Genomic DNA, 72,089 nt, shown 5'->3' on the forward strand with positions numbered 1-72,089 from the left:
TGGCTGGAGGGGGCGGGCGAACTGGAGGCAACCTCTGGAACAAAGAGGCACCTGGCTTGTCCACCCTGGCCTTACAGACCAGCGGCAGTGGCTGAAGGATTGTGTATCTCCAATCGGGTTTTCTCATCTAAAGAGTGAATAAATACAAGCCACGTCATGACATATTTGGTAAAAAGCTACTGTGGGTATTTCTGCCCATTCCCACCAGTCCACTCACCTCTTGAGCTCTCCATTCTTTTCCTCAGCTCCATTCGAAGGGGAAACAACCCTCCTATCGTTGCCCTGCCTCCATCCTCCCTCCCAAAGGCCTAGCTGAATTCCTGCAGAGCAGAGGGAAAAACCCTGATTGTTCTGAGGACCCGCAAAAGCCTTTGACTGGGATGTATTTTTCCCTCAGACCAAAGCATTTTTTTCTTACATCAGTTCCAACTAGAGAACTCATAAAGTGGCTTCCAACTGGCTGGCCTTAAACAGCAACAGAAAAGAGTCTCGTTTAAGCACTTTCTCCCTAGGCTTCCTCAGTTTGAAAGGTGACTTTGGAAACAGGACAGAAGGAGTCTACCTTCTGTCGCTTGCCCTTTGATTGTAACGATGGACACGGAGGGCTGTTCAAGCCTACAATCTCCCTGGCACACACATTTTACCTCCTCCTGTCTATTAAGTGGACAAGGTTGGGAGGTCACATTACCATGTGACTTCAAATTACTCTAAGCTAACTCTTCTTTCCCCTTTCTGCTCCCAGCTCAGTTGGGACCCAGTACAAGTAGCTATGGCATAGATAGTCTTGTCGAATTCCAAAGCCTAATGCCCTGTTAGACACACACAGGGAGAGCCTGGGAAAGCTTGTTTGCTAGGAGTGCATAGGTTCCAGGCTCTGGGTTCTTGATAGGTTTGGAGTCAGTAAGCATATACTCCCGTGAATGGGGAGGCACCTGTGGGTTGAAATCCAGGCACCAGCAAGCAGATGAAGGCACAGCATTTAAGTGTTACCTATGGGCATAGCCACTGACAGCATCTCAGCAGAATTTATGGAGAGCCTCATTCAATGTAACAGCAATAGGCTCCATTTTAATGAATCCCCTTGGTAGCATAGTCATCACTCAGACAGGAACAACTGTTATATAGGTCTGTGCACCCTCTTGCTGACCTTTGTGCCTTCCAGCTGAAACCAAATCCCCATCCTTTCCCCCAATTGCACAAAGATTTCATTTTTAAAATGAATCAATGTGTGTACGGATTAGAGTGCCATGGGGGTGGGGAGAGAGCAGAGCAACCGTGTGCCCAAAGTCCAGTGAGGAAGGTAAGTGGGTTTAGTTGGAGGCACAATTCCCTTCGTAAATAGCATGAAATAGAATTTCATGTAACAAATTAATGTGTGTGTGATTTTTTTTTCAAAGCGAGTGCTTTGTTTCTGAGAGTGCACAAGGCACCGCATGCTGCGGTTGCTATGGTAATTACTAGCCTCTGTTGAATAGGGACTCGAGGGGTTACACAGAAAAGAGCCAACTGGTGAAAGTGCGTGTTAGAGTGAATCAACCCACTTATTTGTAAAAGGTTGCAAGAGGTACTCGAACTAACAAATAAACGAGGTGGGGTAGGAACATGTTATTCACAAGACCCAACCAAACTGCAATTTCCATCACAGTTATAGAGCTAAACATGATGAAAAGCCCTTGAGACATTTCCCTGTGGATTTCTCTAATCAGAGGACAAGATCACATCTAAAACCAGTACCATGTGATATAGTGGTGTGAACAGTAATAATAGCAGCTGTAGTGACAAGAACACGAACAAGAATTATCACTTATTGAGTAAGCATGAGGTTTCTATTGCTTTCTTATTTTACCTTCTTTAATCCACACAAAGTTCTTGAAAGAGAGAGAGATGCATTAGTTTATGTTTTTATTTTATTTCATTACATTTGGGGGGGGGGCATCACACCATGTTGCCCGTGATGACTTTGAATTCACTGTCTCCTGCTTCAACCTCCCAAGTATCTGGGATTAAATCCTTGGGTCCACCACTGCCTGACTTATTAATATTTTGCCTTTTTCCTGTATGTGTGTGTGTCAGAATATGTGTTCATATGTGTACAGGTATGCATGTGTCTGTTTATGGGTCTGTGTGTGTGTTCATATGTCCGTGTGTCTCTGTGTGTGTGTTCATATGTGTACAGGTATACATGTGTCTCTGTATGTATGTCTGTGTGTGTGTGTGTTCATATGTGTACAGGTATGCATGTGTCTGTTTATGGATCTGTGTGTGTGCTCATATGTCTATGTGTCTCTGTACGTGTGTTCATATGTATACAGGTATGCATGTGTCTGTTTATGGATCTGTGTGTTTGTTCATATGTCTATGTGTCTCTGTGTGTGTGTTCATATGTATATAGGTATGCATGTGTCTGTGTGTGTTCATATGTGTACAGGTATGCAGTATGAAGGCCTCATGTATTGTGCCTCACATGTCATCATCTCTTGTTTTGAGACAGGGCCTCTCACTGGCCTGACACTGGCTGAGTAGACCAGGCTGGCTGGCCAGGGAGCTGACCCTGGCTGAGTAGACCAGGCTGGCTGGCCAGTGGGCTGACACTGGCTGAGTAGACCAGGCTGGCTGGCCAGTAGCCCCATGAGTCCAATCTGCCTCAGTACTAAGATTATGCGAGTGTCACCAAGTCCAGAATTTATACACGGATCCTGGGTAAATCAAAGGCAGAGCTTCAAATTAGTAAGCCAAGCATCTACCAACTGAGTTATGACATCAGCCCTCGTTTCACAATTTTTTTTTTAACCAACTTCTATGAGGCACCTTGAGGATTTCTTTTTTTAAAAAAAGTGATTTCTCCCTCTTGAAGTGAATCAGTGAAATATAAATAAACTCATGCTACTGCGGAGGATTAAAGAAGGTCAAGGGGAAAAAAATCTTTCTCGTGGCCTTTTGAGGCTTAGGGGAATCAAGGATTCTTCTCCAAAGGTGGTGTTCAAGCAGGGGTCAAGAATAGTGAGTGTTTAGCACAGGACCAGGAAGAAAAGATATTCTAAGCCAAAAAGAACCACAGGAGAAGTCTCTATTGAACCCTGTGTATCCACTTCTCTCAACAGGAGAGCTCACTGTGGTGAGGAGGCCACGGACAGAGCTGATGTAGTAGTGCATGAGTCAGGAGAGAAGCTGATCTCAGTTCCTCCCAATGCACAACCACGATACCTTGTCTTCTCTGGACTTGAGACAAGCTAAGCAAAATACAAATGTCAAAACCAACTAATTCTGATTCTCAGTAAGTTAAAGAAGTAGCTTGCTAGACATGTGCTCACTCAGGCATAAACTCCTTAAATAACAAGGCTCTTCGGTTATCTTCAGGTAAAGCCCCTAGTGTGGGACTCAGAGACTCTTTGGCATCTGCTTTCCTAGAATGAGTGTGTGCAGAAGCAATCTACTCTTGTGCAAAAGGACTCTTCTCACTATCCAACCAACCAGCCCCATTTTCTCAACCAAACAATCAACTAACCAAACAACCAAACCGAGCAGGGAGATCTTTTCAGATCCCAACCCCCTTGCAGTATGTGCAATTATGCCTTTCCCTTTGGTGTGAGCCTGGCATTGGTTTCTATGCGTGTTGGACATGTTCTTGCTCCATCTCATAAGCATTTTCTCCCTTACGAAGGAAGGTGGGGATGGTCCACACATAATTCTCCGAAGACTGGTATGGAAGGTAAACTTTTAGCCATATAACTCAATGAAACTATCATGTCTGACTATATACCTTGACTATATCAGGATGTATTTGACTTCTTAAATTCTTTTAGAGCCTTGGTTGTATGCACCATGTAGTGACATTCTATGGCCAAAAGAAATACCGTATGAAACACCAGGTCTTTCACCTGTAACTCTTTCCCCCAACACATTGACTAGAACATTATCCCATGACTGTACTTAATTCAATCACTGAAGAGAGGATGAACTTATATAGTAGATTCATAACAATAACACCCATCTTGGGAGATAAAAGCAGAGAAGACAGAAATACTACTTATTGGAACACAGTCCATCCACAAAGCTGTGTGAGGAGAATTCTGAGTCCTTGTGAGAAAACTCCAAGGAAACAAGAGTCTTTGCAATCTCCATTTTTTTTATATCATGGGTCCTCCATAAATGGGAATGTGCTTTTCTGCCCCTCCCAGATGTAAAATAGGAGTGTATTTCACTTTAGATCACTTATCATCTTACCCACTGTTATTCAGAAGAATGTTTCTAAGCACAAGCTATCCTCATGACTGTATATAGTTTAAACTAATGTGACCTTGCCCTCATGACTCTGTAAGCCAAAACTCACATGATCCTGCCCTTGTGACTTGAAATCAAGTGAACTTTGCTCACATGTCCTTGCTTAAGCCTCAGAGTATAAATTGTCTGATGCCCTGAATAAAGTTGGCTATTGCATGAGACTTTAGTCCACCTCATTTTAGGCCCCATTCTCCCAGGTTCATGCTGCCAAATAGAGAAGTAACACTGCTTTCTTGACAAACATTGCCAAACTTATTTAAATGCAAACAAGCTTCTAAATTTTATCTACCATAACAAGGATACCAAAGAGAAATCCCAACCTGTTCAACACGTTGCCTCTTCTACTAAATTGGAGCAATTCAACCCAGTAGACAATGCTACATTGGAGAGACTCTACTCTGTGTTGCTTTGTCAAATGGCCCACTTTGTCCTGTCCTTGGGCAGTTCTTAATGGATACAGATTCTAGTATGTGCTTCTATCAAAGGAGAGTAGTGTCATTTACCACCTCCTGTCTCACAGTTGGTATGTAAGATGATTAAAGGAGCCTCATAAGGCCCATGAATTCCTTTGATTAAATTATAAAGGACCAACTCTCATTTTGATGACAAAAATGCCAAATTGCTGAGCACAAATTAGCTTCAGTTTGTCTCTCAAAGTGGCTTGGAATTTATGAGGACTAAGTATGGACCGCTTTCTTGAAAACTCTGATATGAATCCCTCTGGCTCTTCTCCTCCTTTGTCAGCTTTTCTGATGGCTTTGGATTCTTATTTCTGTCCTCCAGCCTTTGTCTTTCTCAAAAGTTTGGAGAATCTAGATTTTGAACAATAGGTCACTGTTAAGAGTGAGAGAGTGACAAGGGAAAGGCAAGAAGTGCTGTTGACTAATCCCTGCTCCCCTATAGCCATGCATTTGTCTTCATCCCACCTCCCTTCCTGCATCTTCTGAATTCTCCATCTTCTCTTATCTTTCACTCAGCCTTCCTTGGGTCTCTTCTATCTGTTCTCTACTTCTTGAAATCCACTTTGTATTATTCTGGGAAGGAAGCTTGCTAACACACAAACTAGTAAACTAAATATCCTTCAGTGATTTGCTATTGTCCTGGGACAAGGTTTAACCTGCTTTGTGGGCTTGTGAAGCCCTCTAAATGCAGCCTCTCCTTGGCTCATGGGTCCTCCAGCACCAGTGCCATGTATTCTTTTTGAGTGGTTACTAATTATGCCAGCTTCCCCTTCATCTGGGCCAAAACAACTTCCTCCATCCCCACACCTGTGCTTTCCACTAATAAGGCAATGAGTTATCACTGCACCCCAAGCCCAAGCTGGTTTTCTGTAATAACTTTCAATTTCTGGGCTGGCCTCCCTGAAACATTCTTTGTGGAATAATCACAGCCTATGTGGCCCACAATTACAATTGTTTGTATCTCTGAGCACTGACACATGGGAACAAACGCAGCTCATCACAAAACAGACCATATGCCCAAGTATACTCATCTTGATCTTTAAAGAGCTGTTTGATAAATCATTAGAGCCAAAGAAAATTCCAATATTGTGACTCAGTAGAAAGAGCGTGAAGTGAGGGCGGAATTCCAGTAGAAGTATTTAAGCAAGGCCATTCTAAATCTGAGCAATGAACCACAGCTGGTGCTTGCCAAATGACTGGTAACTATCTAGTGTAAGGGTTCTAGACTCACTGAAATGCAGAAACCAAGCATACCACAGGCATGCTTCCTCTCTGCATGTGCTTGAATGTACTTTCCATAAATCAAGCCCCCTTTTAAAATTTTACACATGGAATGATTCATACCAATCTAAATTTTTTTTTAAACTGGGGGATCCTCTTGATACAATCTAAGGGTTGTTTTTCTCTTCTGGTTAGAAAACTAAAAGGCAGCAAATGTCTGCGGCACAACGGGCAGCAGCAGAGAAACCTAAAGCACCATGCACAGGATCAGCAGTTGAAGACAGCATTTATTAGGGGGAAGTGGGTGGGTGGAGGGGTTGATGAGATGCATACATACAGCAGGCATGTAGAGAAAAAAGGCTGTCTGCAAAGCACAGGGGGGACTCAGAAAGCCAAAAATCCAGGTAGAATCTTGGGGGTTTTAAATTTTCTGAAGACATTTCCTTCCCTAGCTTAAGGTTGGTCAGTTTAAAGAAAGAAACCTAGGATGGCCTTCAGCTTAGTGAGCCAATTCATCAGGCAGGGACAGGCTGGTGGGACAAAAGACAAGAAAGCCTTTGTTTTAAGCTGCCAGGCTTTGGTCTCAAGTGGGGAGGGTGAGGAAGAAGCTGGGCATCTTGGGAATTTACTGCCTTTATTATCTAGCAAGGGTCATCTCCCTGTCTGTCTGCATAAGAGGGAGTTCTAGTCTCTCACTGGGTGTATAAAAATTCTACAGTTTTAAAAAGTAATTTAGGTTTTGAATTCTATGGGTATTTTTTTTTCCATTCTGGAGGAAGACAGAAGACATCTATCTGCATTGCTTAGATACGGCTCATTTATGGTTCCCACTTAAGTTGAGTCATTGGATGCTAGATCATGTCTCTTTGGTGGCCTTATTAGAGGATTTACTCAGAGTGCACCATCTTGGCTTGTCCACAGTGAATTTACAGTGAGAAGTGAACAATGAGCATGTAAGATTTGCATGAGAATGAATACTTATGTGTGGGTGCATGAAGCAAGCTGCTGGAAAATATTATCTGGGAGGGAAGGGCCTTGGAGCCAGGGAATTTTCTGGGAGGATCCCACATCTTGAGCACAGATTGCTGCTGCCGTCATCATTGTGTTGTGTGAGCTAACTCCAGCCCAGGGCAGGTCGTGGCAGAATTCTAATCCCTTGTACCCTGGAACACAAATGCCTACATAGCATAGTCTGCTTCTGGAAGACACCTAGTAAGAAGACTTTGTAAATGTCAAAGAACAAAATTTCCCAAAGTAAAATGATTCCTTCATTTTCTGTGTATTGGTATAAGAAACTTCAGCAAGTTTGTAAGAACTTTGCAGCTAGGCATAAAAGTGCCAAAAATTGCTTTCTAGACACAAAGAACTCTTTAGAAAGAGGTTAACCTTTCAAGCAACTCCTAAAAAACAAAGATTTTGTATACTCAATGAGACCCTCAAAATAACAATTGTTTGTGTCTTCAATGCCCAGAGTGTAAGGAAGCAAGCAAGCCAATTTGCATTTCCCTTAGCTATAGCCTATTTGTTGTTATTTTTTTTTTAAGGGTATCAGGGTCGGTGCCTGCAAATGGAATTTAAATATGGAGAGTAAAGAACCAGTCAGACTAAAAGTAAATGAGGTTTTGAATAAGCTCTGTAATATTTATAATCTTGAGCACTCAGAATTCCCATCATTCCCTACTCATCCAAACAGACTCAAACGGATTTCTAACCCATGAGCCTTCTTTTCACTAGATACACCTAACACACACATACACACACTACACACACGCGCGCACACACACACACACATACACACACGCACATGCAACATACATGCACACGCACACAGCTTCAATATAAAAATTACCTGATCTATGACTTTTGGATAGGACAATGTGTTTGAAAACCTTAAAAGTCCCTCCTGGTGAACCTCGGGTGGCTTTCTACCCAATCTGTTTCTAGTGCAAGTCTGCATCCGCAAGTCATCCTGGAGTCTCTGGTCAAAAGAGGAGAGAAGAGAGGGACCAGATTAGTGAACAATCAGGCTGAAGCAAAGCCAGGGAGGAACAGCTCTGGAAACAAGAGGGAATGTGCATAGGCAGAAACATGAATTCCCAGTAATGCTCCCCTTTTCCCCAAATTGGAGCTGGAAAACATCAAGGTTCTCAGAGCACACACAATTAGCTCCTGGAATGAGATCAACACACCTGGCTCCTTAGAGAACACAAGCTCTTCCTGAGAAAACGGTACCTCCTAGCCTGCCTCCCCTGGAATCTGATAGTGGAGTTCTAAATATCCTGACACTGGAGCTTCATCAATGCCTTGTGCTTTTTGCCTGGGCGCAGTACTAGCACCTGCATGATCTCCCACGTCTCTCTCCATAGTCCTTGAATGTTACAAAGGGCAAAATGTCACCTCCATCACTTCAGTTGCAATCAGAATATAGAAAAGAGCTAGATGACATTGTTCCAAACCAGATGGCTGCTGGGTGTCAGGGCTTGGAGCAAAAGCCAGGCTTTCTGATTGGATGAAATGCTTTCCCCTGATGGCTTGTCAGGCTCATGGTCATGGCCTTCAACTCCTTTAAAGGCTTAAGCATGTTGTTTGCAGTATTCTCTCTACATCACACAGATGTAGCACTGTACAGAACACTCAGTGATTCCCTACCTATCTATGCTTTGATGAGTTAAAGATACACACACTCAATGATGAAGCAGTCTGTGTTGGATAATCCTAGAATCCTCCCGTTTGCCTGCTCATCTTTTTCATATGAAGCATTAACCTCCTCTGTCCACGGAAGGAATATGGTAATCTCTCTTCCTTCAAACTAATTGTTAAAAGTTTTGCAAGAAAACTCATTTTAACAGTTTGCAGGCTAAGCACTGTTGCAGACTGAAAGTTTCCTCTGCCAAAGAAGTATACCTGGAAAGGGGGAAACAAAGGTCAGCATGAACTGTGACAAATGCAAGGGCGGAGCCTAAAGTCCACGCAGAGCACAGGGGAGGGGCAAGCCGTGGTCTCTCCTCCTTCTTTTTCCACCTTCAAATGCCCTCTCAGAGGAGAGCACAAAGGTTGTTCCAGATTGAAGTCTATTTCCAAGGGTTATACTTTTATGAAAGCCCAGAGTGATAACATCGATTTTCTCTTCCAGGCCTGGCCCAGGATCATGAAGACTCTTTCTCAGGCCATTCCTCAGCCTGGTGTGATGCCACTGCTCTAGCAGTGCATTTCTCAAAAACAACTTGAAGAGTGGAGAGTACTTCCACTGTGGTGGAATGTAGGGGAGGAGATTTGGAAGTGGAAAACCTCGGCAATATGCACATAAAGGGGCAGTCCTAATGATACATCTGTAATCTGAGCACTAAGTATGCCACCAACGGGCAGGAGGTATATCTACATGCAACAACACAGTGCCCTGGGACATCAGCCAAGGCCCAGGTGGCCTCACAGGGAAAGCCCTTAAGAAAAGGCCATTGCAGAGAGGAAATGAGTTAAGGCCAGTGAAGCCCTGGAGGAGGGTTACTTCATGGCGAGTTACTTCAAAAAGATACACGGAAGTAAACAGAGCCCACTGAGAGGAGGAGCCTTGTAGGAGGGGGGACAGAGTAGTCACAGTCTGTGTTCTCTGAGATCCGGCCATGATAGAGATAAGGAGAAAGAAGGGTGGAAGTGACCAGGGGAGACACTCTCAACCTTTCTCTTCCTGACCTCTCCAGCTCTGTCTGGGGTTCACCTATTGATGACATCTGACAGGAAGTCGGGCTGCAAGTTAACCCTTACACAGAACAAAAAGAGGTATCTTTACAGACACAATGACAGGCAAATCCAGAGCTAAAAAAAAGAAAGAACAGCAATCATTATTGCAAATATTAACGAATGGGCAAGTGAAATTTTAAAAAAAGTAATTTTTGTCTAAGACAGTGGTTCTCAATCTGTGGGTTGCGACACCTTTGGGGGTTAAATAACCCTTTCATAGAGGTCACATATCAGATATCTTGCATATCAGATTTTTACATTACAATTCCTAACAATAGCAATTTTAAATAAATAAGTAAATAAATAGCAAAATAAATTAACAGCAAACATTTTAAATAAGTTTTAAATAAAGGGATGGTATTGAAGAGTGGCAGCATTGGAAGGTTGAGAACTACTGGTAAACTGTATTAATCATCACATATGAGCCACCTGACAAGTCAACACACATTACAATAACAATTACAAACGTTAAAACCCTGTTGGCTAAGTCACTAAATCATTTCAACATATATGACCAATATCTATAGTTATTGTATTTATTGTTCCTATTAAGCAACTATAGTTAATATTCTTGTAGTATATAACACTTGATATTTCAGATATACTAAAGGTTTGTACAAATTATAAAATTAATTATAAATAGTTGTAGTAAAATTAAATTAGAAAATTAAATATATTATAAATAATACATAATTATAAATATAGTATATGAGAAAATTCCCCGTAGACTTATATGATTGAAGACTTGGTCCCTATTGGTGGAACTGTTCGGGAAGAATTAGGATATATAGCCTTGGAGGAAGTATGTTACTGGGGGTAGACTTTGAGGTTTCAAAATACTCAGGACATCCCAATTCTCTCTCTCTCTCTCTCTCTCTCTCTCTCTCTCTCTCTCTCTCTCTCCTTCCCTCTTTCTCCCACCCCTGTCTCCTATTGCAGATCAAATATAAACTCTCAGCTTCTGGCCCAGTGACATGTCTGTGTGTCAGCTGCTATGTTCCCCACCTTGATGATGGTCATAGACTCACCCTTTGAAACTGTAAGTTCTAAATAAACTATTTCTTCTATAAGTTGGCTTGATCATGGAGTCTCTTCACAGCAATAGGAAGGTAATGGAGATCATAGTTAAGAATACTTGTTACTCTTTCAGAGAAGCAGGGCTCAGTCACCCAGCATACACATGGTGGCTCACAACCATCTATAACTCCAGTTCCAGGAGATCTGATTCCTTCTTCTGCTTTCTCTGGGCACTAGGCATGATTATCATGTACACAATATAGGCAAAACAGTTAAACACATATAATAAGTAAAACCTTAAATATATATTTATATTATATATTAATATGTTATATATTAACAATATAATTATATATAGCCTTAGGGACTATATAAGATATAATATATAAAATATATTATATAGCATTTTATTGTATATGTAATTAATATTAGATAACATAATTTTTATATATGAATAATATACAATATATTATTATATATATTTGTGGTTTGAATGTGAAATGTTTCTTACAGGCTCATGTATCACCCTTACAGAAATTTGTGAGATCTTTAGGAGTTGAAGCCTAGTTGGAAGAGGTGAATCTCTGGGACTGACCACTTTCTGACTGTTTTTTTGTATTCTGATTGCAGATACAATATGACTATCTACCTCATGTTTCTTTTTCCAGCCTGCTCTGCAGTAATAGACTGCATCTGGCCACACTGCAAGCCAAAATAAGGCCTTTTTTTCTTTAAGTGGTGTCTTGTCATGTATTTGGTTACAACAATGAGAAACATAACTGACTATGCCAGATAACCTAAGAGGTCAAAACGTTTCCTCTTCTCCATTTGGAGAACTGGTGGACACCCTGCAGAAAGAGCTGCAGTGAATAAGTGAGCTTCTTAGAGATGGCCCACCATCTTTGCTCGCCTGCATTGGGTATACCTTTCAGAGGCACAGCCCTAGAGGCTTTGTCCCAGGATTTTTTCTTGCTACTGTTGTGTCTTCTCATGTTTGTCATTGCTACATTCCTCATATATCTGGCCTGGTGTGATTAGGCATGGGGAGACTCTCGCTGCCTGTAGCCTGGTGTGATTACTTCCTCTGTTGGGCAAGTTTTCTACAGATCAATATGAAGGTGAACTTTCATGAGATAATGCTATTTAGATGAATTAGTAATTTTTATGGAAGTCCTGATTTTATTTAAATAGTTTTAGAAAGTTAAGGTAGTTGCTAGAATGTTTAAGGAGATGGTTTAAGTTGTTTTGCCAGAAAGATATGATGAAGTTAGAATCAAGAACAGAGTGTGCCCCTCCCTTATAGAATAGTAACTAAGGGCTGCATAGGTTAGAAAAGAAGTACAGTGAGCTTCCATGTGTCACAAGCTTGTAATTGTATGAGAGAGAAACATAGGCTTGGAATAAGTTAATGACCAAAGAAAACATTCAGTCTAGATTGAGTCTGAGTTCCTGGATCTTGTGATCTGGCAATATGGCCATTGGTTTTACTGTGCACCATGAAAAGGCAGGGTTACAAAGAAGTAACTAATTCTATTACAAGTATAAGAACAGAGAACTCATGATTAACCAGTTTAGCTGAACAAGACTTCAAAAATAAGATGTAAGATACATGATAATCTGGTTTTTTAGTAAATACGAACTGTTATCAGCTAAGCATAGAGAAAAAAATCCTGGTCCTATAGACTGCCTTGCTTGAACTTTGTTAATCAATGAGAAAAGAATTGTTGCTTTGTGGTTATGTTTACCCTGTGGTGTCAACGCTGGCCTTCAACAGAGAACACTTGAATTCGTTAGTTTTATACTGCTGTGATAAAACACTATGACCAAGGGAACATATAAAGAATATTATGAGTTCTGTTTACAGTTCCAGAGGATTAGAGGCCATGCAGAGGCATGGAGTCCAAGCAGCAGGAACAGCTACTTCATCAGCAAGCAGGAAACAGAGAACATGCTGTTTAGTATAAGTATAATAAGTATAAGTCTTATTATAAGACTTATAATAAGTCTTATTAGCATTGGAATAGTATAAGTCTTTTGAAACCTAAAGGCCTCCTCCCAGTGACACATTCCCTCCAAACTGTATCTCCTAATCCTTCCCAAATGGTTCCATCAATCGAGACAAAGCCTTCAAACACAAAGCTATGGGGCTATTCTCTTTCTAACCACCACAGTTCATAAGCGTCAGCATCTCTGCTCACATCCTGGGGTCTCCCAGAGATTTGCTTTTACTGTGCCTGGTATAAGTTCCCTTTGGAATTTGCCGGTTTCCTGGAGCTGCTGGCAGCACATCCAAGGTCTTCATGGTCTCTTGGTGCTGAAAGCACAGTTTCCAGGATTGATGGATACTCTAAGTCTTGTGGAGGTCAAAATTTATGAGCTCTTCAGAGAAGCTAAATAAATATATTTAACTACATTAAATGTAGTTACATAGAGAAGCCCTTCAATATGATTCCCTCCCCACTCCCTGAAGGTCCCCTCAGCCCATAAAGCTATAAGGCCCATAGCACTAAACTTTTTAACCAATAGCGAAGGCAATTTGAGAAAGAATGGACAGCATATGGTCGATAAAGGGTGACAATAAAGAATGCATGGATTTTCCCTGAAATATCATCCAAGAGCTACCTTTTAAACCTCTCAACCACTAGGCTCTAGCCTGTGATCAACCTCTCAAGCCTGTGGTCACAAATCCAAAGTGTGCCCTGAAATTAGCCCTACAGGAGTAACACTATTGCTATCCAGTTTTCTTGCTTTGGAAGTCCCCTAGATCCTGATCTAGGGGATCTACATCTACTATTGATTCCTTCTGTATTTCCACATGCTGCCAGTCTGCTGGCTACTTATTGATTCATCTAGTAAAGTACTTTCCAGCTTGCTTGCCTGCTTGCCTGCTTGCTTGCTTGCTTGCTTGCTTGCTTGCTTGCTTGCTTGCTTGCTTGCTTGCGACAAGACCATACTTTGTAGCCCTGGCTGGGTTACAACTCACTATTCCCTATACAGCTCAGGCTGGCTTCAAACCCACACCAATCCTTCTTCCAAAGCCTCCTGGGTTCTAAGGTTACAGTTGTGAACCATCATAGCTGTAGCTTAGATATTAAATGTCTTCAAAAGCCACATGGATCAAAAGGCTTGGTGCTCTGGTAGTCTGGTAGTCAGGTGGTGGTGAAACTTTCATGATGAAGGGATAGACAGAGTTCTTTTCCTTAAGGGTGGGGGGTGCCCTTGAAGGAAGCCATGGGGCTGCTGCCTCTCCCTTATTCTCTTTAGCTTCCTTGTGGTAAAGACAGTGGTTTGGCCATCAACTCCACCATGCTGCTGTATGTCACTGCAGATCCCATAGTAACTATACAACTCCATCTTGGACTGGAAGCTGGAGGATGGAGAGCAGTGAGAGAAATAAACTATTTATCTTTCTAGATTAATCATCTGAGATCTTTGGTACAGTAACGAAAGGCTTATGAGTCTACTTCTAGAGGACACACTTTGATTTTCCCGTAAGAATACCATCTAGATCCAAAGGGAAGGAAATAAGAACAATTAACCAACTCATTAGCAAGGCATCTGGCTTGACCTTCAAATCAATGGAGCCCAGTTATCACAGTGAGCAGCTTTATCTGGTCTGTCCCATTCTGTGGAAGGTGCTTGACCATGTTTCAAAATACCCCACACCAAGCTTTCCATGGCTTCTCTGAATATTTGGAGGTAAACTTCTGGCTTTATTTAAACCCAGAAGTTTTCCCCATCAGAAACAGGAAGAGTTATTAGTAACTCCCTGTGGGAACAAACTAAGTGTTTCCTCAATCTACAGTCTTTTATGCAGGTCTGGCTATAAGATTAGTAGGCTCAATGCAAAAATAAAAGTGTGAGTGCCCTTTGCAAAATGATTAAGAATTTCAAAATGTCACCAGCAGAGCATCAAACCTAGGGTTGAGACTTTCTGAACGCTTGCCAGGTGTACAGGTCACATGTTTACAAAAACCAGCCCTGCTTAGAGTTTTCAAGTGGCTTGTACTCCAACACATACAGGGTCCATCTCCTTAGCCACACATGCTCTGCAAGTGAATGGGCTGCACTTACAACTCCGATGAGTTAGTAACTAAGAGTACTCCTGACCCAGTCAATGCACCCCAATTTGCTGACTCTGTTCCTACTTTTCATGTAGGAATATTCTAATTGGCATGTAGGGAGAACATCTGAAATCCTCACCCCAAAAACCTTCCCTGGCTTTTTAAATCCCAAGTTTATTCTATACCCTGACATTGCCCACTGGGCTTTCAATTCTGTTCGGGGCTTGCATTGCCAGGGATGGCTGCATGCTGTCAGTCAGCTATCTGCTGTGCCTTGCCCATCACAGACTCCCTGATGCTTCTATGGAAAGTGGCCAGCCTGGTGATATGAGCAGGTGTCTCTAGTTCTTCCTGGCCTCATTCTTGACTAGGCTGTCCAGGTACAAAGGCACACCACATGCCTCACCTACTAATCCTTTGTCTCTTTCGTTCTGCAGTGATCTTGGTTACACAACCTAAGCACATAAAAGATATGCAGCCATGAGTCTGGCAAGGCTCTGGATTGGCCTTCACCTGCAGATTAGGCAGCCTCTTGGTTCAATCAGATACCAGGGTCCTGAGTCAGGCTGGGCATCAGTGGTGGGGAGCATAAAGGTGGTCTGAGGCCCCAGGGAGTTTCCCACTTTAATTAACTGGATTAAACACTAGCAAAGGCAATGGGGAAATGATTTAGCCCTCGCTTACATGTTGTAAATGGAATGCTCAAGTTATTTTGTCTATAACTCTTTATGCGCTGTGAGCATTATGTACCAGAATCGGTGGTTCTTTTTCGCCCCTGGAAATGAAAAGTAGGAACAGAGTAAATTTCTTTTTAATGACAGCTCCTTTTTCGAGAGTCAAATGGTACCATCAGACAGCTATTTTCAAAGCCTAATTTTGGCTGCTCCGCTCTTCCCATTATAAATAAGATTCTCTTTTCTATAAGCTGGATTTTCAGCCAGTGAGAAGTGGTAATTCTGCTACAAAATTCTTCATTGACCTGAAATTCCATTTTTTTTCTTCTTTGTGGGACTCTCTCAGATGAGTTTCTGATCCCTTATTAGTCTAAGGAGTCTCTCCTCAAAGAAGCTGTACAAGCTCAGTGTAGGGGACTCAGGAGGACATTGATTTAACTGTCACAAAGTTCCCGCACAATGCCTGGCAACTTCAGAGAAGAAAGGAGGAGACCTTTAAGTTGTCAACTGCGGCTCCGTACTACTGAAAAATAATATATTTATAATTTTATTTAAGAGTCTATTGGTACTGATTGTTTCTTTTTAAAGGTCAAGAATCATCTAGTGGGAGTCTCTTTTTTTCACAGACCCTCTCAGCTTGAAACTTATTCTAGGTCAATGACTTACAAAGTAGTTGAGAGACAGCACAACAAAAGAGCAATGAAGGGCTCTTATGTGGGGTCTCACACTCGAGCCAGTCTAGCTATTTGTGCCACGTCTAACTAAGCTTCTTGTTCAACCCAGAAGAACTGGGGACTTCTCATACCAACTCCTTCCCTCTCTTCTGTTTCTGAGTTAACCGAAAAGAAATGCATTTAAGTTGGTCATCCTCTCAAAACTCCTTACAGGCTTAAGGAAAGCGTCTGCCAAACTTCCTGAAGGGATGGTTTTCAATCTACTTCCACTTTTCTTCTTCAACTTTATGAGGAAAGGGAGCTACACCTGAAAATGGTCCCAGTGCAATGCTTAAGGAATAGAAACAGAACAAACTTGCAGTCCAAGACCGTCTGTCCATCTGTCCTTCTCCAGGACGGAAAAGATCACTGAGTGCAAATATAGAGTGTGGACAGTTTCAAGACTACATGCCACAACACTTATGCTGGTGCTTCTCAATGGCCAATTACAGCTGTCTGTACAATTCAGTCATGACAAGCACTGTGCAATGTCCTGATGCATAAACACTTGTGACTCACTGGGGGAAGTGTTTCTAGAGTACCTTGCTGTGGACACACTGCTTCTTTATTATTGATTCCTGGAATTCTACCCATCTATCAGAGACCAATTTCTTTTGAACCAGGCTTAGATGTGATAGGCTCACTCTCTCCGTTCCCACTTCCATTTGCCTCCTCAACACAGCTGACTCTTCAACCATTTTCTCTACTCTTGGCTGCCGTCTGTTCTGGCTTTGTTCATTTCTACTCAAAAAATTCTGTCTCGGAGAAACTCTAAAATCACCCAGTCTCCTGAAAACATGCCTTCAAAGCTCACTTTGCATCCAGTTCGGAAAATTACTTCTTTTAGTAAAGTTAAGAAAAAGGGGAAGGAGGGGTGGTGATGTAATTCCAAAAAGTTTCCTTGTTGGTTTATATTAATGGGGAATTTTAATCAAATAAAAGCCGATGCTAAGTAGATGCAAGCATATACATCCGTGTGCGTGGAACATAGTGGAATGTCACAGTTGATGAGTGAGCTTAGATACCATGGTTAGAGGGCATTTCTGTGTCCCCCTCATTTATATCTGAAACACTTATCACCAAAATAAACATAAAAAAATATCCATAAATGCCATTAAGCAGTGTTTTCCTTATAGGATCACTTTTCTAGATAAAAAGAGATTATTGTAGAAATCAGATGTCTGAACGTTATTTTTTTCTTCTTCTTCTGTGTGGTGGGGTGACTGAGTTAGCTGGAAGAGAGGGCCATGAGAACAAACTCTCACTTACATTCCTAGAAGTCATCTGCCAGTTGGCTTCAGACTTCCTAGGGGTTTTCTTTTCCTCCTTCACATTCAGGAGCTTGGACCACTGAGGCATGCTTTCTCAGTTAAAAACCAAGAGATTAATGTTCATATTTTTGTGTTTTCTTCCCCTCCCTTCCTCTCAACCCCCTAAAAAGGGTTTTTTTTTTCTTCCCTGGACAGCCCAGGGTCTTCTGTGCTGCACAGTGTGGAGAGAGAGAGAGAGAGAGAGAGAGAGAGAGAGAGAGAGAGATCCACATGAATCTAAAAAAACACGACTGAATCCATAGGAGAATAGAGAAGACTAGAGAGTCTATGTGGACTGGGACAGAGGAAGAGTTCAAAGGAGTTTCCGTTCCAGTGGAAAAAAACAGCCTATACTCAGGCAAGTCCCCAGCAAAGATTTAACTGTGCCTCAATGACTTTTAATGCTGGACCAATGTTTCTGGATTTTGGCCTGTCGCTGAGCTTGGGTCATAAGTGATAGGGGTTGCCACAGTTCTCATCAATTGGCTGTTAAATGATAGGATGAGACCTTGAGCCCCTTTACAGTAAAAGAAAACTTTGTGTAGGCTGCCCATGGGAAGATACTTGGCTTGTGGCTGTAAAAGCGAGTGGCCGGAAGTACCTGGGGAACCTTCTCTTTGGGATGACCCAATAGCCTGACAGTGAATGGAAGGAATGGGGTATGCACTTTTCCAGCAAGAAAGATGGGGCTAGAACTAAGGAAAGAGAATTTCAGGAGTGAACAAAAATCCTTCAGTTATGCACAGTGACAGATGTCCCCATCATGTCAGAGTGTGAGGAGTGACGCCATTCCTCCACCATAACGGGCCTCACATGCTGAAGAACGCGTTTAGCCATATTAGGTTGGAAATCCATTTCGTTTTTGAGTCTGAGAGGCCATACAGTTACAATTACAAATATCAGTTTTCATTATCATATTTGCAGATGTAAGTGGCATATTTATACCCTTCCTGCACAAGCGCCTGATTAACAGCCACTGCAAATTGGATTGGGATGCTAAAAAAAGGAGGTCCACGATGTGGACAGCTATCGTCGGGTTGGGTGTCATAGCCTAGCAGCTCTCGTCAGCTCCCCATGCTCTTGCTGCTTTCCTTCAGCTCCTTTTCTTGACAGCGAAGGATGCTGACAGCCCCACTGAATTCCCTAAACTCCGATTTTCTATCACACCAAAAGATGACAAATGAGGTTTTCACTCTCGTTGATGAGCACATCACGAAAATGACATAATGGTGTAATTTTTCGCCTCAAGACAAGGGGAAAAAATGTATTGGAAATCACTGTGTTCATGTTTTTGTTCCCTCTCCACCTTCATCTGACCATAGTTGTCACTCAGAGACTCTAAATAGAAGCAGAAATGGATGCTGTTGTTGAGTGGCTGCCTTGGTGTATGTCTATGACAAGGTCATACTCGTTCCAGTGGCTGGGACATGCTTCTCTTATTGAGAGGGGTTATCCCAGGAATGTTTTACAGACTGCTAACTGACATCTCAGAAATTGAATGTGACACCCCAAATGACATTTCTTGGGGAGAGATCTTGACAGACACCTATCTAGAGAAATCACTTCTTCCATGTATACAGTACCCACTGTACACGAATTCTCTCCAGTCTGCAATATTGCCTTTTACCCCTCTTGTGGATGTGAGCCCAAATTGACTTGGTAAGTTATTTAGTTGAAGCACTTAAACTGAAGGAGAGCATCAAGGTAAACAATTTGTTTGTGGGTTTTTTTTTTTCTTATTAAATCTTGTGAAAGAGGATGCAGTGTTATCCAATGGTACACTACTTAGACTGGGTCACATTTTGGGATCGTGAAGTCACCACTGAACAGGAAGGCCCTAGCTTTCACCTCTGAGGTGAGAAAAGATTCACAGAGAACTAAAATGTCTGCTGTGTTTCCTAACTCCAACTGACAGGTTTGCTGATGAGATGGAGACATGCTTCACTGGAAGAGTGCCTGCTTAAAATGGACATGATCCTACATGTGGTACCCAGTGCTTTATAAAAGAAAGAAGGAAGGAGGGAGGAAGGGAATGAGGAAGGGAGAGAGAGAGAGGAGGGAAGAGAGAGGGAGGGGGGAGGGAGGAAAATATTTTAATTTAAGCTTCTATAGTCTTCTGAAGTGCAAAGGTACTCTCAACCAGAGCTAGCACTTTTAATGTCCTCCATTGTATCAGTTTACCGCCTTTTTAAATTCAGTAAAATATGGTTCAGTTCAGTGGGATTGGAGTCTGCATGTTTCACTTTTACACACAGGGGCTTAGGAATGTACCCTCCATCTTATACACTTCCACCTGGCACCCACACTCAGAAGGGGTCCTACACTGTTGCACGACTGAAGGATTTCCCACTCTCTCTGGGCTCTGCACGGGTGCTTTCATTCTGCAATATTAACCGCATGAAAGCTACAGCCTCATATCCTAAGTATGAAAAACCTTGAAAGGCTTAGGAGAATAGTTTTTAGGTCATCCTTTATACTCACACAATTCTCCTGCTTAGAGACCTCCTGGCATAATTTTTAAATATTAATAAACCAGGCTGCGACTGAATTCCTGGCTTGCTTAGCGCTGACCAAACTAAGACATAGCCCAATCTTCTGGGTCATTTTTATAGAAATAAGACTTAGGTTTCTTCATGGTAAGAATCCATGCGTGAATGGCCTCTCTGGAACGCACATCCTTGGGAAGTGTGCCTTCCCACGCTGACACTGGACAAGGTCTTACGACTTAATTTGTCCAGTGGAACAATAACAACCTTGACAAGTACAGAGATTTGGAAAGGCTTTTGTGCTCTGTTGCTCCCTCCAGCCTCTGTCATCACCATGATTACATAACCAGGCTAGCTGGCTGGAAGAATGTGAGAGTGTGAAAAACACAGAGGAAAGCTGATTGGCCCAGCCAACGGCCAGCACATCTGCAGCTGGGTTCGTATGGCTGCATCCTCAGCTGGTAGCCACCTCAGACCCAGGTACCACTCCACTCCCCTCAGCCCCAGCCTCAATTGCCACCTTCAGCAACATTAACAACAAATGTGGATTGGTGGGTGCCACCAAGGTGTTTGGCAGTTACACTTGTGGCAATGAGCGATTCATAATTCTTCACCACATACCAGAGTTTTGGTACAATGTTCAGTCAGGGATGTGTTTTTTTGGCTTATAAGTGTAATCATAACTCTTGGGAGGCAGAGGCAGGAAGATCAAGAATTCAAGGACAGCTTAGACCACACACTGAATTCAAAAACAGCCTGGCATGAGACTGTCTCCAAAAATAAGACAGCAACATAGTGGTATCAAGAGCTTTGGTTGTAGACAGGATCATTCAGGAGCTGGAGACAGAAAGATCACTACATGAAGGCTACATAATAAGACCTTGTCTCAAAAAGAATCTCTATGTGCTAGAGCAGGTTGGTACCTGGGAGAGGCTCCCCTAAGAGAAGGGGAATGGGGAGAGGAGGGTGTGAGGGTGGGACTGGAAGGAGATGAGGGGCTGCAATCGGGCAGTAAACTGAATGAATAAATAAATTAATGAATAAAAGAATCTCATGGACCGGTGCTCAGCTCTGTAATAGAGATAGATGTCTAGCATGTGTGTGGGCATCATGGCTAACATGGACAGGTCCTGGGTTTACACCTTGGCACTGCAAAAATTAGTGTCTGTGACAGTATAAATTTACAGTGGGAAAATGTTTTAGTAGTAGTTTTTTTTCAGTAGTACTTTTAAAATATTACAGTGGAAGGATTTTATATTACAGCAAATATTCCAACAGGAAGTTGTATCTAGATTGTAAAATGGATCAAAGCTGGTTATCGAGTCTACATGAAAGAGTCAATGGGGACTCACTCTACCCATCATACCTACTCAGTGCAGGAGATCTCTGTGCTTATAGTTTAGAAACAATTTCCAGTTTTATTAAGGAGACCAAGGATCTAAAGGATTAAAGCAAGTTGGACAGTCATGTAGTAAATGAGTACCAATGCCATGACAAGAAGTCAGCCTTCCTCCCTTCGTGGTTTGAGAGGTGGGAGATAGCACCCAGTGTGGCCATTTTCCAGTGTGACCTGCAGCAGATTTCCAACTCCCTCCCAGGAGACCACATAACCAGAGCCATATCCTTTTCACCTTCTAGCCTCTCCTGGTCAGCTACATGACATCTGTTCTGGACACTATTAGGAGACAGGCTATGAGCCAACATGAAAAAGCACCTTCCTATTGGGATATATAACCATGCACAGCTGGACAGAACATGTGTAGCTCTGCTGATTCCAACATCGTGACTCCATTCTTTTTTACAATCTTCTCCCAGCCTTCCTTTTCTGTACCCAAAGTGCCCCAGGGTCTCAAAACATAATCTCTCCCATTTATTCTTCCCTAGTCTTTACATTTCCTCACTGACTCTTCCAAAAAGTTCTGCTGTTGTTCAGGTTCCTGGCAGCGATCCTTTTTTATCATGCCACCTACTTCACTGACCTCCCCCCCCCCCCTTAGCAAACAGCATATAAAATCCCATGTTGTAACCCTGTTATCACCCATTTTTCTTTAGCGGTCTATGAAGAATTCTAACCAGCTGTTAATCTACAAAACCTCTTTTTCATGTCACCTTGGTGCCTGCCATCACCACCCAGAGAACCTCATCACAGCTCTAGAAGGAAAAATTTAACCCAGGCACGTGCGATATACATACTGTTTCCTCTGATTTTCAAAGACTCAAAACAACAAATTCTAACATCTTAATGATAGGTTTTATGTAGGCTGAAATTTTCTGGAATCATTTTCAGGGTGTCCTGTTTACTAAGTACAAAATCAAAAAAGAAATAATTCCCCATCCTGTGCAAATTCTTTCAGGCCAAAAATTAAGTAATCCTATAGAAGAGATTCTAAAAAAAAAAAAAAAAAAAAGATTTAAAGTGTTTTCCTCACCTGTGTCTCTCCCAAATACTTTAAATACACCAGGAATGAATGATTGACACAAGCCTACAATCCTAGCAACTGAAGAGATGGAGTTGGTGGATCGCAAGTTCAAGTCTTGCTAGACTGCACTGTAGTTCTAGACGTGAGTGCACGTCTCCTACATGTTCTCAAGAGACATTAGTTAACATGTGACTTGAGACTGAATGAAAATTATCACTGTGAGGAACTCAGGTGGATAAGCCAGAGTGTTCAGGCTCTATCACTTCTTCTTTGTCATTTAGAAAAAGAAAGACGTCGTTTGTTCTCTTCGTAGGTGTTTGCTTTCTCATTTCTACTAATCAGAAAACCGTCATTTGGGACCATTTGTTTCACGTTCTAGTTTCAATGTGGATCATTTTTGCTACTCAATGAATTTTTATTATGAGCAATTATTAATATAGAAACACATATTACTAAAATGATAGGGGTATTTTTTAGGAGCCCCAAGCCAATTCTGCACCATCTCTGAAAGCCCTAAATATGAGTGTACATCTGAGAATAGATGAGATGTGTAGGAAGGACTTAGGTCTGAAAGAAAATCACTGTAAAAATCCACCTCTTCAACGGCACACAAAGAGGCTAAGAACCTACCGCCCGCACCGCAGACAGCCAAGCCGTCTGCCATCGTTACCTCCAGCATCGAAGTGTGTCATTACTTGCTTATCCTTGCTTTTACGCCTAAAGAGAGATATGAAGAGGCAGGAACACCTCCACTTTTCCCTAAATATAGAAAAATAAGCTATGTTTAATCATCTGCTTAACCCCCACATGTCACTTTCCAAACTCTCTAAATGCTAGCTGTTCTCAGACATGTACTAACTAGAAGTGTCCCTTTTTTGGAGAAAAAAATTGCAGGCAGTTGTAAACCAAATCCTTTAAATTATCAAAAATTGGTTAAGTTATATGAAAAATTATAAATCTAAGCACATTGTGCTGAGGCTATAGGATCATATGATTGGCTGTAGTACTGCCAGGGTTACAGATTAGGAGGGGAACTTGACTGGGCTTGAGGAGCCAGATGTTACTGTGTCCATTTTACCAATGGAAGGTACATTCACTAAAATACATATGTTGTTTTCATTTTCCCCTCTACTATGCTGGGGTATTTACTCTCCTTGATGCTACAGAATAGAAGCTGGAATCTGCAGAGACCATAATTATAAAGACTCCTCCAGGCAGCTCCCAGTTGCTATGAGAAAATAGGCTTCCAGCAAACTCAACGTGGTCCCACCTTTTCCCCTCTAGAATACAGAAGCCATGGAATCACAAGAGATGACACTTTGACCCTCTCTCTACTCTCTGCCAAACCACTAATCATTTAGGGGAAGAGTAATTTCTCATACCTTCTCATTGGCTAAAATAAAATATGGCGTGTACTTAATAATTCTCGGCATTCCTATATCAATGGAGAAATATTTTAACTCCGACAGTAATTCAAAGTGCTGGCTAAAGCAATACATTGACTGCAACTTTCTCTAAATATTTTTGAATAAATGAATAAATAAATGTGTTCCTAGGAATATAATCAGGTCATGAATCAGAGAGTGCAAACTACTCACGGTTTTAAAGAGTGGAAAGGTTATTAGGGCTTAAATGAGGTAGGTTGAAGAGAGGCTGGAAGAAGAAGATTGCCTCTGAGTCCAGGGTGATGGGGTGATAAAGGTATAGAGTTTGGTGTAGGGCCAGGGCTTTGCTCTGAGCCAGACAAGGACAAACAGAAGCATCTGAGAAAGCATCTCCGTCCAGTTAGTGCATGCAAGCCATTCAGCTTTCTATGATTTATAAGGAGTTAATCTCACTTTTAATATGAGTAGTTTATTATAAAAGAGCTTTGCTCCCAGGGATTTGTTAATTGAGATGTCACCGTATTCCCGGTAGTTGTGAATCTTCCTCCTTGGGGAACAGAGATGACCTTTGGAGCCAGCCAAAAGTCATTTAGCACCATGCAGGGTGGGCCAAGCGGGAGATCCAGCTGAGTAATAGAGTCTAAGGACCAAACAAAGGGAAGATCATAAAGCAGAAGTGACTTCTTCACAGGCTCCAGAATAGGTGCTGAAAGTGACTCCTGAGGACTCCAGTGTGCTTGGAGCAGCAGCTTCAAAATATATACATCTCCATCCAAGGTGACACTTTCAAAGGAAATTCTTCATTTGCATGCCGGTGTGTGGATGCATTTACACTAGACAAAATTTATAATCTCAAGAAATTTAACAGGCATCTAATATCTTCCACATGTTTGTCGGGGGTGTCCACTCTGAAGCACTCACCTGATCCTAGCCTCCTTTCACCATATCCAACCTCTGGTCCTAGCCAAAGTTCCACACCCAGTGCTCCAGTCCCTGGACCCTTCCCAGCCTGTTCTACTGTTATATACTGAAATATATATTTCAGGCAGCTGAGGCAAGAGGATTGCAAATTCAAGGCTGGCCTGGGTTATACAGTAAGACTCTGTCTCAAATAAAATGTACATCTATGTACAATAACATGAGATATATATTATGCTGAAACATTATTCATCATTTACGTGAAAGTCAAATTTAAGTAGACGCCCTGTATTTTACCTGGAAACGTCACAAAAGAACTCAAAGGTGGTGGAGTCAATGAACGAGTCACTAGTGGGGTCTCTGAGCTTCCTCCAGTAGGGAGCTGTGGGATCTCCACATCCTCAGAATGTCACACACAGATGTGTCTAGGTGGCCTCAGGGAAGGAAGACAGAGCCTGTGCAGGTGTTGTTCCTGAGAGTTGAGGGGCTGGGGGGGTGGGGGTTGATGGGAGAGGGGGGAAGAAGCTCCCTAGTCCTGGGTGTGGGATACTGTGTGTATAAAAGAATCGAAACAGTGAAGAAGGGATTTTTTCCATGTATGGCTATAGATTATGAATTGGGTCTCCTTTAATGTTCCTTGCGAGAGCAAGTCAAGACTAAAATTGCTTTTTAAATTACTTTCAGTTAACTGGATTGTGTGTCTTTCAGTGATACTGCACAAAGATTAAGTCATAAATCCTCAGGGATTTATTTGAGTTGCAAACAGTGTAATTTTTCCTGTTTTCCTTTTCTCCAGTTCCCTATGGTGGAATCTGCGGCTGAGTTGCCACCCATGAGGCCATTGCCAGGAAGCTACCAGGCAGCTGCTGAGACCAGATGTGTGACCTTTCCACCTCCCCCAAGTCCTATTGAGCAGCTCCAGCTCTGTTCCGCTGTAGACCAGACATCAGGCCAGGGAGCACATACTTTCAAAGCACAGAGTATTACCTAAATACTCTCCTCTTGTATGTGTGTATTAAATGTGTGCGCTTATGAAGTTATAACTTTTATCAAGAATTAGAATTGGTTAGCAACATTTTATAAGTGTGAAGCCATTGAAATAAGGCTCAAAAGGGATGGGAGACGTGTCTCGAGTTTTGAGCTCTTTAAATAACAGAACCCAACAAACCTGTTCCCACCCAGTTCAGGAAACATGATCAATGGCTTTCTTAGGGGGTCGATTCACCTGTTAGTGACAGTCTGGCTTTTTCACAAAGATAGCCTGTGATTCGCTCCTGTATCAAAGTCTATTCTGGCTTGTTTCTCTCTCTGTGAATTGCACCAAAGTAGCTACTAAATTAGCCAGGTGATTGGCTCTGTGGCTTTTATTCTTGGTTTATTTTCAGTTTTCTGTTTTGTCCTGTTTCACCTCTCCCTGTGGCAGTTGCACAGATTGCTTGGAAGTGGTATTTGTCTTGTACCACAATGACTGCTTGCTTGTAAACTGCTCCAAGAGGAACTCTGGTGCACTTCTGAGAACACGCTGGTGTTATTGTTTCTCTGAGATTTTGCTTTCTTTTAGGTTCCTTTTCCCATTGATTTTTTTTTCTCTTTTTCCTTCTAAGAAATGTGTGTTTGACATTTACTGAAATTCCATATACTAAACCAGAAATGCCAGATGCTCTTCTTGCCATCAATAAACCTCTCGCTCTTGCCTTAAAAGTTAACAGGAAACAATTATTGTGACAGAGTAATTTGCAACCGCGATAGGACTTTGCGAATTGGCAAGGAATTTTCATCGACACCAGTAGGTGCTTAAAAGGGAGGCTATTTTCGTTTCTAAATTCACACCTTCTTTATAAACTCAATTTTCAGGGGGAGAAAGTGATTCTTCCATAGTTTGTCTAGTTTCTTGGGGCATCTTAAGTTGAATCTCTTCTCCCTGGGCAGAGCCAGCATTTCATGGGAGAGACGCAAACAGCTCCACACTTTGTAATCTGATGGCTGCTCCCCAAGCAGGTTTCTTCTGCAATATCTTTACACAGGTCTACATTCCCTTAAAGAGGAGAATGCCTAGCCAGTGAAAATTCTGCACTATCTCATGTGTTGCAAGAAGGGACATTTGGCATGTAGCACTGCCATTTGCCTGATAAGTACTTACTGATAGTTCACACTTACCACAGAATGAAGTTTTCCGATGGAAGATAATGAACACTGGAATTAGGAAGAAAATAAACAAATATGACTAATCGGCCAAAGTTGGAGCTGGGAAAGAGCCCACAAATTGCCTCTGGCTCGTTGGTTCACCATGGCCTGTATAAACATCTGTGGATAAAGGAAAAATTAAAAGGCTCATCAAATCTGTAGATGTTTCAGAGATAAAAGGAATATGGAAAATGACTCCATCAGAATTCTAAATGGTTTTGACAGGCAAGAGCAACAATGAGCTGACTAAAACGATCAGGTTTAACCAGGATAAATAAAATTGCAATCGGGCTCAAAAATCTAATTTTATGTAAGCAAGAGAAGAGAAATCTAGCTTAGTAGCCTTTGACACTTAGTCAATAGAAGATTCAATATTTTCTAGATCTCTCTTCTAACAAATAAAGCTAAGGATGAGCCAAAGATGAAACCCAATGGGAAAGTGGAGGTAAAAGGTGGTAGTTGGGGCAGAGTTTAAAGTGCTATCAAGAAGAGCCATTAAATGCAAAACCCACAAATGGCAACTCGGTGGTTGGCTGCCTCGTAACTGGGTTCTAGCAGGATAATCAGGAGACAAGAATTCAAGTTCTATAAATGAATGGCAGGTAATGAAAGATACAAATCAACACAATGCAGTGCCTCCCTACACCTGTCCTGTACCTGGATTACTAAGAAGTAAGATAGACCCAACCCAGTTAATTTGCAGACTTCTCTGGGAGAGATACAGAATGGAGGAAGGATAGCAATTCATCTGGTTGCTTTCCCGTTGGGCAGGATCCAAACAGCATTGCCAACACTATCTGGGTGCACTTTTCAGTTTACCGTGGCCTCTCAAGAGACTGGCTGGCCACTCATGAGACCAACACTGATGAGACTTCACCCTATTTTGCCCAGCAAGAACAACAGCAGCCGGCAGTCCAGAGATGCTGAAAGGACACATGGCTTTTTACCTGGTTTCCCACCTGCAGAAAATGGGTAGTGGTGCAACCAGAGCCACAGAAGGTTAGAAACAAAAAATCAACAAGATACCTTTAAAAAAAGAAAAACACTACTGTCATTTTACACTATATATACCCATCATGGCTTTTCTGTCACAGGCAGAGAATATGAAAGACCCAGAGTTATTTAGTCATTAACAATGCAGTATTTATGGCCTGCGTTCTTTCCAAAAGTCAATAAAAATGTTTTAAGGCTTCAAAAGATTTACTATTTACAAAATATAAAACTGATAAACTGAAATTAATAAATGTTTAATTAAACATCTACAAAATGTAACAAGATGTCAGCTACATTATTTGTTGTGTTCAGCGTTCATAAAATTTCATTACATCTGAAAATAATTTGTATGTTAGATATTCACATTTTATAGGAATTCCTGACTATGCACGATGCATGTGCCAAGGCAATCATTGCCAATCATAAATTAAATGAGTAACTCATAATTTTTTTTCAAAAGTAAATGACTTTTAAAATCCTTTCAAAAACTTTATGACAGAAAACAACCCATATGAGTTAACAACAGTTTCACTATGTGTTACATAACACAGTGGAATTTTGAAAGGAATGGTGGCCATTAAGACCTGCTGCTGCCCTGTGGGGGCTAGTCCTCTCCGCTATGAACAAAGCAGATGCTGGGCACTGTCTTCATATCCAGGAACCGCCTCTCAAAAGGATCACACTGAGACTCTGAATTTTACTTCCTGTCTGCTATTCAGACCAAATTAGGTGACGTCAGCTTTCTGTGCCACAGTTCTTTACAGCTAACACAGGACGGACAACGTCTATCTTATTGGTTCCGGATAATTTAGAATACTATCGGTTCTAACCTAGGGCCTAACACATATCAGAACCTCCATAGTTACCAGTAGTAGTAGTGATACATTGCAGAGTCTGGAGAAAGAGAACCAAGCTGTGAAGCCTTCTATATTTTATGTCAAGTGGGAAGAGGTGAGGGATTTTAGATTGGAAAAGAGACATGGACACTAATGTCCTGAAGACCCTTTCTATGAAGATGTATATGCATTCAACATTAAATATAACTCAGCATAAAATGTGAATTGAATGTATGAATGAGTAAGTCCACCAGCTAAAGATGGCTAGATGTTAATATAGAATAGATTATAAGGTCTGAATTTGTGCTTTCGGCTCTAGAGGAGAAAACCAGAACCAGTGGTCCAGAGCTGTAACAGAAGCAGATGTCTCCTATTTTAAGGGGTAACTCTATTGAATTAGAACGAGCAAAAATTGGAATACCCTTCTCACTGAGGGGTGTGTTGCATACAGATGGAGATGGGGAAGAGACACTGGAAGGCTGAGCATGGAGAATACGCAGAGCCATACCCGAGACTCCAGCAGCTTCTACCTTCCTGTTATCACTTCAGCTTGGATCACACACACACACCTGAGTGTCAGTACATTCTTAGTTGTCAACCCCAACGCCTACCGAATGTCCCCAGTGGGAGAAAACTGCTAGTCTACTATGGACATTTCCATTCAGATAGATGTGGGATGCTGGGCACAAACTGTCTTGTTGGGTGTGCTAGAGCCCATTCCCAGTTATCATGTTGCTGTCTGTTCTTCTGTTCTATCATGAATATATCAAAGAACAAGGAGGAGGAGAAAGAGGAGGGGAAGGAGGAGGAGGAAGCATTTAGTAAACTGTTAACTAAAAGTTTAAAAAAAGAAGACGAAAGAGTAGAAAGGGAAAGGAGAGCTTTGTCTTAGCTGCATTATAGCCATGAATTCTTTAAGGAGAATTCAATATAAGTGCTCGTTGAATGAAGCAGTAAGGTATTAAAATATTTTGAACAGTGGGTAATTTGTTCCACTCACGAAAAAGGCAACACAGTGGAAAACCTGGCATACACCTTTAATCCCAACACCTCTGTGAGGTCAAGGCCAGCCTGGTTTACACAGCAAGTTATGGACAAGCTAGGGCTGTATAGACAGGCCCAGGTTTGGGGTTGTCATCATCATCATTATTGTTGTTATTATCATTGTTGTTGTTGTTTTGTTTATTTTTTTTTATAGCACAATCTTTTCTGATGTTTCTCTGCTGTTGGGGGATGCAGAGCTGCTGAGAAGCATGCTGGCTGCCCGTCATTTAGAAGGCTAAAGTTACTACCTGGGTTCTGGCTTCTCTTCATGGCTGTGACTGCTCGGTGCCTCTTTTTGGCTGCTTTACGCCTGATGTTGTCAACTTCTCAGCTAGTTCTGTGAAGGTTTGTCCCCACGAGCAGGTTGCTGATGCCCAGTGACACACAATTGTTGATAAAAAGGGTGATCCAGATAAGGGTGTACGATGCTTCAGCTCTTGTATCCTCAAGGTTCTTCTCCCTTCTGTGGCCACACTTCCTTTCCCCCCATCAATGTGTCTCAGTTTTTGACTAGCAATATGGCCTCTGAGGGCAGGACTGCTGTGACCTCTCATTCCTGTCTTTTTTACGTGTTGCTAAGGAGAACTACAGTAGCTTAGTCACTACACCTCGTTTTCACAGGACAAGAGTCTCGTTTTCTAGCTGAGCAACGCACAGCACATAGAGGCATCTCGGGGCACTTTTATTTCCTCCAGGTCAGTAAAAGCCAGACTCTCCTGCTTTTAGAAAACTGTGTTTTCTGGTTATTTGGAAAGTTCCAAAGCCTAGATGCAGGTCTTAAAACAGTTCTATCTTAATGTCTGACCTTGGACAAAGAGATAAGTCTACCTCTCTCTGTCGTTGGTTCTAATCTGGAAGGCAAGAGTAGAATAACCTCTGTTGAAGTGAGGCAAACAGGTATGCAAGTGTGCTGCAACAAATCCGTTCCCATCCTTCAAACCCACTCAAACTTTTCACAGAACACCTGAACACCCTGAGGTTATTCCACTGAGAAATGCCCCTGAAGCTGTTTTTCCAGCAAAGAAAGGGTTTGTGCTGTGTCATCCCTCTGTTACCTGGTGTCCTCGGGGACAGGGCTGCCTGAGTTCAGGATATGGTCCAAGGCTAGGAAACAGCCTCTTTTCCCATTGTGCAAAGCTAATTGGCCCTTGTGGAAATTGGACCTATGCCCTTAGACTAATTAACACTACTGCCGATTAGCTCCAGCTGAACTAACTTCTGAAAACACACACTCATTTTATTTAGTAGATAGCAATTTGCATTTTTAAAAGATAGCCTGCCCATAGCTTCTGGCCACTAAATGTGCCTCAAATTCCATACACGTCCAAGTCAGCATGGACTTGGCACACATTCTGGCTCCTGGGGTATTAGGAGGGGCAGTTGGAATAAGAAACTATCGGTTACGCCCTCTCTGACACTAACTAAATGAACTTCCTGGAATAAGTGATTAGCCTCGCAGGACCTGGTTCCTCTTCTGTAAAGTCATAGAGTCACCTAAAGGATCTCTAACCCTCATTCTTGGTGTAAAAAGCTGTGATCCTTATAACCACATGCTCTGAGAACATGGGGCTTCGCTGACAAATGGCAGTACTCGATGCCAGTAGAAGAGACTCAGTTAATAAGTGCCTCTTCATCATAAGCTGCACATATATCTCCTACCGAAAGTTAACAAGAATTAGAAACATCACCAGCAAAACAATCGATGCCCACCCCTTTAACCCATGACCTCCCCGCTCTGTCATTTAGTTGCCTGTGTCCAGATGTCCTTTCATAACTCAGGAGACCTTAATGAACCCTGAGCAAAACTAGCTGAAGAGAGGCTGACGTCAGGACTCAACTCAATGGTCTTTGTGGGATGGGGGTGGGTAAATTCCTATTTCAGGCCAAGTCCTGGCAGAGCAAAAGCAGCCAAGACAGATGGAGAAGAAATAGATGCCTCATGCCCCATCCTCAGCAGGGTCAAGCTTGGTGGCCCACTCTCCAGTGAGATGCACTGAAAGGAATCTGCCAAGGAGATTTCCTAAGGTGCCCTTCTCAGGAGGCATCATCACCATATGCCATCTCTACAACACACAGGCACATTTGCCCTCTAGGTTGTTAGATCAAATGGGACTGGTAATGCATTATGCATGAAACAGTTATTTAACCAATACGAATCAGTTTAGTTACATTTCTTGGTCTATTTGTAGACAGGAGATAGGGAACCTTGTAGCCGAGTATTATGCGTCCCCTGAAGTTGTTCTCTAGCAGTTCAGATGGCTGTGTGCACACCACGAACACAGCAAAAATCTGCCGTGGCTTTCTTTCCTGCAGGAGCCTAAAACAGCGAACAGGAGAAGCATGTGCTGAGGAGCCTTTCCTGCCTTCCTCCGGCTGGACACTATCTGGGCTTTTTCACTGTCCCCTGCATTCTTACCCTTGACCCCCGGTGCTATCCAGCTCCCTTGTGTCAGGTCCCACTGAAGGCCGCCACTTCCTCTCCTGACAGGCAACAGGAAGGGGAGAAAGCTGCAAGCCAACCTTTGCTCTGAGAGCACCGGAGAGTTATTAACAAAGGGGGCACATGACAGGGTGTGCTCAGGAAATATTGATAAAGTGAGAGAGAATGAGGAGAGAGAGGGAGATGCCTCGTGAGGCCCACCTTCCCCTCAACACACACACACAACCCCTCCTCTGTCTCCACCATATGTCCTTTGAGGTGTCAAGGGGTCTCCTGCAACGGCAGGTCCAAATACACATCTGCACGCTTCAGTTTTCTTCCAAGTTGAGAACTGAGACAACATCATGAGTTCTTTACTGAGATAATGGTAAACTATTAAAACTTTCCTTGTGATGCTAAATGGTGACTTAATCAACATAAAGGGCTTAGAAAACAGGTTGGCATAAGGTAAATGCCTTGTTAGTATATTAGCATTAAATTACATTTTACATATTATATATATATATATATATGTATTGTAAGATGGTCTACAGTACAGTAACAGATTACTTCTCTAAAACTAACAGTTAAGAAGACACCCATAAGACTGGCAATGGAAGTGTGTTCTTCTGGCCCCTTTCTCCTTAAATTTGCTCTTCTCTGCTGCCAAACAGAGCTGTAGCTTCAGATGGACATTAGGCTGTTCAAGTTTTGCTGCTTGCACTGGCTTTTATTTTGAAATCTACTGTGATCACAGCTACAGAGGAAGAAAAACCTGACCTAGTCTCCAATCAGACACTTACCAACTTGTCAACCTTGAATGAGTCCCTCTGTATTTCTGAATGATGGCTTCCTCTCATTTATAAAATCGTGTGATCATATTTATCCTGACTGCCTCCTGCTTTGCCAAGAAAAAAAAAAATCCACTGAGACCCTATAATATGAAAAGACTCTGAGAAGAGAAAATTGCTATAGAAACAAAAGCAGAGCCTAGATCTTTGAATTAATTTCATACACTGGCTAGCCTATCATTTGTGCCATGGCAAGCCACTCTCCTTCCTGATAGTGAAGACTTGAGAGCTGACTCGGGAATCAGCCCACTGGATCCCACCATAACCTTCACTGTCTTTCCATCTCAAAAATCCCAAGCTGGTCGTGAGAAGGCTTAGCATTCAATACCCTTCCATAGCACCATTTGCTAACTCTGATGTCAGCCTTTTCGGCTTCGCTCAGTTTTATCTCGAGCATCGTGCTGCAAGCTCTTTGTGTTTCAGCGCAGGTTTTTATTCCTTGCCTTTAATGTAAAATGACAGGCAAGTCTTCAGAAGGTTCGGTGTTAAGATTATGTCTTTTCCATTCCTACAGTCTCTGTTGTTTAGCTCACCTTGTCAGACTGTCAGATAAAGGCCCGTGGAGCGTTCTACGGGAATTATTAATGAAGATTCGACTGGTTTTTCTTCTAGAAATGGATCACTTCACCTTTCATCTCGCTGGCATTTTACATTAACAAACTAAAAATAGCCATGAGTATTCGAGGGAAGGAAATATCAATATTTGGCAGGGTGTTCTTTGCTTTCCAGTTGTTATATTTGGTTCTTTGCCTAGTTGGGACAAAGATAAATGAAGCCGTTTTAATAGCATAATCCCCAAATCAGTCCTCATGGAGATTTTGTTTAGTACAAGGACTGAAGCTAACTTTCCCATGCCTTCCTTTCTGCACAGGTCTATCTCTGCCTGTCCTGGAAAAACAGCCATTTTCATGTGAAATCTGACAGAGGAATAGTCTACCCTGAACGGCACCAGTCCAGTTGCTGCTTTTCTGCAAACATTGACAGCTGAATCTCTGCAGGTCGCCGGCTCATGATTCACGTTGTTCCTGTTTATGGGCATGGACTGTCTGTGGCGTGATGCAGTTCCCTGCTCTGCAGAGCCCATTGTGGCCCACCTTCATCAGAGCTTTCTTTCACAGGGAGAGAGCCATGTGTGTCAGAACGTCATGTGGATGAAGTTTGACATCTTTATTCATCTTCTATTTATGGGATGAGCGTACAGTTAAAAGGTGGCTTGAGACCATCAAACCCACGTCTGGCTGTGACCTAAGCGGAATTTAACTTAGGTCTCCTGAGGTGAAGAGAGAAAGGAAGGAAAGAAATGAAATGCCTGTTTCAATTTAATACTTTAGGTCTCCCTCCCTCTCGCTCTCCCTCTCCCTTTCTCTTTCTCAATCAAAAGGCTGAGACCTTCTTTGGCCCCCTGAAGTTTTAGGGTTTCAGATGCTTAGAGACACAATCTGTGCAATTTTGTGGCATCTGTTTTTTCCAGAGAGTGTATTACCACTATAAAGTAGACTAAACTGTGGGGTCCTCCCTGCCGGGGGCCACTTCAAAAGCAATGTTTGAAGTCCCCCCCCCACCCCACCATGCTGGCTGTGTGTGAGAGCGCCCAACCGTAGTGTTAGTTTATTAATTACTTTAAAGAACAAAAAGAAATGCTAATTTTCATCTAAATCTCTCAGCCTGTCTTCCTCTGAGCTAATAGCCTTCAAATCTGCTTTGTTTTTGCTTCTGTCATACACGAGTAACTTTAGTTCCAAATATTGCTACAATGTAGCTATTTGACACCTCTTAACTTAGGGTTATTAGCGATCTTTCCAAAGAGAATATCACTGTTTTGTCCTAAATGAAACTAATGATTCAGGCAAACCAACCTTCCCAAATTTCTACTCTGAAACAGGTGGAGATAGCCAGAATGCTCTTATCTATTAATTTCTTCCAGAAAGAAAAAAAAAATCTTCCAAGAAAGTGCTAGCAGTTTCTGGAATCCCCTGAATTCTGAAGAAAAAAAATTGTCCCTCTGCTTCCTAGAGGAGCAAACGGTCCACCAACTTTCAATCACTGTTGCTTGTCTCACCCAACCACAGCTCGCTTATTGCTAAATGTTTTCTCAAACCTCAAACCAGTCAACAGGATTCTCTGTGGTGTAAAGCCAAACAAAAACACCCCAAAGTTCAGAGCCAGTCACCAGACAAAAATTTGCTATGAACAAGCAGAAATGAGTAGTTAATGGATCCCATATGTGGTCGCTAATGCAAGTTTATGAGAACTTCCAAGAGATTTCTGAAGAGGGTCTTGTAGCCCAGAGGAAGATCAAACACCCATTTCCCTGTCACACAGGACAGCTGATACTCAGCCCACAGTTCTCCAAGTTTGCACTGGGAAAATGCTGACTGCAATGCTTGCATTATCAGGAGTTCACCACAACATGTGATCCCCCAGGGAAAGTATTTAAAGATGCGACTTCCTTCCTTGCAGCATAGACCATCAGCCTTTGGAATCTATTGCTTGGAATTCAATTTATCCCAAAGAAGAGGTTTGACTGTACTGCAAAAGGTAGGAACTGGGCAGTTTTCTTCACCCAGGAAAAAATAGTGTGCATTCCAAAATAACTCTTTTCTTCAAATACCCATTCCCTCCTTCTCTGGGAAGTGAGTGAGTTTCCTCACTCATCTTTCAGAATCACACTGAACAGTTTAGCAACACACATGCTCTCCTGAGCAACACACATGGCTGAGGACATGTGGGAGACTTGTTATTGTTTGTTCCATGGGTGGCTGTTGGAGCAGAGGCAGGGCAGCTAGAGTTGGGGGGCTGGGAGGTTAAATGCCTGTTTCTCTTTGTTATTGTTTTTTTCTCCCTCGTGTGTGTTGTGAACTCTGACCTATAAAGATGGGTGGTGGGGGGGAATATCTCTCTTTCCTTTTGTTTGTGGGATGTGGGATGGCTTCTGTGAGGAAACCACTAGAATGTTCTTCTGGGTTCTGGAGATGACCAAAGGGATCTTGGAAATATGTCTGTGTGATCTCTGGAAGGTTGTTCCAACCACTTCCTCTCCTTCTAGCAGGAGAATGGAAAACACCAGAGCCAATAGAGACAATTTATAAGAGGCCCCTGCTTGGCACATGGCTGCTTTTGGACAAAATGTCCCAATTAACCAAGAGCACACAAAACACGCGGGCTGACAACAGAAACTGGAAGGGCCCCGTGAAGTTTCCAGAGCCTTTGAGCTGCCCCTCCACAACAGTGAGATGTGTCTTCCCCAGGCAGGCTCACTAGTCTCACAGCTGCCTGAGGCCAGTTGGAGGGAAGTTGAAGTGTTCAACCTGTGAGGAGTCAGCGGGATCCGTGGAGATAATGGAACATTCAGTTTGACATCCCAAACTGGTGTATCCAGGAAGAGCAGGGCCCTTGCTGGGATGGGAGACAGTAATTGTTTTTTAGCATGACAGATAAGACACTCTGGCTTCTGCAGATCCCTTACAACTAGGAAACAACTGTTCTCAATGTCAATACCAAGTATTTAAATTTGGGCTGGCAAAGGCTTCTATTTCTTCCTGTCTGCCCTTCCTGTAGGATTACTTTCAAGTAAAAATGTCCTTCTCTCTCAATTTGACACTCAAGTGATAAAAACATAGTTACTCTTAGGAGGATTTGAATATACTTAAATCAGTCCATTAAACTGGTAACCATGTATGTTTGTGTGTGTGTGTGTGTATGTGCATGTTAGCGTGCACCTGCCTTGAGGCCAAAGGTCAACCTAGGGTATCATTCCTCAGCAACCTTCTATCTTGTTTTGTGAGACAGGCTCTCGTTAGCCTGGAGTTTGTCAATTAGACTAGGCTGGTTGGCCAGTCAGTACCAGGGTCCTTCTGTCTCTGCCTCCACAGTGCCGGGGATTAAGGATGGATGCTGAAGCGTCTCTCCAGCCCTCAGCCCATCACTAAGAACCTTCTGAGGAATTGTAGGGAACAGCCTGTGGCTGGACTGGGTTCCGTGGCTGGCGGAAGCTTATAAGTAAACTCTAAGACTGCAATTCGAGAATTGAAAAGGAGCGAGAAGGCAGAAGCTAGTGAAAGACGATATGTGTTGGAAATTATAAACAGTCTGTTCCCTCTGAGGTTGTGAACAGCCCAGTCCCTCCTTGGGTGTTCCCATTGACAGCTGCAGTCAAGTGGGTCCACAGATGTACTATCCCTTAAACAGGAACCCATCTTCCCCACAGCAGTGCAGATCCCACCTGGTGATCACCCTCCATTTAGTTACCTCACTAGCTGGGCTGACAAATATTTAACCTACGTGGAAGGACATTTAGGGAGAAACATCACCAGCATCTCCTCGAGACGGAGATTCATGAAAAAAAAAAAAAAATCAGACAAAACAAGTCTCAGAATAGCATTGCCTTCAGAGAGGGATTCCCCCTCTAATTCCTCCTCCCACACTTCTGCAGCGTCCAGCTGTCTTTCTCACCCCCCACATCTCTACCTCCACCCCTCCCCAGCAAACTCTGGAAAAACAGTAGTAACTAACATTTGTGCCTTTGGCAATAAAACCACAGGCCTTGCAAACCCCAAATGGCAAAAAGACATTTCCATTCCAATCCCAGTTTTAAATTAAACTGTAATGAAAAATCAGCAGTGGCAGCTGGGACCAGAGACACTGATTGTCTCTAGGAACAAAAAGGAGGGGTGCAGGGCGGGTGGGGGGGGGGAGGAAAAAGAAAAGAGACCGCAAGTAAGCCTCGCTCTGGCAATAAAGCATCTGGTAAACCTTCAAGTATAAAGAAATTAGAAAAACAAATCTACTACTGAGACAAGCCAAGATGGCTGTTTCCCTCTGCAATCACTGCGAGGCGGATCACAAATCACCCTCTACTTTATCAATGGACAAGGAGGGTGAGGGGAGGCCTAAGAAATGCGCAGGCCTGTAGTGACACCTGGAGGAAGACGAGGGTAATTCTCCGGGGGCGCGGCCCCGCCCCCTCTCTCGCAGGATCTGGAGATGTCCACTCATTCTTTCAGGAACCCCAAGCAGCAAGGAGACCCCTCGGGGCTTCAAGGGAAAATAAGAGGGGCATCATTGGGTCTTATTCTTTAAAAACGAAAAAATTGCTTTGAGGAAAAGGGGCATTGACTTCAACTGGAGTTTCGAACCGAGTAATTTAAGTAAATTGAACCCAATCCCGCTGTTTTAACTTCTCTCTCTCTCTCTCTCTCTCTCTCTCTCTCTCTCTCTCTCTCTCTCTCTCTCTCTCTCTCTCTCTTTTTAATTCACAGTGTGGGTACCTTAATCAGAATGAGATGAGATGAACTCTGGTCTAGAATTTTTTTATTTTATAGCTTTCCAAAACTTGCAAACTCTGAAGATCCTCCAGCATATACTTTCTATTTTCTGAGTATCTGTGATTGGGAGACTAGAGGGTTGAGGGATCTGTACTAACCTGTGTGAGCCAAAGATGCTCTTAAGGGGAGGGCTTCTGAACTGGAGAGCCAGTGGGTTTGTGATAAATACAAAATTCAAGACTCTGAAACTCATGTTCTTTCACCTTATTTTGTTCACAGAGTTCTGTGAGATCTTTTGAAATTAGTGACAGTTTTCTAAAAGCCACAAAATCCACGTAGGAGGTCACATGGCTATAGATATTCACATAACAATGGGTAGATGGCTTGGAGCAAGGATGACAATTATCCATCAATGAGATGCTTCCGGGAACTCTCCCATGGGGGAAAAATAATCAGATAAAACTTACAATATGATTGCCTGTTTATATGTCTGAAGAAATTTCTTTATAGAAAGAACAATTACTGTGACCAGAAATATACAAGAACATGAAAAACAAAAAGTATGGCCTCCTCCTGGCCTGGCGTGGTGGTGCACGGGGGTCAGGGGTAGGGGTCAAGGGGGCTGGGGGAGCAAATGTATATTGATCTCTGAATGTTCCAGGACAGCCAGAGCTACTCAGCCCTCTCTCAAAACAGTCCTGACTGTAACAAAAAGAGGTCAGAAGCAGCATGAAGCAACAATGTAAAAAGAATCTAGTATTCAAGTGGAACGCCCTGCAGAAAGCTCTAATTATTTATTTTATCTAATTAATGTTGGTTTGTATGCACCTGGTATGTAGCACCAAGCGTGGGCACGTCAAACTCTGGGTAGCACCTTAGTGGAAATTCCACTTGCTCACCAGCCCCGCCCTGGAAGCCTGAACTAACAATCCGTCGCCCCACCCCCATCCCCCACCCCCACCCCCAGGTGGATCACCTCCTGGTGGATCCAGCTAATGAATATAACACCCAGTGGATCCAGATAACATGTATTGACTTTCCCAAGGAGAACTGCTACCCTACTATTCTTACTGCTCTCTCTCTCTCTCTTTTTATTATTAGATCCTTTTCAACATTGATATTTATTATTTTTAATTATTTGTCTGTGCCTGGAGGACAGAGGCATCAGGTTCTCTTACAGGTTACAGGCAGCAGTGAGCTGCCTCTTGCCTAATGTGGATCCTGGAGGGTAAGCTCAGGTCCCCTGGAAGATCAGTGTGTGCTCTTAGCCTCCAAGACACGAGGCTTCCAAATGTTGGTCTTTGTTTTATCCACAAATAGTTAAACAAGACAAATGGCCTCTTATGACTAAGTCCCAGGGGTTCCATCCAAGTCTTTGGGTCTAGTATCCCTGCCTCCCACGGTTTCTCGTTTTTTCTTGCTTTTTCTTCCCACCTCCTTTTTCCTGCCTTACTTCTGATCTCTGAGCTGTAGCAAAGGCGATGAGGGACAATCAGAGGAAAATATTCAACTCCTTTAAGAAGGTTGGTTACTCAACATTGTAAACCTTCTTAAGAAATTGAACTATAAGAATATTTTATTTCATACTGAGAGCATGAGATAAACACATATAAATTTTTCTTCAGTAAACTTTTCCCCATCAGTTTTTGCTGTGAGCCATCTCACACACACAGACACACACACACACACACACACACCTCTACTGAATGATTTGAATATGCATAATATGCCCCCCCTTAGCTAATGACTGTAAAAAAAAAAACCATTAACTTATAATTTTTTAGTGATCTTTCCTGAGATAGAACTATAAAACACCTACTGTGTACTTCAAGGCCTTGCTCTTCCCCAGGCTCTGATTTTTGGGTTTGTTTTACTTTTGTTATTTTTTTGAGGGGAGGGTGTAGGCTGTTGAACAAATAAACAAACCACCACATTCATCAAAGGTTTCTTTTAACCACTACACTACATAAACATGTCAATAAATCCTCACCAGCTAAACTCCCACTATGTTAGAAAATATTTACATAAAGTGTGGAGAATGGGATCAGGTATGTTGGTGATGGAGATGCAGAAGGTGTTTAAAACTGACAAGGGCTAGGTGGGAAGCTGGATCTGTCAGCAGGTGCTTGCTTGGAGGGTTGAAGACTTGATCCAATCCCCAGAACCCATGTAGAAAAGCCCAGGGTAGTGAACAGGGTCTGGATGGGGCAGACAGGCACATTCTTCAGCCATTTTCTGACTTGTAAGATAGTCCTTGAGTGTTTGGTGGGAGCACTATAGTCTTTGAGTTTCTGTTTCTTTATCAAATGAAGAAGATATCGTGTTAAAACCCATGATTTTTAATTGATTAATTTCAAATATTAAATTAACACTCAATTTCATTTAAGTAACTAATTTTCATTTTCTATAGATTCTCCTGCTTAAACAACAAATCCCTGTGTCTGCTGTCTGGTGCTGTTATGTTCCCCAGAGCAGTGCCTTGTCCGAGTAACGCACCAAGAGGCACCAGGATTCAGCCATAAAAGAAACGTCACATGTGTTCAATGACAATTGAGCTTCATGGGATGTTTAAAGGAGAGAGTACATTTTAATTTAATGTATATGTTAATATTATTATAGTCAACATTCATGGAGCACTTTTCTAGAGACTCACAGTTACAGTCATGCGTTATTTAAGAACAGGGCTATAGTCTAAGAAACTGGTTGCTAGGCAATTTTGTCATTGTGTAAACAGCATTTAGTGTATTTACACAATCCTAGGAGGTGTAAGTCAGTCATCCAACTTGACATATTGATTTGAAGGAGAGCTGCAGTAAGCTAACCCTCACCCCAGTCCTTTTGTGGACTAAAGGAAACTTGGATTCTCAGCTAGCAGGAATGTAAACTCATCCAGTCACTATGGAAATCAGAATAGGGGGTCCTCAAAAAACTAAAGCCAAATCAAACACATGACTCAGCCACACCACTTCCGTTTACCCAAAGTCTCTGCATCAGCATATCACAGAGATACTAGCATATCTCTGCGTACTTCTTCGATAGCACTGGGTGTACTAGGGAAGTCACAGAACCAACCATGGGGGCCAGCAGCAGAGAAGTGGGAAAGAAAATGTGGTCCACAGACACAGTGGATTTTTTTTTTCCAGCCACAAACAAGAATGGAGTTAAACTCATTTGCAACAAGAGATAACAATAGTAAGCAAATTAAGATGGTCCCAGAAAGACAAGGACCATGTTTTCTCTCACTTGTGGCTTGTAGATTTTAATGTAGATACATTAAATCATGTACACATGTATCTGCATTGAAAGCAAAAAATGAAACTGTCTCAAAGAACAAAAGAGACTGACAGGAGTAGGAGGAGGCAAGAAGAAGGGGAGGAGGAGAGGGGAATTTGCATAACAAGCAATATATACTTGTATGGAAATGTCCTTATGTAACACAGTACCATATGCAGTTAATATACACAGTGAAACATTTTTTTTTAATTTGAGATGCAGTAACCATGAGATGTGAGCATGTGGCTGCTCACAGCATAATATGACTATGACGTGCTATTTTGCAGGAACCCTAAAAACAAGGGTCTAAAATAGCAAGCAACAGCATCATATAGTAGATGCAGAAGCTAACAGAGTGGTTAGTGCATCACACTGCATTGCTGCATTTTATGGCTGGCGCTGTGGTGAGCGGTAGCTTTGTTTCCACCAGTATCTCCTTTGTCACATGATCTGACATCAATAGGACATGGGAATTTCTTCAGTTTCAACTTTCATTGTATGGGAGACTCTCCACATATGCGGTCCACCATTGGCCAAAATGTCATTCTCAACACTGACCTACGTCAGTTTTCCCCAGAGAATCTACAGTTTATCACTTCATCTTCATCATGGTAACATCATGATTTTCCAGATTTACCCACCCCTAACTGGCCAGTGGTGCAACTAGTGTTTATTCTCATATGGCTCCATAGTTTCCACACAGAGCACACACTCTGGGTACTCAGTGTGTAAAGATTGGAGAAACCCATGCAGGACCTAACTGCTCATCTGGTCTGCTCACCAGTGTGAGGGAACAAGATCTTCTTTGTATCCCACTGAATGCTCAGGAAAGAACTAAAAAAGATAATTCTTAGACCAGGGAGTGTTCTTTTTTTTATGATTTTTTGTATGTGCACTGGTGTTTTGCCTCAATGTGTGTCTGTATGAGGGTGTTGGATCCCCTCCCCTGGGGCTAGAACTACAGTTGTGAGCTGCCATGTGGGTGCTGGGAACTGCTCTGTACCATCTAAGCCATTTCTTCAGCCCTGGGATTGCTCTTTAACTATCTGAGTCACTTGAGCAATCTCCACCTCTGGTGTTGCCAAGGACCTTCCCACGGCCAGGTGTTCTGGATCAATTCTGAGAACTCAGTGGATACCCTGCTCTATGATTTTGAGGGTAGGTGACCCCTCATGACTATCAAAAGAAGAGAAGTTTCCAAACATGTGTATCAGCTGAGAAAGAGAATACATCAGTGTTCTTAACCTCTGAGGGTTATAACTTAAATGGAGTTTGTTGTTTTCTGTTTTTACTCCAATTTTTTTTACTAGTAAAGTAGCCCTCTTCTCAAATAAAACCATTGTCAGAGACCACAAATGGCTTCTCAGAGTAGTTTCTAAACCTAAAACACCAAAGCAATATATCTTCATATCATTTCTGAATTACAGAAAAAAATAAACTCAATTCTTTCCTCCTTTTGTGAAGACTTTAAGTAATGAAAATTTTATGTTTATTAGTGCTCTGAATGCAGAACTTGTAGAGATCACAAGAACTGTAGAGAATTCAAACACCCAGGTCCATACATAGGTTAAAAAACTATCTTATTGAATCTTAAAAATGTAAAGCCATGTATGCTCACACCATCTGAGCTGCCGTCAGTCCGACATGATCCTCCTGGTGCAGGATTTATTAGCAGTGCTTCTCAAAGTTTGCTGTGGGCCCGACCAGCATTAGACTGAGCACTTGTTAAACATGCAGGTTCCAGAGGCCCAGGAAAACAATTAAATTGGAGCCTCCAATTGGAATTCTCTGCTTAACAAATATCCCCCAATGACTTCTAACTCATGCCAAAGTCTAAAAGCCATTAACATATACCATGGTGTAGTTTTTAGAGCAGAGCCTTAAGTCAGGCTCTGAGCTCAACCTCAGTTGCCCAGTCTATGACGTAATGGTGATCCTGCCTCCTCCCTTAACCTGTTCTTGGGATTGAAGAGGATGCTGCAAGAGAGACAGGGTGGGAATAGTAAAGTGTAAGAAAAAGCCTCTTCCCTCTGCCTCCCACTGGATGCTGTATGCTTCTCCTTAGCTCCTGGCTCCACCCAGGGGACTAAGCACAGGAAGTTACATGAGGATGAAAGATTGTGTGGTGAGTGGGAGGTGACAAGAAAGACTGCAGCAGTGGACCAGTAGATACTGGGAGTTAGGGAGAAGAGGTGGAGTGGGTTCATGGTGGTAGAGACCAAACATGGGACTTTAAGGAGAGGGATAAATAAAACCTTTAGGAACCTATTCAGTATATTGTGCTAAAACTCCCTCTTCGAAACTTCCTCAGAGGATTTTTCTGATTAAAAGACATTTCTCAAATCACTTTGGAGTTAGAGCTGATTTTCTTTGAGAAGCAATTGCCATTTAGAATTCAACTCTAATTCTAGAAAGTCTGTATTAGAAGTTAGAAATAGATTGGTAGATGACAAATGGCATAGAGATAAAAGATAGGTAAATAGGTAGGTAGGTAGGTATATAGATAAATAAATAATAGATAGATAGATAGATAGATAGATAGATAGATGGCAGATAGTTAGATGATTGGTAGATAGATAATAGATAGAAGATAGATGATAGGCAAACAGACAGGTAGATAGTAAATAGATGATAGAAGATAGATGACAGGTAGGTAATAGATAAATAGATTATAGATACATAGATGTTAGACAGATAGATGTTAGATATACAGATGATTGGCAGATAGATAGATGATGGATAGATACATACATAGATGATAGATTGATGTGGATAGATAGATAGATAGATAGATAGATGTTTAGATAAAGAGTGGATTATACTTAATACAATACTTAACAACTAAGTACTCACTTATCAAACAACACACTTATTCCTAAGTGGTCCAATTACCCCACCACGAATTAGCCCACTAATTCCTACTCCTATCTCAACTTACCTTCAGTTCTACACCTGGGTATGTGTGTACTTGTGCACACGTTTCCCTTTTATCTCCTCCTGCTCTAATATTTCTTTCCTTGCTTGTTTCTCCTCTTTTTTCCATGCCTCTTTATGTTTTTATTGTTTTATTTGCCCTTCCACAAGCTTTGCCCTCAGTGCAACCATCTCTGGAGTTGTCTGAAAGCAAACCACCTACAGCCTGACCCTCTAACTCCAGTGACTCCAGCCCTAGTACCGAGATCAAGTCTATGTCTGCTGTTTTGTTTTTCTCCTTGGAAACCAAGACCTTTATCTCTGGAGACTCACAGGCATGAGCTGGGACTCCTGGATTCTGGGGTAAGATTTCATTGCGACTTTGATCTCCAAAGGCTTTTTGGGGTTTTAACATGGCCACTCTGAGTCCTTGTAGGTTATTTTCATTCATCCAGAAATCATCAGTCTTTTTAAATACCAGGTACCTCTTTTGAACTGGACAGTTCTTTCCCTATCCCATGTGACTAAAGTGGAACTATCAATCATGTCTTTAATAAAACATGCTTGGGCCTAGATCATCTTGGAGTTTTACCCCCACCGATTGGTTGAAGGGCAGTCATGTGACTCAAATAATATGAGTGTCTAATGAATTTTAATATTTGTATATTGTCATTTGGGATGAAATACAGAGAAAACCAAGAAATTAAACCTACCTGAAGCTCAGTTTTCAAAGGTGTGCATGATGAAGGAGTTAATACTCCTGGAGCAGCCCTGAAGTAGTAAGCACTGATTGCCCACCCTGTATGGTGTTCCATGAGCTCTCAATGACCCTCTGTAGATTGAGCCCTATTTGTCCATGACAATAATCAGACCATGAGCACATCCTTTACTTGCTTCTTCACTTGCTCATCTCACTTCCTCAGTCCCTCACATTGCTTCTTGCAGTTGTTCTTTAAATGAAATATACTTAAAGTTCTGTGAACTGTGAAAATAATGAGTTCCCCTTGAGGACTGGAGGGAGAGCTGTATCCAAATCTTTGTAACATGACAAAGGTGAGTCAAGACTGTTAGTCAGACATCAAGAGTAAAGACTATTGGGCAAACTATTAATTATTAATAAACTATTAATAATAATAAACTATTAATGATAAATTAATAAACTATTAATTTAAATAGTAAAGACTATTCCAAACTATTGGGCAGGACCAATGAATCACAAGGGTCCACAAAGATGGAAGGTGAAACAGGAAGAGACAACCTGATAAATGACAAGATGCAAAGGTCTTGGTCATATCTTGCTAGCTCTGAAACTAAAGTAAGAGGCTCATGAACCTTGGAGTGTGAGAATCTTCTAGAAGCAGAAGAACAAACAACAAGAACCAAGGAGATGATTTCTTCCTTAAAGCTTCCAGAAACCAATGCATCCCAGCAAAGCTTTGGTGTTAGCCCAGGGAGATCTACATAGTACTTCTTATCTATACAACTATTATGTAATATACTTCTGTTGTTCCAAGTCCCTTGGTTTGCAATAATATGTCATAGTAACAGAAGGAGCTAAGATGAACTATGAGAAAAAACCTAAACAAGAGAATTGATTTTCTTTTCTTATTGCTCTTAGGCTGTTCAGTCACACTTTCCCAAATATACGATGGACAAATGCTTCCTCGGTATGGTTTGCCAAAACAACATAGAAAAGTGAACTAATTTGCAATGATGTCTGACTAATTAAATCAAACCTCTGTCTCTTTGGCAAAGGAGGCTGTACCTTGGAGTGCCAGAGGAGTCTCACTAGGGCACCCATTTTAATTAGCCAAGCTCTGTCTCATATCCAATGCCTGGTTCTGCATCTGTGGATATTTTGTTGTTGTTGTTTAAAATGTGAAATAATCTAAAAATTCTAGTATTGAGAAATAATTATTGTGAGACACTGGCAAACTCAGTGATTACCTAAATGCAAATGGTGTCATAATTTATTGTAAAGGAAATTATTTTTAGCTTTGGAAATAGTATAATATCTCTTCAGATCTCTTGATGCTATTGTCCCTTAAAGTTAAAGCTCTGCAAGGAAACCATGTGCTTCGTATTTATTTATTTTGAAAATGCTCAAAGTATTGGCCCATCTCATTTTCTTAGTCAAAGCTTGCTTCTCGGTTTTGCCCTGCTAATGACCTCAATTCTCTCTTGATGCTCTAGGACCAGGCTCTCTTTGATTAATCATTCTCTGTGTTAATATCAAACGGCCCTGGCATTCTTCAAACAGATCACTGTTTCTGTTCGATAATGCCCTAAATATACAAAGCAGATAAATGATGATGCTACTGAGCCAATGGGAACAGAACTTAGCTCCAAGATGGCAGTGCAATTATAATGAGAGGACACATAACTGATGAGCACCATATCCGAACGTAAAATGATCTGTGAAGCATAAGATCAGAGGAGCACAGTTTGAGGGCTCAAGTCAGAGTTGCTGTGCTGGAGCATAAACTAAAGTAGAAGGCATTTCTAAATTGCTCTGTGTGTGTGTGTGTGTGTGTGTGTGTGTGTGTGTGTGTGTGTACGTGTACGTGTGCGTGTGCACGTGCACATGCACATGTATACATTTTTCTTTGAAATAGTTAAATGCTTCTTTGGGGGGCAGAGGCCCAGAATGATATTCATCAGGGTTTTATTTCATTTCAGTCTCTAGCTTATTTTAATTTATGAGGTGTGGAGAATATTAGTTTTTAGGATGATTTAATATTTTATGTTGTAAGTGATCTTCTGCAGTCAGCTTGTTAATTAGATACTGCAGACAGGCTGGTTAATATTATGTGTTGACTCTGCAGGAAGAAAAGAAGAGTGACTATCTTTGATAGTCAGAAAGAATCGAGGGCACATGACCAAGGTTCTCCTAGAGGCCATGTTTTAGAGGTGCTGTCCTGTAAAACAAATTGTATTTGGCCCTTCTGAAGGCTCCCCAAGTGGGCTGGGGATAATTGGAGCCCTCTTTTGCTTTGCTCTGTTAGATGCTTTTTAGAATTGGGGAGTGGGAGGGTGGGAGTGGATAGAAACCAGATCTTTCCATTTAAATAAAGAAGCCATGTCTGAGAATACTTTTGGAAGACTAGAGTCCATTAAAATGGATCTTCCCATCTTGATTTCCTTGGAGGACCCAGTTTGAAATGGAAGTTCCATGTTATTTCCTGCTGACCTTGTCCTCCAGACCAACATCTCCCAAGTAAAGAAATTAAACATGACTTCTCTGAGTATTATTTATATATTTAGCTTTTTAGTTGGAGAACCTTGAAAGAGGCAGAAAACGCACATGGAGACTACAGATGTGTTTTTCTTCTATCTATGCCACAAAGGAAGGCTGTTCACAGCTTCTTTGGTTCATGTGTGCTGTGTGGGTTGATTTTGCTGACCAAAACTTCACAAGATCTAGGGAACTCACCAAAGATTTATTCTGTCACACAATTCCCTTATATGTGCCTTATCCTGCATTTATGAATATTCAAATTGCATCCCAAGGTAAAGAGAGATTAAATCAAAAGGTTTGCTTTAAGATAAAGCTCACGTGCATGAAATAAAATAAATGAAAATAAAGTTTCTCTCCACATGGTTCAGCTTTCAAAAAGCAACCAGACAAGAACAGATTATTCTGTGACATGAGATGAGGCTTTGAGAAGGCTTTCAAGCTAGGAACAAAATGGTGGCAAGTAATCCAAGTGAAAGAGTTGAAATTATCTGCCCAGTTTAGCCTTATAGCTACTGGTGTTTATTCATTCCTTAGCATTTTGTCTGGTTTATTCCATTCACAATATCAGAATGTTTAACTTATTACCTTCCCTGAAATTTTAGAATAATAAGAAATTGTTTGTCCATCAAAATAGTGATTTTTCAAAGAGAAATGGATAGATATTTGCTAATTTTTTTATGTGAACTTTAAAGTCCTCATATGCCTTTGATTAAGAAACAATGGAAACAAGATGTCAGACTGGGGTGAGCGTGGGGGGTCCCTAGCTCTAGTCTGTCTCATAGAAATGCCAACTGGCAACTATTAACAGACAAAAATGCCATTATGAATATCCCAGAACCTGGGGTGAGGTTGAAACACCCACATTTTTTGACAACAAAACAGAGTTGGGAAGTACAATAGAAGTGCCTGCTTTTTGTTGTGATAAATACCATGACCAAAAGTAACTTGAGAGGAAAGGGTTTGTTTTTATCTTATGGGTTACAGTTCATAATTAAAGGAAGTCAAGGTAGGAACTTGAGGTAGGAACTTGAAGCAGAACCACGGAAGAATGCTGTTTACTGGCTTACCCTAGGCTCACTCCAGCCACTTGTCTCAGAAAGCCTAGACCTACTTGCCTAGGGGTAATACTATCCACCATGTTCTTGCCCCTCTTCCATCAATTAACAAGCAAGAAAAGGCCCCACAGACCAATTTGATGGAGGCAATTCTTAGGTTGTTCTCTCTTCTCAGGTTTGTCAAGTTGACAACCAAAATCACCATCACAAGATCTAAAATAAATAGCCTCCCTCTGACCGTGTTTCTCCCTCCTGGGGAAAGCATGACACTATGGGATAGGTTCCTTGGTCCTGTAGTTTGGCTAGTGTGGAAAGAGAGTCCAAGGCAGGCATCAAACTTCTCTGACATTCTCAGTCGACACTCTCTGTCAGTCTTCCATTTTTCCTTATAGGAAACATTGGGAGAATTGCTATCTGAGATCATCTGGCAACAGACCAAGGAACATTAGACTCCCAGTGACCAGTGTGTGGGTCTCATGGTGGCACTACCTTCAGGTTGGCAGCCTTATTTGACAAGTAAGACAAGTCTGCAGCACATGCCAAACCCCATATAAGGAATATGCCTTGCAGTTCTGCCCAGGTTGGCTCTATGATTAGGAGTCTAATTTGGCCACAGAGTTCACAGCTGAAGGCCCAGACCAAGGCAAAAATCCTGCTGATATGTAATAATTTCATTGGAGATAGAGAATTAAATCTTCTGTCTTGGAGGGAGGTTCATTAAGACATAAGAAGCTAAAGGGGGTGTGAAATAATTGGATTTTCTAAGGGAAGGTAAAACATTCCATCCTAAAAGGAGGCTGGTTCAATAGGAAGGAAACAATTCAGCAGCTTCAGGAAGCCACTGAAACTGATCAGATTCACTAAGCCTCTCCCTCCCCAAGGCTATATAAGCAGTAAGGACTGTAGGACTCTTAGACAGGTTGTGCTACCTAGCAGAGGCTCAGATTAGCAGATGTGCCTATAAACAGCAGAGATCAAAAGAGAAGATTCTCAGACAAGACAAGCAGCTTGGGAGAAATAGGGAGTAGCTGAAAAGCCTAAAGGAAGCTTTGCCCGACTGGATTGCCTGGAAGGACAAATCTCCAACCTGTTGAGTTGCCTGCAGGTTGTACGGTACACTCCAGGTTTTGAGCTTTTACAAACTGTCAGTCATGTTAGGGTGGGCTTTTGGTGATGCAGCTGTCCTTGAGTCATTTCTCTTCCTGTAACTCCTCACCCATATTCCTGTAAGCAGCCCCAATAAAAATAATTGGTTCACTAATTGGACTTTGCTAGTATTATTTTTGTCAGTTTTCTATCTGGGGTAAGTAGCCATTTGTTCATTGTTCCTGGAAATAGTGTCACATGATGCCTGCCTATATGTGGATCCTGTAATCCTGAGCAAGTCCGTGCACCAGTATTAACCACTGGCATGCCCAGTGGTACTAACCAACTGTCAGAAACCTGAGCTTAATAAGAACTCCAGATATTGTTGCTACCTGTCCAGGAAGTATAGTTTGAGATTTCATCTAAACCACTCTATTTACAACAACCTAGCACCCAGATGACAGGCTCACCTGGCTGTACCCCAATTTTATTGCATGAATAGCAGTTTTGTCTAACCAGAAACCCTAGAAAGATATTTTACCTGTCTATAAACACACCAGATGGCCAATTTACAACCCCTTCTATCTTGAGGAGGAACTACTTCCCAACCAAAGTATCTGTAAAAGCAGAAAGACGTGTCTGCCTCTTCAAATGTCCACATGCTAATATCAGAATAGAAAGATGACAAAGAATCACAGAAAGATGACATCACCAAAGAATACCCATAAAGCTCAGATTCCAAAGAAATAGACAAATATGAGCTGGCAGACAAAGATGTCTTCTTAAAATGGTTCCTATTTACAAGAAAATGCAGCTACAAGAAAAGACAACTAGAAACCACAAAACATCAATAAAAATTCTAACATTAAAGATACAACTGAAAATCGTATAGAAAGCTTGAACAACTGACTTCATCAGGGGAATAGTGGAATTTACAAAGGTCATTTGCAATTATCCAGTCAGAAAAGAAAAAGGAAAGAAATACAAAGTACAAAGAAATCTTACAGAACTCATGGGACATCATCATTTAGACATTCCCAGAAGGGGGAAAGAAAGAAAAAAAAATGACAGATATTCTGTTTAAAGCAATAATGGCTGAAAACTTCAAATGACCATCTATATTCATTAGGCCCAAAAGTTTTCAAGCAGATTGAGCCACAAAGGTCTATACCAAGACACAGTATAATTAAATTATCAATAGTCAAAGACAAATGACTTTGAAAGAAACAAGAGAAAAGTTTCAAAGACATGAGGACCTGGTAAAACTATCAGTGAATTTCCTAGCAGACACATTGCAGCTCAAGAGAGAAGGAGATGACATTTCAAATATTGAAAGAAAAATACTCCAACCAAAACAGAATATCCAGCAAAGCTATCCCCAGAAATGAGGCAAGACTTTGCCCAACAATGAAAAGCTATAACTCTTTGATAAGAGACATGCCACACAAGAAATACTAAAGGAAATTCTTCAAGCTAAAATGAAAACATGATATTAACATACAACCTATTAATGGACAACAGACTAACATAATATACAACCAAATTAAAACATGCTATTAACATATAACAATAAATTATATTATTTTAGATTTATTTATTTTGTGTATGTAATATATATATATATATATATATATATATATATATATATATATATATGCACCACATGTATTCATACCCTCAAAGATCAAAGAGAGCATCACATCTCCTGGAACTAGAGTTATATGGGTGTTGGGAATCAAACACAGGTCTTCTGCAAGAACAACAAGTGCTCTTAACCACTGAGCCATCTCCCAGCGCAAAATTCACTTCAAAAAATGGATACATAGTGGAACTAAGAATTCTCCCATAGGATGCTACACAAGTCACTTTCAACCTTGGCCTACATGTTTAAAAAAATGAACTTTAAACAACTATAACAGCAATGATATGTTAGTAGACACAAAATGTCAAAATATAATTAACAATCTCAAAAACCTAGATTGTGAACCTTAGTTGTTCTTTTGTGTGCATTGTTTTGTAGGTTTATTTACTTGGTTTTATCTTTTGAGGTAGGGTTTCATATATTCTGAGGTGGCCTCAAATTCCCTGTGTAGTCAAGGTTGACTTTGAACTTTTGGTCCCCATGTATATATGTCCTGAGTCCTGGGGTTACAACTGCCATACTAGTTATAGATTGCTAAGGATTGAATCCAGTGCTTTATGCATGTGAGACAAGCATTCTACCAACTGATCCATATCCTCACCCCTTGTTTTTGTACCAAGTAAAATTAAGTAAATAGTTTTAATAATGCATAAGTGATAAAGAATGCCATTATATAACTATAAAAGGGTCAATTAATCAAGATGCTTATAAATATTCATACACCCAGCATTGCATACCTAAAAACTTACAGCAAATATTAACAGAACTAACAGGAAAAATGCAAACTATAGAGTAATCTGAGGAGATTTCAATGCACACTCCTCCCCCCTTCTTCATTTTTTGACACAGGGTTTCTCTGTGCCACTCTGGCTGTCCTGGAACTCACTTTGTAGACCAGGCTGGTCTCGAACTCAGAGGTCTTTCTGCTTCTGCCTCCCAAGTGCTGTGTGTGGCACCACCACCTGGCTTTTAGTGCCCACTATTAAGAAGATAATTTAGACAGATAATAAGGAAATAGCAAAGTTGAACTGTACAAGCCACATGGATCTGTCAGACATGCATGGAATCCTCTACCTTACAGAGAAGAAAACCTACTCATTCCAAAAGTACCTGGAACTTTCTCCAGAATATATCAGGTGTTAGAGCACAAAACAGGTCTGAATAAATTCAAGAAGACTGAAATCATGGCAAGTCCCACTTCCAACCACAGTGTAACAAACCTAGAAGTCAAATAGTACAAAGAAATCTAGAAAACTTGTTAAAGTCAAGGAAACTAAATAACATGTCTTTGAACACCCGTAGGTCAAAGAAGACATAAATAAACAAATGTTGCTTTTCAGGAGCTAGAAATAGGAGAAGTAGGAAGAAGCTGGTCAACGGTGCTAAATTTCTGTTATAAATAAAGATTAAGTTCCAACCCCCCCACCATGGCGACTACACTTAGTAACATATTTTAACTTTAACATTATTTCTTTTCTTTTCTTTCTTTTTTCCTTTACTTTTTTTTTCCTTTTTTTTTTCTTACCCTTTTTTTTTTTTTTTTTTTTTTTGTGCTAGGGATAGAAACCAGGGCCTCATACACGTAAGGCAAACACGAAGCTGCACCCCGCTTTTTAGCCTTTACAATTAATAGTATATTCTATACTTGAAATTTAAGAAAACAGACATGAAATATTCTCCCTCAACACCAGAAAATAACAACTACATGAGTTAATTGAGGTGCTCACTAAATTATGGCAATCACTTTACCATATAAATGTGTATCAAATCTTTACATTGTGCACCTTAAAGTATATGTCATTTGACAAGTATACATCAACAAAGCTGGAGTCATGGCAGCACAGTGGAGCTGGTATGCTCCCAGGCATATCCCATTTCATTCTGTTTCACTTTGTCAGAGATACTGCAGAGTTTCCACACACTGAAGGCTTGCGCCAACCATCTGTCCTATGTTATCAGCACTACTTTCATAACTTCGTGTGTATCTTCACATCCTGTGTTTCCTTTTGGGACGTCCAGTGCCTTTCATTGTTACCATATCTTAATGGTGATGTCTGATCATTATTTCCGTATTTCACCAATGCGTTGTTTGGTGGCATCACAGACAACAGCCATAAAGGAGAGAGAATGTGTTTGGGAAAACATTGTCTATATCTTGACTGGCCCTTCTCTGTTTCTTCTCCTTTCTTCAGGCCCCTCTGAGACACAGTGATATTGGAAGTAGGCCACTTAATTACCCTCTAATGGCCTCTAAGTGTTCAAGTGAAAGGAGAATTCAAATACCTCTTTAAATCAAAACCCTAGAAAGGATTCAGCTTAGTAAAGAGGCAAGTCAAAAGCCAGAGGAGGCTGAAATAAGCCTCTTGTTCCAAACAGTTGTCTACAGTTTTTTTTTTAAAAGGTAAGTTCTGGAAGAAAATTAAAATGCTAAGGCAGTGAGCAAACAAAGGGTAAGGAAGTTAAACAAATTTGTAGTTGATACAGGAAAGGCTCGGTGACTTGACCAGGTCAGATCGGCTACACTCTTTTCAGCCAAGGCCCTCAGTTTCCTCAGTTCCAAAAAACAACACAAAAACGAAGCCACAGAAGAGGAGCTGACGAAGGTTGGTTCGTAAATTTAAGTAACGGCCTTGTCTTCATAACATGAGGGGTAAGGTGAAGTAGCCAGTGTCCCAGAAGATCCAGCTGAGAGGATTGAGGAACGTGGCTGATGAATCAGCCTGCCTCTGTCCTAGACTTGAAAGCCATTGCATGGTAAAGATAAACTAGATTCACTCCTGTTTATGACTAAATCAGTTTCTTAAGGATTGGGTTTTGCCCCACCTGTAAGCTTAACTACAAACAGTTCTGTACTGCCTGTTCCAAAAAATGGCAGCTGTATCTTTGTTTCAAAAAGTTATAAGCATCTTGTATCTTGTACCTACATTTCAAAAGGTTGCTATGACTACCTTGTTATGGCTACCTTATGCCCACCTTGCAGTCATGTCTTTGTTTCAGGAGGTTGCTATGGTTACCTTGTTTTGCTTATGTTCTGCTCTTATAACCCAGCTTATTTTGCCCACCCAACCCCCCATTTGGAAACCTTCATCCCTGAGCTATAAAAACCACATCTTCCTCACGTCCAATGCTGACCACTTGAACCCACCTTAGGTGAAGGCAGTCCATATACATGAATTTAAAAGCTTGCTTTAATTAATTTAGCCATGATGTTTTGGGTCAGTGGTCTTTCTCCTTACATGTTTGGGATTAACAGTGGCCACACAGTAAACAAAAGATTTTCAATAGATTTGAAAGAGCCTTCTATTAGAAGAAGATGCCATCTAAGACTTTCACGGCTAGAGAGACATCAACTCCCGACTTTGAAGCCTGGGCTACCTCTCTTCTGAGGGCCAATGCAGCTGATAGCTTTAACTCCGAGGGCCTTTAAGAATCGTGGTAAGTTTGCTATGCCCATGTAAATGGAACAAGTCTGGATAATAGTACCTCTGTTTGCAGTGTGGTTTACTGAATTTTCTTTATATTTTGTTTTATATTAGCTTACAAGCATCATTTTTACAGCATTTTAATACATGTTTAGTCTTGGTTAACCTACCCCACTGCTCTCCACCCCTTTCTCGATGTTCCCACCCCTACTTATCCAATCCCTCACTTCCATTTTCATATCACATGTACTCTACAATCTGCCCCACCCTTCTCCCTTTAACCCTCTATTTCCCCTTCTCAGGCCCCTTTCTAGTTTCTACACACACTAACTTCCACACAAAGACACAAGTACAAAAATTAGAAGCCAAGAGCAAAGTCAACCACTGAGACTTCTCTGAAAAGTTCACTTCATAAATCTGTAACTTCTATAACGATTTCTCTGGCGGATCTGGTAAGAATAAATTGAAATATACTCCCCAGAAGAATTTATTATTTTAGCCACAAGTAAGAAGAGTTGTGATTTTAAAAAAGAGGACAAGATATCAAAGCTAACAGGAGTCTGGGGGAAGTTGACTCCGACCCTTGCAGATGACTTTAATCGCATTGCAGAGTGCTGGAAGAGAGAACTTCAGCTGTGGCAGAAATCGGAAAGGACTAGAATCTAGATGTGGAGCTTGGAGATGAGGCTGGGCACTGCTATCTCAGGGTAAAACTAAAAGATGACAAAATCAGGATTTTGTTTCTTAAGGGCGAACAACAAAGAGTGGAGTTTGGGGTTTTGGTTTGTTTTGTTACTTTGTTTTTGTTTTGTTTTTTTTTTTTTTTTTTTTAGAGGTAATCTACTCCTATCGATGATGCCGTAAACACTGTTGACATGGCAACAGACAATTTAGACTACTGCGTGCACTTAGCAGCAGGACTTGAGAGGATTGACTCCAGGTTTAAAAGAACTTCTATAGAGGGTAAAATGCTGTCAATCAATGTGCGAACTACAGAGAGATCCCCCGTGAAAGGAAAAGTCAGTCAGTGCGGTAAACCTCACTGTTACCTTATTTGAAGAAATTTTCATGGCCACCCTAACTTGCAGCAGCTGCCACTGACCAACCGGCAGTTATATTGACATCCACATCCAAAGAAGACTCTCCACTGGCAAGAGGATTGATTAGAACTGCCTAAAGGCTTCAGTGATCATTAATGTTTTTCATGAGGTTGCCTACATTCTTCAGACATAATGTTACCACACATTTAACAGACAACGTGTGCTACAGACATTTTATAGGCACCTGGAAGTCCCAGCGTTCACCTGACTCACTTTATTATAATATTCATTTTACTTTTTGTTACCTGAAACCCAACTTGTAATTTCTCTGAGGTATCCTGGTATCCCATGCATGTGGGTCCATGGATATAAATGTATATATTGGTATATATGTGTATGAGTGTGTCCTTTTTAAATCCTCTTTTGAAGAGCAAAACCCCCTTATTGGCAATAAGGGGTGAGATATAAGGAGCTCACTGGCAGAGTTAACTGCTTGAACATTTGGCAGCAAGAGCTATCCAGCAAAGGTTGGTGATCGCTGATGGTTCTAACCCCTCACAGTGTACTGTGAGCAGCATCAGTAGCTGCTCACCTACACAACATCATTTACACATTTAATAGAGAGTGATAGCACATGAATGAAAGGTTGTCTTGAGCCTTTGGAGAAAGCATTTTGTTTTCTTGTATTTTTGGTTGGGAGCCTAGCCTTTAAGGCTGAGCCACCTCTCCGGCCCAGCATTCTGTTTTCTTAACGTGGTGACTCCTTCTTAAAAACCTGAAGGCTTTGTTCCAATTAGTTACAATATACAGATGTAGCGTGACTCCACAGAAATATGTTTAATGTGGCAACACCACCAACCAGCATAGCTCAAAAGAAGGCAGTTTTTTTCTCCTCCCCTTTTCTATCCGCAGCTTACTTTCATTACAATTTCTAAAAATTCTGTCAGTGTACAGCTGTTCCACGGTTAATAACCCTGAAATAGAAATGTGTTACTTTGCTTAGAAAGAGACATCTGCATACCACAGAAAAACAAAATCATGTGATGTGATTAATACAGGAAGATGGTTATTGGTGTTTTTAATGCATATTGTTTAAACTCAAATATGTTTACCTTCCAGACATTTTTAGATATGTTGTTCTGATCTATGCTTTAAATCTGTGATGCTTTAATAATCTACATAAAAAAAGATGGTTTGCCAGTAGATCCAACACCTCCTGCCGCTAGTTGGCTAGAATTTTTTTTTTTTTAATGTCACAAGCAGAGCCTTTGATATGCTAACCCCAGGGGGCTCTTTATCCCTGGGATAATTGTAAATAACCATTCCCAACATTTGGTCCTTCCGCCATCTTTGATCCTGTCATCTTGAAATTTGCCCTTTCCATGAGCAAGGCTACCTTCATACTGCATTTGAAAATGGCAGACTATTTAAGCTCTAGGAGGGCAATAGGACAGGTTCAAAAGTTTGCAGATAGATGGATTATTACAGGCTTAGAAAGAGAGAGAACACGCATGCCTTCTCTCTTGAAAATCTCCTGCTACATCATAAATCTTCTCGTGTCTGGGCCCTATCTTCTAATAACTGCATAAGTGGTCAGTCTTGAGATTCAGATTTACACCCAGAGCCCCAGCACTGACCTCACCAAAGGACACGATTTATGTAGTGGAGATGGGACCAAGTGTGGAATGCAATCCAGTCCTGGTGACAAGAGTCTAAACCGCTCTCACCAGACAGCTCCTGTTCAGCATTCATGGGATATCAGTGCTTCCTTGGAGGGAACCTACTTCAGTTCCTTCCTTTCAAAGATAAAATGAGAACCTAGGAAACCAGTTTACCTGGGGGTTATGCATAAAAAAAAAAAAAAAAAAAAAACCACCTTTTATCCCTGCTTTTCTCAATTCCTGTTGTGCTGCTAATAACACAATGTCTCAGACTGGGCAATGAATATGGAGCAGAAATCTTTTTGCCTTATGGTTCTGGGCAGGTAGGAAGTCAAGATAGAAGGAGCTGCATCTGTCAAGAATCCTCTTACTCAGTCATCCAAGGTAGATGGAGTGAGGCAGGCTAAACTTATGTTTTTGCAAGGACCCCACTCCAGTGTTACTTCATTCCTGAGGGCAATGCCCTCTTAAAGGTTCCACCTTTCAACAGTGTTGCAGTGAGGATTAGGTTTCCAAGATGTGAATTTGGGGACAGGGGCACATGTTTGAAGCATTGCCTTTCTCATCCACAATCTGTGCCTTTATGGAGGCACATAACCTCTGCTCCTACCACGATGTTGGGTCCAAGGATGTTGACTCCAGAGACCTTAAACCTTCCTGCTTATACATGGAAGGACACTGCCTTTCTTTCTCTTGCCTTTTGGAGCCTTGGAAGGATCGTTTGTCTGAGATCTTTGGCCAAGCTATAAGACCCAGATCTTCTCTGGCCCAGAATCAGCCCCAATATGTTCAAAAAAAGAAAAAAAATCAACCAAAATAAAATGCTCATCAAACTCTATTCAATAGTATGAATCCCTGAAAGCCACACATGCTAAAATGAGCCCTTCAAGCCAGAGAAGGAAAGTGGAGCTATTTGACAAATGGTGTTGGGACAAAAGGGTAGACATCTGGGGAAAAAATAAATTGGCTCTATATCTTCCATCTCATGTGATGATCGATTTTAAGTGGATCGAAAATCTAGATAATAGAAATATAAATATTAAAGCGTGAAAAGAACATAATACAGTTTTAATCCTTGAGAACACTTTTTAAACCCTCGTTCAAAATTTAGAAACCATCAGAGGAAATATTAAGGAACATGAGTTCATAATAATAAAGCTTTTATATGACAAATACATATACGCAGCTCACATACAAATGCGCACACACAGGTGTGTACATACCCATGCACGCAGCCATACAAACAAAGTCAAATGTACGATATGCACAAATTAAAAGGCATTGTGACTTATATGAAAGATGAGGTAAAAAGCTCCCACGCATAGAAAAATAAGAACTCAACAAGCTAACAGAAATGTTTTTTTTCTTTTAAAGTGGACAAAAATAGACAAAAGATTTAAACACACAATTCATACAAAATGAAGCACAAAAGGCGCTTAAGCATTTGGAGAGATGCTCAGCTTCACTCGGAATAAAAGAAATGCAAATTAGAACTATATTGAGATACCATTTTTTCGCCTATCAGGTTGGCAAGAATCCAAAGGCTCTGATAATACACTCCACTAGGAAGGTTGTAGGATAGGAGCCCTCTTACACATCGCTTGTGGGAGTTTATGTTAGCATAACCCCATATGGAGAGCAATTTAACAAAATCTATCAAAATTACAAATGCATTTATCTTTTGCCCCAGCAGTTTTACTAGCAAATAAATGGATGGGCATACGACGATGAAGGTATTCATCACAGTGCTGTAGTAAGAACAACAACAGCAACAAAATTTTTTGGAAGTAGCCTAAATTATTAAATTCAGTAAGTTGCTAAAAGACACGGGTTAAAAAGATGATACATTCAAACAACACAATACTAATACAAGGTGAAAAATAAAAACTGTAACCAGACTGTAGTAATATGGTAGAGTGTCCAAGAGATCTTTAAAAATAAAGGAAAAAAAAAGAAAAACGAAGGAAAATGCAGAACAGCGTGAAAGTAAGCTGACTTCTTAAGATCACGTGACTGGTGCACTCTTGAACTCACAGCAGCTGGAGGCCCTTCAGAGTTCACCACGGGTGGGAGGGGGGCGGTGAGGCTCCACCCCTCCTTGTTGAACTATTGGGACTTAGTGTTTGCTGGGGAAGGGTATCATTTTCTTCTTCAGTAGCGTTGCCACTAGCTTTGAAAGGATTGCAATCCCAGTTCTACTCAATGAGTCCGGGGGTGGGGTAGCGGAGAGCTGTGGGGGTTGTGGGGAAGGACATGAGTAGGAGGGAGACTAGTTGGGAAGAAGGGTTTCAATAGGGAAAAAAAAAAAAAAAAGGCGATAGGGGCGGGGCTAAGAGAAGATAAGGTAACCAGAGAAGTGTTACATTCAGGGATGGGAAAAACTGTAAAATAATAATAATACTACAGATTTATATTCTTCTAATAGGCACTGAAAAACTGGAAGAATTTAGATGATGACTGTTAGCGAGAGCTGAGTAAGGGTGGAGGTTGGTCAGTGGGTAAGAGCTCTTGCTTTACAGGCAGAAAGACCTGAGTTCTAATCCCCAACCCCCTAATAAAAAGCCCCCAAACCAGGCATAGCTGTGTCTGTCTGTGACCCCAGTCCTGAGGGCTTCCTAAGAGCAGGATGGCCAGGCAATGAGGCTGAATAGGTGCTTCTAGGTCAGTGCCAATGAGACTGTCTCAAGATAGTAAAGGATAACACTCAGCATCCTGCTCCATCTTCCACCTGCACCTACATGCACACACCACACATACACACCACACACACATCACATGCACCAAGGAACAGAGTAAGGGAATGCACGATGTGCACCAAGGAACAGAGTAAGGGAATGCACGATGTGTGGTACCCAATTAGCAAGATTTTATTTATCTTTTTACTGTTTATACTGATGTTACATACACACACACATACATAATGTGATATATATGTGAACACAAACATGTGAACCTAAAATTACATTTTAAATTAAAAAATAATGAATTTTCTGTTTAACTCTAAAAGGTCAACTAGCATTTATTAGCATGAAGGTTAAAAGTCTAGATTAGCATGCTACTTCCTAGGGCCTTGACACATTTTGTTTTTCTTTCCCTCCTTCATTCAATAAATTTATTTAAAATTTTCTGTATAATATGTGCTGTGTTAAGTTCTTGCGCTGTGTGGAGACAGGAGCTAGGTAGCACCCCACTTCCAGAATCTACATTCTAGACCAAGGCTTCTTCTGTGCGAGGCGTGGGGTACCCCATCATATGAAGGTCTTTGCACTCACATTAACATTTTAATTTTATTTCATCAGCATTTTACGTTTGAGAACATTCAATCTACATTGGCAAAGAGTTCAAGAATTCAACAGCCTTGATTTTTGTGAGCCAAGATGTAGACAGACTGGAGGCATCTTTCTCAATGGCACTGCTCTGTGGCATTGCACAGAATCTCTTACTGTGCGTAATCCAGTGTGATGTGAAACTCTTCCGGCTGTGGTCCTCGCTTACGCATATCCAGGGGCGCAGTACTTTTCTTGTGGTTTGTTCCGATGCTCTTCATCAATGCTCTAGGACTGTGAGGCTCACTACTTTTTATTCCTCTGTTTTCCCCTTAGTTTTATTAGTTTGCATTCCATGGTGATGAATTATTCAAATCAAAGATCTATTCTATGGTTTTCCTGGCCCCTTGAATAACATTCTCTTCCTCCTTTCCTCTCCTTCCTGGTACCAGGCAGGTGGGACTCTATGGAGAAGCCACATCAGTTCAATGTGCATTTGTGATTTTGAGATTGATATATGGCTATCTATAACCAAAACAGTATATTTCTTTTTCTTTTCTTGCTTTTTCTTTTTCTTTTTTTTTTTTTTTAATAAGTTTTTGAGGCAAGATTTCTCCAAGTAGTCTTGGCTGTCCTAGAACTCACTATGTAGACCAGGCTGGCCTTGAACTCAGAGATCTGCCTACCTCTGCCTCCTTATTGCTAGGATCAAAGACATGTGCCAGCAAAGGCAGAATATTTCAAAGCTGGTGAAGTGGGTTACACTCAAAAACAAACAAATAAACAAAAAAAAAAATCAATGCTTTCATGATTGTCCTATAAAACCTTCCACAATGATTGAAATGTCTGTAGCTGTGTTGTCCAATATGGCTCCTGATGGCACCTGCTAACCACTTGTAGCTACTAAGTACTTCAAACATACCCTGTGGAACTACAGAATTATATTCTCATATTATTTCAATGAATCTAAATTTTAAAAACTAGCAAGGAGAGGAGAATAATATGTTGAACTAAAGTGTATAACTTCGAAGAGAATAGCTTGCTACTGACATGGCAGGCTGTAAGACAGGATCGCAGTCTTAAAATCCCAGCCTCAGGTACCCTAGGTGATGAAGGCTATCTACCCTGGCCATGAGGAGGCCACAGAGCCTGGACAGTTGTTAACTAGCTTCTGAACTTGGTTGTAGTACAATGTATCTGCCCCACACTCTATTCTGAAAGTTAAGCACAGAGAAACTTTGGTTAGAGCTCTAAGCAGTCACTTTGAGGTTCAAAGCTAAATTCCTTCCCATTGCTGAGTATGCATCAAGAACACAGGAGAATGTAACATCTCATGGGCAGAGCGCAAGTCCAGGGCATCATGAATGCAAGGCTTAGAAAGACAATCTTAATTCTAGACCTCACTCAAGGATAGAAATGAAATCCTACTGTACAAAACTTCACAGCCACTCAGGTTAGCTCGCAACCTGCCTACAGTCGCACTCATGAACGACATCTTCATTGTCAACAGGTAGAAAGGCTCAGATAGAACATAGTTGGTCACTCCATGTCTGACTAGTTTATCCTCCTTACTGTCCTCATTTCTTTATTTTTTTATTTTTTTATTTCTATTTTTTTTTTTTTTTTACTGCTGTCCTCATTTCTTAAACTACCTGGTGCACAGGCCCCACTGTACCATTCAGAGCTCACTGCTCTGCTCTGCCTTAACACCACAGCCAAACTTACCTGAATATGCATACTTAGACGTGTCCTAGCTTCTCTTATACTCTAGCTTCCTTATCAATCAACACTCCCTGAGACACACACACACACACACACAAACCTTGTGGCTAATATGGGGTATGTGCCCTCTGAAACCATCTTCCTTGAATACCATAACCATGCATGTTCCCCCTTCCTTGGTGCCCTATGAAACTTGTTTTATGTGGCTCAGCACTTACATCCTTTTTTCTGATTTTGTAGCATTAATGAATGTCTCTGCTTGTGACAAGCTCAAGGATGGGGCCTGTGCTGTTCATATTCTGTATCCCTGACTGTGTGGGCACATGGTCTCCAAGAATTCTTACTACTGAAACAAAGGAAAGATTGCTGTATCCAACAGAAGAATTTCAGTGATGATTCGGGAGAAGATGCTCTCAGCAATGACATGTGATATGCATATCTGTTTTGTCTCAAATCATATCACAATATCAGTTTTCAGCTGACACTAGTACTTCAGTTTATGGAAGTTCATATAAAGATTTCTGCCCCAGATTTTCTTGAAAACACAAAATCAGATACAACCTACTGGCCAGTTATTTCTCTCAGGCAATTTGCCAGCTCTCCACAATTTCTGCTTTGTTCTCTGTAAGCACTGAGCTGACGTTAGTTTTCTATAGGCACATCAGATATACATACACAAAGTCTGTGCTCTTTGAACAATGATAATGATTTACCCATGCACTTATGAAGCTTGCATTGTTCGTCTTCAAATCATACTGATTCTGATTACTTTAATGGTTATGATTTTGGCCTGCTTTTTTTTCTGTACCATTCACTCAAAGCCTGAGAGTACAGCCCATGTCCAGATATAAATAAGATTTAAATCCTGTTAAAGGAGTGTGATAGCAGATTCAGGTCCATCGGCACTTAGTCTGCAAGTGTGATTTTTTAGATATTAGGTTAATCACGGAGCTCAGGATGTCAGGTCAAAAGGCTTACTTGTTGAAGGCAGAAGAGACAGACACTTGAAACAGAAGAGAGGGTGACACCTGCATGATATTAGATGTTAGCACTTCACAGCACATCCATTGCACCTTTTGTGTGAAGATTGTCAAGTGGATACCAAGCAGTGATTGAGTTTCACAGCCTTTGATGAGAATGGCGGCTGTTGTCCTCATCGTCTGTCTGAGGAGGAAACTGAGGCACTGTCTGCTCATGCTGGTGAGGACCCCTCTACAAGAGACTTGGTAGTTAAATTTAATTATCCTCCTTTCGACCTCTCCCTCCCTCCCTCCCTCTTCCTCTGTGGTTTCAAGGGTGATTTATGTTAGATCAATTTAACTCACTCCCAGAATTGAATCAATACCACCTGTAACTCCCAACTTGCCTTAGCAAAATCTTAAGCTTCAGAAAAATGCATGGACTTAAAGCCCACAAAGAGGTAAAATGTAAAATCAGACAGGCCTCTCTGACTTGTAGACAAATACCTGAATTTATTTATTTACCTTTTATTATTTATTTATTTATTTATTTACTTATTGTTTCTTGAGATACAGTCTTTCTATATAGCCCTGTGTGTTCTGGACATCATGAAGACCAGGCTGGCTCCTAAGTATTGTGATTAAAGGTGTGCACCACCGTGCCCGGACCAACACCTGAATTTCAAAATGCTCACACTTTGTTGTTAGTAGCCCCTTGCTGTTCTCTCTCTCTTCTGCACACTCCCCCCATCAATTAATAATATCATTAGGGGAGTATCTGTGTTCAAAATTTACTTCAGTGTACCATACTTGCACAGTTTGGAGAGAGAGTTCTTAACTTCTTTGACCCATGGAAAGTTCACCGTTTTTAAAAGTAGATCTTTTAGCTAAGTCAACACTTCAAGTATCCAGCATGTGCTTTCAGTTCAGAAAAGAACAATATTCTGTCTTCGACTGTTAAACCCATTAACCTAATCACATTACAAGCGGACCACTGCAGGGCACCCATTAAGCATGCTATCCTCATGAACATAGGAGTTCTTGATTTTTGGCATTTTGAATATGATCTGGCTGTCACTTCTTCTTTGTAATGATCCATCTCACCTCTTATGACATCTCCCTAACCAGGTAATTGAAAACATGTAAAAAAGGCAAGAAATACTCAATCACAAGTGGGTTCAGTGACCTTTTACCCCTGGAAGGGTAAGATTAAATGCCATCAGAAAAAGGTAATTTATAGATCTCTATCCTATGTGATTAAGGAACCAAGAAAAAAAAAAAAGAAAGTGATTATACAGACCTACCTAAGCCATCATGGTGGTAGGGAAGAAAATACACAAATGTTTAGCTTTTGTTTCTTGTCTCTTGTAGAAATTTGATATCCTCAAACGATAACGTTTGTCTAGTTCCACGTGGAATTTGGATACTCAACATGTGTTCCCAGGGAACAAGTAGAAGTTGTATCAACATGAGCCTGGGAAAATCATTAGCTGCCATTTCCCCCCTGGGTGTGTATCCTGTGTACCCCCATATCCTGTATACCCCCAGCCAAAGCTTTCTGACTTGCCCCCAGGATGCTCGCCCTCATGGTCTCTGCTCACAGCTCCCCCCTACCACCACCACCACCCCACACTCACTATCATTAGATCATTAGATCATGCTACTGGATCATCAGCTCGTTCTGCCTGTCATCTCTTCTTGTACAGGTGACCTCCCCTAGATCATTTTATGTTCTGTATTTTTCTAAATTACATTGTTCTCTGGAGTCTGCTGCCCAGCTGAAAGAGTTACATTTTCTTTCTCTGTTAGTTACTCCAGGTATCAATCATTTCTGTAACCACCTGCACTAGTGTTAACCTTCTTCCTGTCTTCCAAATCAAAACCCATTTCTCACTTCCATATGTCAACACGAGCCACATGCGTTGATTAAATGTCTTTCATTCGAAAGCACACAGTCCTGCCATCCTTGCCTGTGTCTGAATGCCTCCCATATGCTCTGCATGCAAGCCTTATTCTCATGTTCCCTTCCTCTGGAAAGTCATTCTTCATTGTAATAAGTCCCCCAAAGTAAATGTATTCATCATCTTTTTCTCTGACAACCATGTTTCTCCACTACGGGAAATTAAACACTGCAACATATGGCCGGAGCAGCAAACTTTAGTGCTCGCTCGCTCAATTGTTTTAACACATTGCCGCCTTCACATAATATTCTGTTTGCCACTAGCATGTCAGGCTTCCACTTGACATATGCATTAGACATGTTAATGGCAAGAGAGAAACCAACTGAAACTGACAATATGACGAAAGAAGGGTAAGTGCCTATTAATTACAAAAATCCACTTTCCCCCACTCTTTAGCAGAGGAAGGACAAAAAGTGAATTCCTTTAGAGCATGCTGCCACGTTAGCTCGCTGTGGTGCCATCTGACAATGTAAACTCTAAGTACAACAGAAGGACTTTGTAGATGGGGGAAAGTCAGTATAGATGACACCAGCGTTCTTCCTACTGTCATGGAGCCTATTGGCCGGCTCGGCCGGCTAGGCCGGCTTCCTGGCATGTTGGCTACAAAATCAGTATGCTCCCAGTGGCCGAATTCTTTATGTAGCTTCCAAACACCTCCCTACTTATCCCAGATCTCTCTTTTATGTTATAGGAACACCACTGTTGTTAAAGTCCACCCCAAGTGTTCCGTATCCCTGAGAAGAATAGAACACTGATTCCTTCCAGGTCACTGCTTCCGAGATTAGATCATGTAATTGATTATGAACCTTTGGGTTTCTATTGTGAATCTACCAACTCTGAACTCATCTTTCAGTGAAGTCATTCTGATCTCAGCATTTGTTTATAGATTCTAGTCATTGACTTGCAAGCATTTTTTAGTTGTTTTTTAATCTGTATTTTTTTTTCAAAATAATATTTTTATTGATTCTTTGGGAATTTCACATCATACACCCCAAATACACTCACTTCCCAGTCCTTCAATGTCAGCCCCTCCCCCGCCCTTGTGACACTTTTTCAACAAAATAGTAGTAGTAGTAATACAATTTGTGTTGTATTACTGAAACATGGTCAAGCTCCTATTGGTCCACCCCTAAGGAAAACTGAGTCCTTCACCTGCATCCGTACCAGAAGCCATCGACTGTGGAGAGCTACACTTCAGCATCCTTATCATAATTTTAAGAGTGCTCTTTGATAGTTTCCTTTTTAGGCTGTTACAATTTTTTTCAGGGTAAAAGGTGGGCATAAGAGTTGTCAGAGAAGCCTTTCATGTCCCTCTTTCTCAATTGCGTGTTTGCCGCCATATCATGTCAAAGTAGGTTCTTTGCTCTCTACAGTCACTTGGAGCTCAGATCCTCGTCTTCCTCATGGTTTCTGGCATTGAACACAGTCCTTGGCTGTGGTAGGACCATAGACCCAGCATAGATTATAAACATCCACTTTGCCTTCGGTGGTAACATGGGCCACAGATAGCAACACAGATGCTGGCACAGAAGTACCTTAGATCTAGATATGGCCCTTGGCAGCAGCACCGCCGCAAACTTCATGGCCACTGGTAGCCACACAGACCACTCAGATCAGATTGATATGACTCCCAGGGACAGCATGGCTCATGGTCATCAACCTAGTCCCCTGGCCACATTATAGCCACTGATCCACACACAGTTGACCTTCGAGGAGGTCCAGTCTAGGAAGTAATCCTCATCTCATTGCCCGGAGCCGAAGGGATCCCACAACGTGTTGGTGGTGGGGGCTGAGTCTGCATCTGCGAGGCACAGCACCCCATGGACCCCACTGGGTAACGACCTATTCCACTGTTGACCTCAGCCCTCTCTCACACCTGTCTCTGTCTCCAATTCCGCCTCTCTCCACCATACACGCACTACTCTGCTCTTCTGCCTTTCCCCTTCTCCCTTACACATTCATTCATTGGCTTCCGACAGCCGCACAATCTATATCTTAAGAAATAATCTACTGTACTTATAATTTTCAGTACACATGCATATCTTCAAACAATAAAATGTTTTAAAGGTTTCCAGTGGATGATCTATTAAATTTTCTTTTGTGTATTGAAGTTTCTTTATGAAGCCAGAAATTACATTGAGTCATGTGATATATTTGATATCAGAGAACATCCAACAGCCAGCAAGTGTCCTAGAACCTCTCAGTCTGAGACTTCTGTATTTTTTACATTTTCAGAGATTCTGAAGTTGACAGCTCCTGAGGGGATGCTCCATATCAATGACAGCCTGGTCTTGAACTTGGTGTCAGGGAATAGTTTTCCAAAGCTTAGTTGAGAAGGATATAGAGGTATAATAATGTCCACCCATGCCTCTCTAAAAAAAAAAACTCTCTTAAGATTAAGGTACATGACACAGTTATGTCCCTTTGACTTTATTGCACGGGTCCTGTTGAGTTGCTTTTACACTGAGTTCAATGTCATCTGCATACACTGAGGGACATTGTCAGAAGCACTCCTGAAAAGCTCATATTGCTTTCTGTAGAGATGGTATTCAAGGTTCTATCCACTACATTACAAAGTGTGTGGCTATACAGACTTATACTATAAATTTCCCTTGGGCTTCTATTACAGAAGGGGCTGGACCACTCCTGAACATCAGTTTTATCCTATAAGGAGTGAGAACATTGCGTTCTGCTTTGAGTTCTGCCTTACACATTGCCTATTAACGAACTTGAAGCACATAAGTAGGCCCCCAGGACTTCAATTTCTGTGACCCAGCCTGTATAATGTTATTATCCCCACCCCAGTCCAAATGGGCGTCACTTATTCCTACTCTCATTTTCTCTACTATTCATTTTTAATTGAATTATGTATCATAAAACAAATGAACTTGTACAAAGACCTTATGTTTTCTAGAAATGAATTAGCTATTAGGAAGTGAATGTGTGCCCAGAAACTAGATGTTAGCATATACTTGCATTCATTTTTGCAGATCATACTTATTTCATTTCAACAACTACAAAAATCATACACTGGGAACCCATGCTTGTTGTTTGAAACCATGCAGCACCAATATGATTTCTTTTAAAATTTGTTTTACAAAGAAATACAGTTCGTTTCTTCAGAACAGAGCTATAAAAGAGACATAGGAATGTATGCATACTACGATTTACAGAGCCACACAAACAGTTGCATGTAAAAATACATAAGCATTAAGAGGCTACTGAGAACTGAGCTACTGAGAACAAGGAAAGTAATTCAGGTGATCTACCAGCCTGAATGTGACAGTAATAGTTCTGTTGATGATCCCAAAATAAATACTGAGAAGTCCAATATTATCAAAATTGAAATTCACATCATCAGATCTAATTATCTACCTTCTCCTTTGTGGACATGTTGACAGAAGAGCTGTCTAATTCGGGATGTTGAACTCTTATATAAAGAAAGACAACTTTGTAGTTTCCCAGATCCCCAGCCTTCACTGTATGAATAAGATGCAAGTTCTTGCTTGTTGTAAGACACTGTTGTTTCTGGTGATGTTTGCTATTCCAGTAGGAACTAAGGTACTCTGATTAATGCATTCTACATTTTGGTTATTGTACTGCCTACTAAATCTAACTCATGAGCCTATATTTTCCTAAATACAGAGAAAACAGAGCAACCAGATATGAATTTTAGGTTTTTGCCTTAGCCTTCTCCTGCATACAGGACACACATCCTATTACCAGTGTGTGAATTACAAATATTGAGTATTCCAAAGACTGAACAAAGCTATCATTCTGAATAATGTATTTGATCATTCAAATGGTCAGATAGTCAACATGGATTTAACAAGAAACCACTTTGGGCAGGAATCATTCTATAAACTGACAGTTCAGAAATAAGCAAAAGAAACAAGAGTCCTTCTATCAATATTTTGATCTAGCAGGGGAAATTATATACCAAACAAACAAACATATAAACTCAGTAAGATAATGAAAACAAATTGTAAACTCTGACAGTGAGTGAAGGAGAGGCATACACTATTTTATCTAAGACTGCCTCGAAGAAATGGCATTCAAACTGATACCTAAAGAATCAGGAGACTGCAGTAGGAAGAGGCTTCCTGCAAAAGGGACAACAGATACCAAAGCTCTGAGATGGGAATCATCTTGGCATGTCAGAGAATCCACATAGGAGGCTGGTGTGGCTGCAGCACAGCAAGAATGAAAGAGGATTGAAGAGAAATGTGAAAAGGAAACAACAAAGTTACATCTATAGAATCACCAAGGCCTGGAGTGTTCTACATAGGAGAGGGGATCCTGCTTTCCATGACCTACATTTGGAGTAAATCACTTTATCAACTATGTAGAAAACGGATGATGGAGGAAAAGAAAAACATGACAGCAATCATTTAAGAGGAACTGCAGTCATCCCCGTAGGGTTGATGGAGAGGGATGGCAATGTGAATCAAGCTATATGTCAATATAGCTACAAGCACTGAGATGAGACATCTTAAAATTCAGATCAACTAGATCATAATCACAGAGGATAGGACACAGCATAGCCTTGAAAATTTTTTCCCTGGGTGATTGATTTCAATGTGAAATAAGGCTGGAAAGGACTGATGTGAAGTATTTAGAAGCCATCTCACAGGGCTTACTGACAGATTGGAGCATGGGGAGGTAAAGAAAAGGAAGTAATGATGCTGCCTGAGCTTATGATATGAGCAATTGCATGGACATTATTCCCATTTACTGAAACTGGGAGGCTCTAGACAGGGGAAGGGCTTGAGGTGGGAGGTGTTAGAATTGAGAGTCCAGTTTTGCATGTGGAAATTTTGAGATGTTTGCTAGGTGTTTTATATTATATACTTTATGTAGGTTGACATCATACAGGCAAAGATTCAAAGATAACTCTTTGAAACATCATCATAGAGATAGCATAAAAGCTTTGGGAAAAGAGGAAGCCAGCAGACAAGTGAGGGTAGCCTGAGTAAAAAAAACAATGTTCAGAGAATTTAGCATTTGGAGTCACCTGTCATCTGGTCTGAAGATCCTCCTAATCTTGTGTTGATCCCTTGAAAAGAAGACAAAGAAGAATAATTTCCTTTCTAGAACATTCATGTGGTCTCAACTCTGGCCATTGGCTCCATATCCCAAGATATTCCCTTTGGAATTGTATGCAAAAGCCCCTTGTCAAAATCTGAGAGCTCTTGGATTCTGGAAAATGCCTGTTTCCCATAGTCATGCAGATAGAAAGTGTCCAGTGCGGCTATTGTAGTGCCAGGCACTGAGCCAGCTCAGCTGAATGCACCTGGCTTAACTCTTAGTTAGAGGCACTAGCCTCTTTCACACAAATGTGCCAAACAAATGATTCTAAGAGATTCAGATATTGCTGCCTTTCTGTTAATGTTTATGGTCCTTTGTAGAATTTATTTCTTAGTAAAATATATTTCTTTCTTATGCCCAAGTTAGTACTGCTCTTTCACCATTTTGACTCAATTTTTCATTCTTTTGTACAAGGAGTCCTAAAATCAATTAATTTATACTTGAGTCAGCTATGTCATGGCAATTCTTCACTTTGTGACTTTGGACCAGTGTTATGTATCTTCTCCAAGCCCGAGCCTTAGCTTTTCCACCTAGGACAAAGGGATTCTAGCTAACAGTATCTACCTGAGAGTTATCTAATAGGATGGTGTAAAACACCTGGGCAAAATACCTTACGTAAACTAAACCTTCCACAAATGGTTGCTATACAACTAGTGTGTATGCCCACTAGTACATGTTATCTGTCTTCTCTGGGTCCTGGAGGACTGATTTTTAAGCTGTTCTTAAGCATTGGCTGCTTCTGCTAGTGGCCCCAGGTCCATTTCTAAGTACATGACACTGATGCTCTCTGGTTTTTCTACTGAAGCAGCTCCATAGTGCCCTGTCCCCAGGCTTGGTTACAAATGAGGAGCTTGCCTCAGAAAATGACAGCTGCCCAAGTGACTAGTGTTCTCATTTTCTCCTCCTTGACTTCATCTTAGCAGCTGCATGCACTTCCCATGTTCAAGCTAATGAATCCATCATTTATGGTTTCCCTCAGGGTAACTTTCCAATGTTCCTTTATTGTAATATGGTATCTTTAATCATATTTAATCATACATTGAGATGGAAATACAAACAACTCCCATCTGAGTATAATGGGATTTCTCTCCATATTATGTGTAGCCCTTTAAGGGTCTTTTCAAAAAGCAGCATGCAAAGTGTCTTTAGCAACTTGAATAGCAGTGGATTTATGGGATGTGAGTGTTTAGAGTTATTGACTTTCCTGAACTAGTTAAATTATCTAATAATCTATGTTCTTGAAATCACGTTGAGAATATTTTTTTTTTTCTCTTGCTACAAAAGGCCATTCTTATTTACTTGAGCTTTTCTGGAGGAATGGAGAAGGGGTGAGAAAAAAAAAAAAAACATGTTTTAACAACATCACCAGAGGGGAAGGTTAATGAATGTGTTTAACAATTTCCTCTTGGAAACTGTTCCTCTCACAATTATGTTAGCAAAAGAGGCTTTTTGAGGACATCTAGAGTCTTCTAGCCAAACGTCCT

General features: G+C 41.2%; 2 long non-coding RNA genes across 3 annotated transcripts; one reads left to right on the forward strand and one right to left on the reverse strand.

Moving 5' to 3' along the window:
* Window positions 1-6,230: 6,230 nt before the first annotated feature.
* Window positions 6,231-25,137, reverse strand: LOC143441818 (uncharacterized). The gene is made up of 3 exons (XR_013109513.1): window positions 23,984-25,137; window positions 7,813-7,941; window positions 6,231-7,126 (listed from the first exon to the last, which is right to left on the reverse strand). It is a non-coding gene; the product is annotated as an uncharacterized LOC143441818 (long non-coding RNA).
* A 10,352-nt stretch (window positions 25,138-35,489) lies between these two features.
* On the forward strand, window positions 35,490-57,719 carry LOC143441819 (uncharacterized). 2 transcript variants are annotated; one of them, XR_013109515.1, is made up of 4 exons: window positions 35,490-35,553; window positions 44,649-44,828; window positions 54,772-54,921; window positions 55,742-57,719. It is a non-coding gene; the product is annotated as an uncharacterized LOC143441819 (long non-coding RNA). The 2 variants fall into 2 exon arrangements; XR_013109514.1 differs by lacking the exon at window positions 44,649-44,828.
* The last annotated feature ends 14,370 nt before the right edge of the window (window positions 57,720-72,089 follow it).

This window comes from Arvicanthis niloticus, chromosome 3 (genome assembly GCF_011762505.2).
Source record: "Arvicanthis niloticus isolate mArvNil1 chromosome 3, mArvNil1.pat.X, whole genome shotgun sequence".
Classification (NCBI taxonomy): Eukaryota; Metazoa; Chordata; class Mammalia; order Rodentia; family Muridae; genus Arvicanthis; species Arvicanthis niloticus.